At 34.4% G+C, this 72,089-nt stretch overlaps 4 protein-coding genes across 6 annotated transcripts; 2 read left to right on the forward strand and 2 right to left on the reverse strand.

Moving 5' to 3' along the window:
* Positions 1 to 6,723: 6,723 nt before the first annotated feature.
* Positions 6,724 to 12,258, reverse strand: LOC104241157 (uric acid degradation bifunctional protein TTL). Of its 2 annotated transcripts, none has more exons than XM_009796072.2 (6): positions 11,933 to 12,258; positions 11,746 to 11,837; positions 9,472 to 9,529; positions 9,217 to 9,318; positions 7,971 to 8,130; positions 6,724 to 7,364 (listed from the first exon to the last, which is right to left on the reverse strand). In XM_009796072.2, exons 1-6 carry the CDS (start codon positions 12,068 to 12,070, stop codon positions 6,907 to 6,909), a joined length of 1,008 nt encoding a protein of 335 aa, XP_009794374.1. In that variant the 5' UTR covers positions 12,071 to 12,258; the 3' UTR covers positions 6,724 to 6,906. The 2 variants fall into 2 exon arrangements, with proteins under 2 accessions (XP_009794374.1, XP_009794375.1); XM_009796073.2 differs by having other exon boundaries at positions 6,724 to 7,361; positions 11,933 to 12,254.
* A 12,250-nt stretch (positions 12,259 to 24,508) lies between these two features.
* On the forward strand, positions 24,509 to 33,103 carry LOC104241158 (3-hydroxyisobutyryl-CoA hydrolase 1-like). Its single transcript, XM_009796074.2, has 14 exons — positions 24,509 to 24,692; positions 24,931 to 25,011; positions 25,658 to 25,726; positions 26,852 to 26,915; positions 27,847 to 27,926; positions 28,014 to 28,097; positions 28,466 to 28,550; positions 29,479 to 29,564; positions 30,519 to 30,640; positions 31,022 to 31,082; positions 31,211 to 31,309; positions 32,349 to 32,450; positions 32,520 to 32,561; positions 32,654 to 33,103. Exons 1-14 carry the CDS (start codon positions 24,654 to 24,656, stop codon positions 32,789 to 32,791), a joined length of 1,152 nt encoding a protein of 383 aa, XP_009794376.1. The 5' UTR covers positions 24,509 to 24,653; the 3' UTR covers positions 32,792 to 33,103.
* A 6,733-nt stretch (positions 33,104 to 39,836) lies between these two features.
* Positions 39,837 to 46,723, forward strand: LOC104241159 (3-hydroxyisobutyryl-CoA hydrolase 1-like). Of its 2 annotated transcripts, XM_009796076.2 has the most exons (14): positions 39,843 to 40,131; positions 40,237 to 40,320; positions 41,350 to 41,418; positions 41,729 to 41,792; positions 42,238 to 42,317; positions 42,404 to 42,487; positions 42,807 to 42,891; positions 43,754 to 43,839; positions 44,612 to 44,733; positions 45,047 to 45,107; positions 45,228 to 45,326; positions 45,995 to 46,096; positions 46,167 to 46,208; positions 46,317 to 46,723. In XM_009796076.2, exons 1-14 carry the CDS (start codon positions 40,003 to 40,005, stop codon positions 46,452 to 46,454), a joined length of 1,245 nt encoding a protein of 414 aa, XP_009794378.1. In that variant the 5' UTR covers positions 39,843 to 40,002; the 3' UTR covers positions 46,455 to 46,723. The 2 variants fall into 2 exon arrangements, with proteins under 2 accessions (XP_009794379.1, XP_009794378.1); XM_009796077.2 differs by lacking the exon at positions 45,995 to 46,096 and having other exon boundaries at positions 39,837 to 40,131.
* Positions 46,724 to 51,668: 4,945 nt separating this feature from the next.
* Positions 51,669 to 52,955, reverse strand: LOC104241160 (E3 ubiquitin-protein ligase PUB23-like). Its single transcript, XM_009796079.2, has one exon. The coding sequence runs from the start codon at positions 52,953 to 52,955 to the stop codon at positions 51,669 to 51,671; it is 1,287 nt and encodes a 428-aa protein (XP_009794381.1).
* Positions 52,956 to 72,089: the final 19,134 nt, after the last annotated feature.

Raw genomic sequence — 72,089 nt, forward strand, 5'->3', positions numbered from 1 at the left:
CTACCAACCCTTGCATGTTTTTCAACCGTTGTTCTAAGCTTTTCACTTTTTGGGTCATTTCTTCTTGTACCATCTTTCAGGCAGGCTTCTCAATGTTTGCAGGAATATCAAACAAGTATGAGTGGTACTTAGGAGAGTGGTACTGCTTTTGCTGTGTAGCAAATTGTGACTCATGACGAGGCTGTCCTTGACCACTGGTCCATGTTTGACATATTTCGGTCATTTGCTGTTTCAGTATTCTATTTTTCTCAAAAACAGTAGACTCTTGTTGAACCCTCTGACCCTGAGTCTCTTGAGCACTTGTAATAGCTTCGATGTCAGTTATCATTTTTTCTTGGATCTTGTGTTTCCAGCTTACCACAAACCGACCACCTCAACTTTCTTCACAATTCAAAACAAAACATGTTAGACTGGACTCAGTCGGTCCTTATTATTATCAATATTTTTTCATTTTTTTTCAATGGTGATCGAACCTGATGTGGGTTGCTACGTATCATGTGGGAACATAAATCAGATCTTACGTAGTTCGGAAAAATCATGAATAAAGTAAATAAACTAACTTTTTTTTTTAATTTTTTATTTTATTTTTTCGAAAGAAAGACTTATAAAATAAGAAAGGGAATATTTTTGGATTTTGATTTTTCTTCAGCATTTTTGCAAAGAAAGACTTCTAAAGAAGAAAGATTGTTTTTTTAATTTTTTTTTCTGGAATTTCGAAAGAAAAACTTCTAAAGAAGAAAGAAAATATTTTTGAAATTTTATTTTGAATTTATGAAAGAAATGCTTCTAAAAAAGAAAATATTTTTGAATTTTGAATTTTCTTTTCAATTTTGAAAGAAGAATGAAAATATTTTTGGATTTTTGGAAGAAATTAAAAGAAAATACTTTTGTATATTTTTTTTAAAAAAAAAACAATTAGGGTCTAAAAGAAAGGCTTTCTAAAGAAGCAAGTAATGGAAAATATTTTTGGATTTTTTGAAAATTGGGGTCTCAAAAAAAAGACTTTTCTAGAGAGGAAGTAAAGGAAAATACTTTTGGATTTTTTTGAAAATTATGGGTCGGAACCGATGAGATTTGCCTACGTATCTCACATCCGGTGAGAATCAGACCCGCGTAGTTCGCCAGTTTTGACGGAACAAAAGAAAATATAACTTATTTTGAAATGACTTTTCTTTTTTTTCAAAATTTCAACAGAATTTCAGGGTAATTCAAATACCTACCTCTCACTCTCTTTTCTTTTCTCTTTTTTTTCGATTTTCATTTTTTTTTTCATTTTTTCCCTATTCTAGAAGTCAGTCAACATGCAAGCCGAAATAGACAGATACGCAAGTAGCACGTAAGATGTATCAGGATGGTCTTTTAATTTGGGTACACCTGTCCTAGACGGACCCAACCTCTATGTTGAGTCCCCAAAGTCAAATGCACATGATGCAAATAAGTGTTCCTACCAGGGATCCGACATGAGGCTGAGTTGTTCTAGGTTTAAAACCTGGGTGTATTGTTCTAGACCTGGCTTACCCGAGCGGACAACTCGAGTCGGGGGGGGGGGGCAGCGTACTGATAATCAAAAGATCATCCCGCTTTGAAACTTGTCCGAACCTCATTCTATTTGGGATATGACACTAACAGAAAGAAGTCACGCCAGCGTGCACTCCTCAGAAGAGAGAAGAGAGGGGTTTCGTAGCAATTTATATACAATTCAAATAATATCAAAGCAGTAAAAAGCAACATTTAGCACATTAGGCCCAAACATGTAATAAAATCAGATAATAAATATAGCCAAATATAACAATTATTCTAAGCTCGAATTCTTGAACCTTGAACCAGAGATTCTGGGTTCTTATCCCCAACAGAGTCGCCAGAGCTGTCACACCTCCTTTTTCCTACCACCCGAAGGGGGTATAAGAGAGTTTTTTCAATTTAAGTAACATTCGAAATGGAATTATTTATTTAAAAATTCAGAGTCGCCATTTGGGAAAATTTATGGTGTCCCAAGTCACCGGTTTCAAATCCCGAATCGAGGAAAGATTGACTGTGTTTTACAGTCCGCGAACATAGAAATTCAGGTAAGGAATTCTGTTAACCTGGGAGAAGGTGTTAGGCATTCCCGAATTCCGTGGTTCTAGCACGGTCACTCAACTGTTATATTTGGCCGATTTACTTGATTTTAATACATGTTTTAACCTATGGTTCAATTTTAACTTTATAACCGCTTTTATTTAATAATTTTAGGAAGATTCAATGTCACACAAAACGCGTTTTGAACCATGTCACATAAATGCACCCACAGTCTGCAACACATTTTATCTAGCGTTGTTGAGATTTGGATTTTGGTCATATAAATGCGCACCCGAGTTTAGAAAGGTAAATTATTAAAATAATGCGCCTAAAGCAACTCCCCACTTCAACTTTGCGAGGGCCATGGAAAATTCGCTAATGGCGCACCTCGAATTCTAATCTCAATAGATAATTGAATTACTCTTTTGAGGACCATAAAATATACGTTTGGCTAATATGGCACACCTCAACTAATTAATGAGCCCAATTAATTGTTATATCCAAAGGTCAACTGGCAGCCCATTTCGTTTCTAACCAAGCGGCTCACTCAAATTTGGAAGGTCTAATACCTTGAAATCCATTTGCACAAGATTTTGGCTTAAATCCTTTTGCTAAAACTATCAGTTAATACCATTGCGTAAATAAATGTTAAAGCCCAAATTTGTTGTTCTTAATTGGCCTTCGCATACTGCCCAACTAACCATTATTCTTGCAAAGCATGACTAATTGGAATTTTAATTAAACAATACCAATCACTCGATCTCCATAGTTAATTAAAGAGAGATAGAAAGCTTAATTAAATCAAACTTAGGCAACCAAAAGACCAAGCACATCAGGAGCAACAGAACATTTACTTGAGAAGAGAAAATGACTAAGCAAAAGGTAATATGGAAACAATAGACAAATAAACTAACTTTTTTAAGAGAACTTCACCCAATCTATTTCCCAATGTTAAAATCAGTATAAAGTCTCTACAGCAATCATATCAATAGAACTTGTTTGGGACTCACGAACCAAGACCGAAGCTCGCTCGAACCTAAACTCGGCGGCGGACTCGAGCTCAAACTTGGAGCTACTGTGTTTGTGCGCTGATTTTGGTTGCTTTTTGCATCAGGTTCTAGCTGAATTTTGGGGCTAACTCTCATGGGTTCTGGGGCTGATCTTTGGAGGCGAACTGCTGCGTTTTTTGCAGCGATTTGGAGCTGAAAATGAAGTGATTTGCTGGGGGTTTTTGGACTGATTTTTCAGCAGATTCACACCAGATTTTTGGTGGTTTCGGAATGGCTTCACGGCTCAGTTTTGGAGCTGTTTCGGACAGAGATTTCAGCTACGTTTTGGAGTTGATTTTAGCTCGAAAGAAGCTAGTTTCAAGGCTGTTTTTATGCCGATTGCAGCAGGTTTGTGCAGCCCTTTACTGAGGAGGATGGCTGCTGCGATTTTGATGGAGATAGAGGGATTCTCATAGTTGTTTGAGCGGCTGTTTTTAGTGGAAAAATTGAGCTCTTTTTGTTGTTTTTTATGGAGTTTTCAAGGCTTATTCATGGAGGAAAAGAGGACTTTTGGTTGTTGTTTGGAGCTGCTCTCATGAGGAAGATCTGTTGTTTTCCTTCAAGAGGAAAAAGAAAGGTTTTTGGGTCCTCCTTTGATAGAAACGGCGGATCTAATATTTTTTAGGTGTGTCACTATTTAGGCATTAGGTACTATTATATAGGGGTAGGGATTAGGTTAGGGATATGGGCCTAGGAATTATGGGCTTAAAAATTATGGGCTAGGTCCAAAATTAGACCTAAAAATGAGTTGCTCGAGCCCAAGTTTTATTCTTTCTCCGCGAACGAGACTAAAATATGACCTCATTTATTAATTAGTCCTACTTAAGTAAAATAGTTGTTAAAATAAGACTGACTGTTAAAATAAACTATTTTTTGGTATTTTTTCAAGATTAAAAATGACTACAAAAATATTAATGAAACTATTTTTTTTGTAATTTTCATTTTCTTGTAATAAAATAAAGTAAAAGAGTCAAATTAATTAAAATAGCTATATTAGGCCTAAATTAAATATTTACATGCTAAAATATAAAAAATATTGGGGAGGGTAAAAAATCACATGTCTACAATATTTGTATCAAATGTGTATCACATGTATATTTATATATACCTGTGTGTGTGATACATGCGTAATATATGTTTGATACATGTGTCGCAGAATAATTTTGAACTCGATTGTAACTACGAATTTTGATACCAAATCAATCTAAATCACCTCAAATCTTTTTCAAATTTTATGTATTGACTCAACTATATGTTTTCAATGAATTTCAACCATACCCATTGAAAAAGGTTAATCTAATATATATATATATATATATATATATATATATATATATATATATATATATATATATATTGTATTTCATCACCTTGTTTGCTACCTCATCCATAAAAAAAAATTTCGTTGCATCTAATGTTATTGATCAAGCTTAAAAATATATATGGAAGAAGATCTTTACGTGTGACTCTTGAAGAGAAAGAATCTTATTTATTTGGGGTTTCAATATTTATATGTGTTTGGCTAATTTTGGAAAGTTTATAATTAATGGCTAAAGGTTGGTATATTAGAACTTATTTAAAACATTTACGTAAAATTCCCAATCGAATATTGTTCCTCAGGGATAAATTGAATTGCCACTTTGTTCTCTATGTAACATTTTTCAAGGCCTTACTAATTCTTAAGACTTTTTTTTCGTCTTTATCTAATTTTCAGAATCTATATGTCAATTTTCAGTAGCGAAAGTTTAGGTTATCCTTGCCTCTTTTTTTTATTTTTTATTTTTATAATTTTATTTGAGGGTCATATTTGTATTTGAGCCAATTATTACGGCACTTCTTTATTTGACATATAGATTATGAGTCCTAATAAATGTACGAAACAAACAAATAAAATACTAGTATATAAGAGTGATTAGTCAAGAATTATATATTATAGTGTTACCCATTCCATAATAGTGTGATTAATCAAGAATTACTTCAATATCCTAAGTTGTTGTATTACATTCTATTTGTAACCAGTGAAAATATCTATTAAGCAATATTGAATTAAACAACACACTAATAAACAAAAGAGTTAAGAGAAGAGTTCTTCGGATTTATTATTTCTCTTCAAATTATGTTATGTCTGCTTTTAGACGTTCAACCAAATCTTTTGTCATAGTTTAACATCTCTTTCTATAAATTGCATGCACTGATCTTCTTAATATATATAAGCTAGTAGTTTGATAGGAGGCCAAAAGCATAAGTGGTACTCTCCAATCTTGTTCCAACATATATATATATATTATGAAGGAAAAAAAAAAAAGCAGACTCGCAAATTATAATACACAATAGTAAAAATCATAACTTCATTAAACCCAAAAACTTAATTTGAATGAACGAAAACACTCAGAACAATTTCTCTCACTCTTCCATAAACAATGTAATAAAAGAAATAAATTAAAAATAAAGTTGACATAATATGAAAAACTAAAAGACTGTCGAAGTATATAGCTTCTCTAATTTCTTCCTCTCTACGCTTTAGACGTTAGCATCACTACTATCCTTTGGCTCAGTATTTTTGGAGGATTTTTTGGTTCTGACTATGTAGATGATCCCCAAGAGCACAAGCAGAAAAACGAGGGCTATAACACCCCAAACGGCTTTATTTGGGGCATGCCAACCATGATTATCCAATATATTTCCGCCATCGTCGTAACTAATATTATTTCCAGGAATATTATTCAAACTAGTTGTTTGAAAAGACATTTTGGATTCGAAGCTAAAGACAAGAATGTAAGAAGAGAAAATTTATAATTGTGGAGATGGTACTTGTACATAGAAGAGGATCCTAGCGACCCCTATTTATAATTTTATAGGTACGTATCTATGTATTAAATAAATTCTTGGAAAGAAACAAAAGAGGAAAAAAAGGTAAGAGGAAGCAGGAAAAGTAAGTAATTTTCCTTATTAATAAAAAAACATCTACCTCTTTGTGGTTCGTAAAAAATATAAAAAGAGAGAGAGAAAGAGTAATTTTCCTTATTCATATATATGTTTGCCTTTTGATTTATGGAAAATTAGTGCAAAGAGACTTTAGAATCAAGAACTAATACCGAACTAGTACTTACTAGCTAGGAAGAAGAGTGGGGGGTTGGGGGGGGGGGGAGGAAACATACATAAAGTGGAAAAGAATTTTTGTTCTGCTGATTGTGATGTATTTTATGATGTTAATGTTTGTAGATGTCAATGCTATTGTTCTTAGCAAATCATTTCATATTTGTCTTGACACCAATGCGTAGAAGTTATGGGTTCAACTAAATTCATAGTTTTAGCTCATATCATGTATTTTTACTCAAAAAATTATTAAATATGTATAAATAATAAATTTTGAACCCATTAAATTAGATGAGATGTGGTAGAATTATAAATCTGAACTCATAAAGTTTAAATCCTGAATCGCCTCTGCCAATGGAGCCTCTGCCAATGGAACTCCAGCCAGCGTGTACTTAAATGAACAAAAATTTGACAGGATGACCCTTCTCCTTTTGATAGTGTCTTAAAGTTGACCTCATAATTTCTTTTTAAAGGTTTTTAAAGAAGATTTGAAGTTATAGTATCTACAATAACTTCTAGCTAATCTGGAAAAGAAACACTTATATTTACAACCATTATGTCAATGTCCAGCTTAATCTGGAAACAGAAACTGAAAGAAATACAATTTCCAGGCAAAGCAAAAGGGTAAGTGATTCATTCATCCAAATACAATACAATATTATTCTCGTGAAAATTTTCAACACTTGCCAACCGCCTTGTTAAACTAGCTACCACGATATGTGGAGAATGAGAATGGAGAGAGCAGCAGAGGAACATGAAAATGATCCCATTTCTGGGACTCTCTGATCTCAAAGACAATAGAGACATAGGGAAAAAATCCATCAGGAATATACTCACCCGTGTTGAAACTTATCCGGTATATTCCTGGGGTCAAAGCTTCAACCATATTCATCAACTGACCACTTCGACCATCTTTGTCCGTAGCTGAAGACCCTAGTACTTTCCACCCACCAATATTAGCTTTGCCAAATTGTGGTCTTGTTTGGTTGTCTTTCCACATCTCTAGTTGTACTTCAATGCCACCCGCTGGACATCCACGACTAGTATCCAGAATATGGGTTGTGATGGGCGGGCGAGTTCTCTTTGGAATATGAGCTGGTTTTGCTCCAGCATCTCCAGTTGCAGCAGTCAAATGTGCTCCAATAATGTTCACACGATCTTCTACAATTCAAGGTTCAATGAAAAATGTAATATATGGAGATGCTATTTTTCAGATGTAATAAACATTCATCGACCTTTATACTAGTTATCATCATTGCATACTTGAAATTAGAGTGTCTCATGACACCAGAAAATTGAGTAATTGAGAAGATCAGGCGAAGATTTTTTGCAGATGGCATTTTTCCTAACTCCAGGAAACAAGGAGATAACTGATTGCTATTCATAGATCAGACCATAGAGTAGATTTGAAGTCCTTCAACAGGGATGTTGATAAGATCCATCCATTTAACAGCACCTTAGGATGGCATACCCTTAAAAGTGAAGGCTGAGGTTACACGAGGAAAGGCTTACGGTGAATACCTAGGCACCCAAAGACGATGAAGGGCATAGTAATCGATGAATGCTTCGGGGGGTTGAGATATATTGTGCTCACTTCATTTATGGAACTGTTGAAAAGACTTTTATGCAACTATGTGAAGCAGAAATCCTCATAGTGGGAGAATGAGGAGCAACTTCGAAACATTTGATATTAAGATATGAATTACATAAATACAATAAAACAATAAAGCTAATAAATGTTTAACAGAAATAAAAGGATGGAATCACCTTCTGCTTTTCTGACAATATTAGTTGTAGCCAAGGGTTTAATTGTTGGTGCAGTATCTGCTTTCTCTGAGAAAAGTTTGGCAAGGCGTAATTCAGTTATTTTCATTTGCTCCTGGGCTGCAATCTCAAATTCAATTATTGGTCTGTTCTGGTACCGTATCTACAAGAGGTAAAGTTGAAAGAGAATATGTATCAGTAGTTAAATGACAGAACAGATAACAAGTTTGTTTCACCATGGCCCTCAGTAGATAAAGTAACACAAATAGTCTGTTGTTCAGAAAAACGGCCTACATGGTCTACTTCCTGATATTTAAAAATCTCTAGGACCTTGATTGAAGGCCATCAGAGAATATGGCTCTTATGCAGTTAGAAAAAGCGAGGGACGAAAGACACCCTCGTGGTAAAATAACATTCTTCCATTGGCAGAAAAATGGACAATGTAATAGCTTCGTCTAATGAATACAAATCCCTCCAATGAAATTCAGGAAATGGTTGGACTATACTTATTTGTTCACGTATATTCTCAAAAAGATTGTTGAATGGACCAATAGACTGCTTAAAAGCTGAACTGTCATAAAATTCCAGTGAGAGTATCCTAATGAACAGAGATATGATAAGGAGCAATATCCATTTCACTATGGATGGCTAGGAGGAGCTTTACACAAGACAGGTTTAGCACATGGTAAAAGTTAACATGTGCCAAGAGAGCTGCAGAAAGGAGTATGAAGAAATGTTAAAGTATTTGTGATGTATTACATTCACACGCATAACCTTTATAAGTTCTATCAGAATTAGATAATGGGAATTTGTTCTGGTCCGCTACTATCTTCTCCTACAGCTCATGACTGACCTCAAACGATCACCCTTTTTATGATGCAAGAGGATGGAGGTCAGACTCGGCATTCTCACATCAATCATAGTTATTTTATGTATCTCAATGCACTTTGAGCCAACAAAGGGATCAAACTCTGGTGATTTCCTTAAAATGTTGTAAGGATATCAACTTTGGCACAAGAAAGAAATTCAGGATGAAAGTCTGTCTTGACATCAGGGGGAGTGGAACAGAATTTCTACGCCTTCATCACTGAAGAATTGCTTTAAATATTAGATGGAATTTTTTGAACTCAAATGATTCATGTTCTAAAGCTAAAAGCTTTGCTCCAAAATCTATAAGATACACTTGATTATAATTGAGGTTACTATAAAATATATGCAATCTTTCTATCTTCAAATTAAGAGACTTTACCTTCAATTCTGCAAGTATCTCAGGGGTACTTCTCCCTGAAGCACATATCAAGAAGACAAATCCAAACTTCTCCCTATAGCGAGCATTCCACTCAAACAGTTCCTGCAATATCAATTATGAAGCAAACTCTCAACTTTTTTTGCACAAAATAAAAAGTTAACCTACTTGGCCCAATCAACAATAGAAAAGGGTAACCACACTATTTTGCATTTGATTCATAGATTTCTATAGGCGTATATCTTTATATCAAAACACCTGTAATGTAGAATCAGTAGCAGTGGCCAGAGCTGTTGACTGCTCTCCCTTACTCCACCTGTAAAAGGAGACACTGAACTTTACCTTCCAGTCTGACAAGGTATTAGCATATAGCTTGAGAAGATGAAATAATAAAATTTGTAGTTCTACGGATGGGAGGGTGGGGATGGGGAAGCCACAGGACAGAACAACAGCGGTAAAGCAGTTCTCTCAAAGCACATCCATCGTAGCAATTTGGCTGGTTGTGAATGTTAGGCCTCTAAGGCCAACATATAGCTCAGTGTCCCATAATTACAAACATTAAAATGGATGAACGGTCATACAAAATTAGATAAGATAAAAAACGATCGTATCTGACAATAGATACACATATAGAAGATTTTCCCAAAAGAAGCAAGCAATTAGCATTATTTATGCAATACCATTTAATTTCGAGAAGTTAAGTTCTCGTTATACATAGCTTCAAATGCAAATGTAAAAATGCTAAAGTCAATTTTCAGAATTTAGATATTCTAGAATTTCTTAACTAATATCTTAGATACTACTACATTTGAACAGAATAAAATCTATATATCCATTGATGAGTATTGGCATTTATCTTTTTTCCTGTATTTTTGCCCTTTATCAAATATTTTCCATTTATATTCTCTATTATGTATATATTAAAAAAATAAAAAAATCAAGAGTCTTGTTCTTCCAAGAAGAGTGAAACGCTTGCAACCAATTAATACAAATAACGGTTACATCAGTGAATTGGGGCTAATTAATACGCCACTTTTTCTCATTAAAACTAATCACAGGTTCATTGGCTGAAATGGAGAAAGATATGGAGCCTTTCTTTCAATCTTCTAGCAAATTAAGATTGTATGTGATGTATTTCCCATATCTTTTTATCACTGTAAGAAAAGACTTAAGCCGTCAGTAGATTTTAGTTCTTCAGATGAGATCTTCTTTTGTATTTTTGTATTCAACTTAATTAAGTTCTGTCAGCATTATATTTGTATAACTTGCTGGTATTTTATTTTAGTTCTTCTGTATGAGATTATTGGTCTCGTATCCTTCGTTAGTGATCATAATATATGGGTTGTAGTGCCTTACATGGATGGAGGTCCTTTTATCCATGATGCTCATCCTGATGGTTTTGAAGAAACAGTTATTGCAATAATTTTCTTTGAAGTACTAAGGGTTTATAATATCTTCATCATTATGGACGCATTCGTCGCGATCTTAAAGTAAGTTCGAGCCTTAGTTAAATCCATTACAAGTTTTTTTTTTTGTTACATATGCTGGCGAGGTTACATATGCTTTAATTATATTAAAAGAAAAGTCTGTAACTTTGTTACTTTGGAAACACTACATTTGGAAGAGAGTTGGATTAGTACTTGGGCTATTTGATATAGACTAATAGAAGGATTAGTACTTGGGCTATTTGATATAGACTAATAGAAACATTCTCCATTTGATCCCTTAGTCAAAGCCAATATAATGTCACATATAGTCTTCTTCAGTTACTCAAAATGTTAGCACATCTTCCCCTTTCATATAATAAACAAAAACACCAATATATCTAGATAGAATAGAGGGCAATTCGTCGAAGCCAATACGAGTGAGGAATCGATTTCATGCAAGAATTCTATTCGATTTATTGTTTTTTCTTTTTCTTTTTATTTTTAAGTGAATTGAACTTCTTTGCTGTATTCTTTTACATTATACCGTTTTGTCTTCTTTTTGTTCTTTTTTGATAATTTGAATAAATTTTTCTTGACATCTGACAATTTTTCTGAAATAAATTGGTAGAGAGAAATAAGCAAAAAAGGATTATCAAAAAAGGATTATCAAAAAAGGAAAATGTAAAAGACGAAAAAAAGGTGTAGTTTCACCTATATAGATTATTAAAAATTCTATAATATTAAAATCGATTACAACTTGAAATCTAATAAATTCAAACTAAAATATTTCTGATATTTGGATATTATGAGAAGATTAATTAAGTTTTGTATAGTTTTGTAACCGCGCGAAGGCGCGGATAAATTCACTAGTAAATAAATAAAACTTTTTAAATGCAGCATGACCACTTTAGCAGGGATCATGATCGCAATTTACTTTCTAGCCGAGTAAGCATCAAGATTTAATAAACTGTTACAAGACAAAATTAAAAATAAGAGATTGTGGGCGTACGAAATTCATTTCCCAAAATCAACTTAGCCTAACATTGAACAATCTTCAGATAAAGAAACAAAAAAGGCAAACTTTTAGGGAAACAGAGGACTGTACTGGGCAAAAGTAGGGCTTTGGTGATTCTTGGAAGGGCTTTGACCAATTTGTGGATGAGCAGAAAAAGCTTCAAGCCACCCATTTACATCAACCTGACCAAGTTACCAATCAATTAACAGCTGTATATATATAAGATAAAATAAAATTGGACAGAGGTGAAATGGGTATATATATAAAAAAAAAAAACCTTGTTGAACCAGATATGTCTAGCAGCACGAATGGCATCTTGGAGAGTGGAAAAGGGGGCAGCTGCTACCATCTCCTTTCCGAATTTGGTGCTCCCACAGCATGCCAAGAATTCTTTTTCATCAAACACTGATCCCATTTTTTATTTTATTTTTGCAATTTCTTCAGATTAATCGTAACAGAGAATAGCTTCAAATTGGATGTGGAGTTTGCCGTGAGATGGATTTGCAGGGAATGAGGGGCGTTGAATTTTGGCAAGATTCTGCCAAGTAGTGAAGCTAGAGCTGGTGAAGAAATGGAATTTCTGATTTTATTATAAAACCAATTATTCTTCCTTTTTTACACACTTAAAAAGATAAAGGAAAAAGCAATAGAGGGCAAAAATAAGAACAGGTTTAAAAAAAAGTGGTATTAAAAAATATAGCTCAAAGTAATAATATAAAACAAAGAAGATAAGTAATAAAATAAAATAAGAAGAGATAACTTTTTTATTTCATCGGTGTGTTCCATATCACGTTTCATACCTCGATTTATATTATTATATAGAAGGTTACAAAATGATTGTCTTAAACATGACATTAACTATTGAGATTATGGGGGAGATTACGGGGAGGGGTTATGGAGGTGTAGTAATTACAATCATAATAGTGATGACTCATGAGTAGTGGGAGGTTATTTACATCATGGGTGAAAGTAGTGGACATACATATTTACTAATAGTTTTACAACACTTCCCCTTGGATGTCCATAGATAATATGCCTCGTGAAAACCTTACTAAGAAAAAATCCTATGGAAAAAAATCTTACTAAAGGAAAAATAGTACACATATTTGTAATACGCTTTATTTGTTGCCTCGTTGAAAACCTTACCAGTAAAACTCAGTGAGACAAAGCCTAGGCTAACACTCTGTTTGGATCATTGTATTGTATCGTATTGTATTGTATCGTTTTATGAATATAATGTTTGGATAGATTGTATTGTTTGTTGTTATTAAATAATATTTTACTGTTTGGTTTGACTGTATCGTATTGTACTGTAACTGATAAGTTTACTAAAATAACCTCAATTGTTTAAATATTAAATTTATCGAAAATTATGCATAAAAATAATTTTAAAAAATAAAACAGAAGAAGGCAAAACACCTTAAGAAAGTAGAACAAAGGAGCGAGACAGAAGAAGGCAAAACAAAGGAGCATAACTAATTAGAATTGAGATAAAAACAAATTAGGAGAAAAGATCAAACAGAAGGTGGCAAAACACCTTTAATGTTGGCGGCAAAAGTTTTGAAAAAAAAATAAAGTAGGTTATAGGTTGGAGATTTGGAGTTAAAATAAAAAAAAATAAAAGATAAAATAGAATTATGGAGTAATAAGTTAGGGCATAATTGGAAAGAAAAATAGGAAACAATCCCACCACACTAAATTGCTTGTTTAAAAAAGGGGGACTTTTTATTGTTCTGGAATAATAGATTTAACAATACAATACAACCAATTTTAATGAAACAATTAAAATAAACATTGTTTCGGGATAACAATACAATGTGATACAATGGGGACAACCATCCAAACAAGCAGTAAGGAAAAAAGAATACATCGCGTATCTTACTCCCCTCATGAAAACATCACTTTATTTCTCGAAAACGGCACATTCCAATCTTCTATATCAACTTCTCAAATGTTAAAGTTGGTAATGCCTTAGTGAACGGATGAGCCAAATTTTCACATGAATGAATCTGCTGAACATTAATTTCACCATTTTGTTGAAGATCATGTGTGAAAAAGAACTTTGGTGAAATGTACTTTATTTTGTCTCATTTGATGTATCCTCCTTTCAGTTGAGCAATGCAAGCAACATTGTCTTCATATAGTGTCGTTGGATTATCTTTTTTCATAAGTAAATCATACATTTCCTGAATATGTTGAGTCATTGATCTCAACCAAACATATTCTCGACTAGCTTCATGAATGATTATTATTTCAACATGATTTGAAGATATGGCAATGATTGTTTGTTTTATTGAACACCATGATATAGTTGTACCTCCATATGTAAACAAATAACCCATTTGAGATCGGGTTTTATATGGATCAGACAAATAACCTGCATTGGCATAGCCAATCATTTCTTACTTGAATTCATTAGAATAAAGCAATTATATATCTATAGTTCCCCGAAAATATCTAAATATATGTTTAGCACTATTCCAATATCTTCTTATTGGGGAGGAGCTGAATGTTTCTAATAAGCTTACTGCAAAAGTAATATCTGGTTGGGTATTTTTGGCAAGATACATTAGTGCCTCAATTGCACTAAGAGGTTTTTTATATTGTGGTTGGTTGAAGAGCTCTCAATTGACTGTGCCTATTTAGTGTGTATTACTCGGGAGAGAGTGCATATTTAGGTAGTTGTTAAACAACATCACTCCCGATGTATGTGAGTAATCAATAGCCAAAGGTTTAAAGGTGGGATTAGGGATGACGAAACCTTGGGTGCGATCTAATTGAGTTGTAATTAAAACCAGCTATCGTAACTCGGGAGAGTATGTCTAGTAAATTGTCGTAATTACTCGGGAGAGAATTACAACACGCAGAGCGCTCATGATCGGTATAGAATACTTAGGCGAAATTTATAGAAAACGTAGCGGGAAGGATTCCAACAATTGGAAAAATCATAACTCTAGATCTCCTTAATCTTTTCTCCAACCTGTAGTATCTGTAGTTGTTAATCTACTAATTTAATTATTTAGTTAATTAGATATAAGAATCTTAATATCTATAAGTTAGGAATTGTTCAAGCTTGTCTTCTTAGTGATAGTGAACAGTTGTAGCTAGGCCTTAGTTCTCTGTGGGATTCGACTCCGAACTTGTAAACTGGATTATATTTGCAATGACCGCTTAATCCTTTTTATAAGGCATAGTTGGGCGTGATCTAATTTTGGCGTCATTACCGGGGAACTAACAGTGTAGTTGTAGGTGTGCATATTGCTAGGTTTCAAGTTGAACTTTTATTTTATTTTTTTGTAATTGATTTTTTTAATTTTTTTATTTTAGTTTTATTTGAGAAACATGGCATCATGGAATTATGAGAATTTTGCTGTTGGTAATTCTACTTTTAATCCTCCTTATGCATATTGTGAAGGAAACCACCCAGGACAAAATTATCAAAATATTCCCGAGAGCGAGTTTTATGCACCAACTCAATCTTATACGTGGAATGTGTGTGATATGTGTGGTGGTCAAGATGATCACTTTCACGGTTGTGCTTATATTTCTTACCTTCCCCCAACCCCTTACTTTGATGGTTCTTCTTTTTCTGGTGAAGTTAATAGGAACAAAGAACTCAGGGAAGCTAACCTAAAGAAGATCGAAGATATGTTAAAGTGCACTTTGGAATAACATAGTAAATTACAACTGCAGATAGAAAGGCAGGAGGAAATTATTAACAACTTGAAAGTTCACATGAGTCAATTGGTTGAAGATTTAATGCTCAATAAGCCAATATTGGGAATAGTATCAGAGAAGAGCGTGAATTAGATACAGAAATTAAGGAGCTAGAGGAGAAGGCCAGAGTAAAACACCAACAATCAATCGAACTAGATTTTGAGGATGTCGGTGTTGCAGAAGAGATACTAGAGTCAACCAAGGATATTGAGGATACATATTTAGTTGACTCTATTGTCATTAATGTTTAGAATGTAGACAGTCCCAATGTTCATGTAGTTGAGCGCATTGGTCCACACTCCAAGCATTTTTCCACATTGTGTTTGGATGAGGATATGGAAATAGAGTCGTCCGAGCCACTTGAGGAGTCAAGGAATGAGGAACAAGGTGCCTACATTCTGGAATGCTTCTTGCCAGAAAGTCGGGAATACACATCTCATCTAAAGGCCAAGAAGTGCAGAATACTACATTATTTTATGGGGTCAGTCAGATTCGTTCAACCACCCCATGAGCATGATCATAGGGCAGAATCAAAACTTGGGGTCAAATTCATAAGTTCGAAGTGGAGGCAAAAAGTGATTTGTGTCGTGCCGCGACATTAAATCAAACACTTGTTGGGAGGCAACCCAGCTTTACTGCTTTCTTTTATTTATTTTTTTAATTTTTTTAATTATATTATTTTTGTAGTGTCACTTTTTTATTTTCTGGGAGCATGGAAAGCAAAGCTATTGAAAGGATGCAATAGCAAACCAGATAGTAGGAACTAAGTGTGAGGTACCCGCACGAAGGACCAAGCCCGAGAGAAGTTTGAGTACCCCATGAGCTGCTAGTGCTTCGGCCTTTGGCCTACCAGGAAGTTTCTTTTACCCTCTTATTAGTATGGTGTGCATTGGGGACAATGCACAATTTTAAGTGTGGGGTGAGGAGCTTGTCTGGGTGACTTTCTATGCTATTTTAGTTATGTTAGTTTAATTGAATATTATTTTATTTTTTAGAAAAACGAAAAAAAAAGATTGGACTTTTCCCGACGATGGATATCCTAGACAATTTTCTTGAGGGATTTAAGTCTAAAGAAAAAAAAATTCTTTGTAGGTAGTGTAATAATTCTCCCTTGGTTTTTCTTTGTGTCGCAGTTCTTTTCCAAGAGTTTTATTTGAACCAGGTGTAGTTAGGCTTTTTTTTGGGGAGTAGGAGCCATTGTGTTGTGTTTTGAATTGAAGCAATATCTCTTGACTTTGTTATGCCTTGAGAATAGTGAGTCCTTTGGTTGTGACGCTTAGGCTCAGTTTTTAACTTTTGTATAAGTACCTTAAATTATATGTTCTTAACTTTGCTCAACTGTTTTGACTAGAGTGTCTTGATGATCCAATCTTGAGTGAGTCATGTGTCATATGTGTGTGAGGTTTATTATATTCTGTGCATTGCATTTGATGTCTAGAACTTACCCCGTGTGTTTGCAAAGCGAAATAGTAGTTTTGTTCAGTCTTGGAAGTGACATAGGCATTTTTTTATTGAGCCATATATGTATTTTACCCGTCTAATTGTTATGTATCGTAGTTAACCCCTTTGAGCCTATAATCCTGTTTCTTTGGCAACTACATTACAAGCATTACCCATTTGTTTGAATTAACCATCTTTTTGAACCTTTTCACCTCTCATGAGCCCTTGAATTGTTATGAACTTTATAAAAATTAAAGTGTGGGGTGGTTGGTTTGACTTTTGAGCGGAACTAATGAAATAAGGAGAAATGTGCACTGATTTGAAAGAGCAAGAGCCACTTGAATTGAAAAAAAAAATAGTGGTATTGGAAGTATGGGGTAATATACATTGATGTGAAGATGGAGTTTTGGTTTGACATAAGTGGGGTTTTAAATGTTAAAATGTATGTATTAAAATGCTTAGGGGGTGTAGTCACTCTTATATCTAAATGTATCATACTTATCCCTCAGCCTACATTACAACCAAATAAAGTCCTACTTGATCCTAGACTGAATGAGCTCGATTAGTGGAGTAGTACACTACGGGCAAGCCTATGGTGCATATTTTGTGGCATATGAAAGTGAGAGTGAGTGAATTATTTCTGAGAGTGAGTGAATTCTTTCCATGTTGAGTTCCTTAGTATTCTTAAATTTTATTGTGTAGAACTACTCTCTTTTGTTGTGTGAGGGCACTTGATTCATGAAGAAAAAGTAATGTCAGTGACCTCTAGGTTAGGGTAAGTGGGTACTTGTGAATCAAATCTTGAGGTGAAGATGTTACGCTTTTGTGTAGAGGCTATTTTAAATATTCTTGGTGTGATGAGTTAGGAGAATTGTTTAAAAAGGTCGTGTCTATATAAAGTGTAACTTGATTGCTTGAGGACGAGCAATGGTTTAAGTGTGGGGTGTTGATGATAGGCTATAAGTACGTATTTTAGTCGCTTATTACACTCTAATTTACTGCACTTTAATTGAGTTTGAATTTTAATCGCTAGTGTCTTGCACTAATTGTGTGTTCTATGCCTTGCAGGAAGTGATCCTGAGCTCAAGAGTTAAATTGGAGCTAAATTGATCAATCCGGAACTTTGAAGTCTGAGTAAAAGCCCAATACATTAAGTCGGGATTGTGTTCGGAGGTCGTGTACCAAGTCTGGATGTTAAAAGAGGACGAAATAAGTTCACTCTGAGGAAATTGCACTGCCGCGCTGCATGGGACGCTGCAAGGCGCGGCGCAGCATTACAAAAGTGGGCCTGGCAAGAAAAGTGAGAAGCTGCTGATAAAGGCCATTAGCGCGCCGCATAGTGCGGCACAACAGTACAAATTTTATAGAGTGAGTGTCCTATTTCGCGCGGGAGAAGGTATTTTCATCTAGGCCCGACCCTACTTGGTATAAATACATGTAAAAATGCTATTTTGAGGGAGGTTGGATAGATTTGAGACACATATTCGATCTAAGAAGGCAGAGACACAATAGGCGCAAGGCGGGGAATTCTTCTACGAGTTTTTTCTCCCTCTTCCTATGTTTCATTGTTGGTTATGACTTTTAGTATTGTAGTTTTACATACTATTATGAATAGCTAATTTGTTATCTAGAGTTTTGATAGAACCTTTTGTAGAATAAATTCTTGTTATATTTTTATATAATTGAGTTGTAGTTTTTCTCTATTTGTTCAACTACGTTTATATTGTGGTTGGTTGAAGAGCTCTCAATTGACTGTGCATATTTAGTGTGTATTACTCGGGAGAGAGTGCATATTTAGATAGTTGTTGAACAACATCACTCCCGACGTATGTGATGAATCAATAACCAAAGGGTTTAAAGGTGGGATTAGGGATAACAAAACCTTGGGTGCGATCTAAGTGAGCTGTAATTAAGCCAGCTAGCGTAATTCAGGAGAGTATGTCTAGTAAATTATCGTAATTACTCGGGAGATAATTACAACATGCAGCGCGCTCATGATCGGTATAGAATACTTAGGCGAAATTTATAGAAAACATAGTGGGAAGGATTCCGACAATTGGGGAAATTATAACTCTAGACCTTCTTAATCTTTTCTCCAACCCATAGTATTTTTAGTTGTTAATATACTAATTTAATTATTTAGTTAATTAGATATAAGAATATGAATATCTATAAGTTAGTAATTGTTCAAGCTTGTCTTCTTGGTGATAGTGAACAGCTGTAGCTAGGCCTTAGTTCTCTGTGGGATTCAACTCCGGACTTATTAACCGGATTATATTTGCAACGACCGCTTAGTCCTTTTTATAAGGCATAGTTGGGCGTGATCACATATAATCAATGACATGCCTTCGCAAAAACCCTTATGCCACCAGTCGTTCTATTTATCTTATGACTTTACCTTTCTCATTTCGTTTTCGCATAAAAACTCATTTGTACCCCACTAGCTTGACATCTTCATGCATTCGGACTATTGGTCCGAAAATTTTATGTTTTTCGAGTGCGGCCAATTCCACTTGAATTGCATTTTTCTATTTTGGCCAGTCATTTCTCTATCTACATTCATTGATAAATTTTGATTCAAGATCATTTTGTTCCATTACTTCAATTGCAACATTATATGCAAAACTGTTGTCAACAATAGCGTTATTTCGGTTCCACCTTTTTTTCGTAGAGACATACTTATTGAGATCTCTTCATTTTCATCATTTTCAGGTACTAGAAACCTCTTGTGAGGTCTTATCAATTGTTATATCTTTATGATCCTCTTGAGCAATTGCCTTCACGTTATGATCAACTTGATCATTGCTCATTTTTTTTCCGGGGATTCTTATCCTGCATTACTTCAACTGTAACATTACTTCATATGCTCCTCTTGAGCAATTGCCTCCACGTTATGATCAACTTGATCATTTTCTCCTTGGGGGGGGGGGGGTCTTATCCTGCATTACTTCATTGGCTTAAGATCCTCATATTGTTGCATTACTTCAACTGCAACATTGCAAAACTGTTATCAACAACAACATTATTTCGGTTCTACCTTTTTTTTCCGTAGAGACATAACTTATTGGGATCTCTTAATTTTCATCATTTTCAGGTACTAGAATCTCCTATGAGGTCTTATCAATTGTTATGTCTTTATGCTCCTTTTGAGCAATTGCCTCTATGTTATGATCAACTTGATCATTTGCTCCGTTTCTTTTTCGGGAATTCTAATCATTGTAACTTATTAGTCTACCACATTTAAGGCGTGGTCTATACTCATTTACATTATCATAATGTTCAACTGGGACATCAACTCGAATTGGAGCATTTACAGCTGGAATATGCAATTTAGTAACCCGTGGAAAGTTAGTAAATGCATCTGCAATTGATTTGCAATTTTTTGCATATAAATGATCTTTTGAACTTCTTGTTCACATTGATTTATACGAGGATCCAAATGAAATAGAGATAATACATTACAATCTAAGATAATACATTACAATCTATCTCTTTTACCAGCTACTTATTTTCTCTCCCTAATGTTGGAAAAACTGATTTATCAAAATGACAATCAGCAAATATGGTTGTAAACAAATCTCCTGTCATAGGCTCCAGATATTTAATAATAGAAGGAGATTCATAACCAACATATACTCCCAACCTTCTTTTGGAACTCATCTTTATGTCTTGTGCTGAAGCAATTGGAACATATACCGCACACCCAAAAATTCTTAGATGGAAAATATTTGGCTTCTGACCAAAGCCAATTAATTGTAATGGGGAGACTTCATGATAACTGGTTGGCCTTATGCGCACAAGTGTTATTGCATGCAAAACAGCATGTCCCCACACTGAAAGAGAAAGTTTTGTCCTTATTAACAATGGTCTAGCTATTAATTAGAGGTGTTTAATCAACGATTCTGCTAGACCATTTTGAGTATGAACATGAGCAACTGGATGCTCAACTTTTATTCCAGTGGCCATACAATAATCAGTAAAGGCCTAAGATGTAAATTCACCAGCATTATCAAGACGAATTATCTTAATTGCATAATGTTTAAATTGTGCTCTTAACCTTATTATTTGGGCCAATAATCTCGTAAATGTCATATTACGAGTTGACAATAAGCACACATGTGACCATCTTGTAGATGCGTTTATCAAGACTATAAAATACTTGAATGGTCCACATGAAGGGTGTATAAGCCCACATATATCACCATGTATACATTCTAGAAATGCAGGGAAGTCAATCCCAACTTTAGCTGCTGATGGTTTAATAACCAATTTTCCTTGAGAATAAGCAGCACAAGAGAATTCCTTAAATTGAAGAATCTTCTTGTTTTGTGTGCCCATTTGAATTCTCTATTATTCTGCGCATCATGTTAGAACCAGGATGGCCCAACCGGTCATGCCAAATGATAAAATTATTAGAAGTAGTAAATCTTTTGTTTAGTATGGCATGTTATTCAACCACACCAATATTTGTGTGGTACAACCCAGAAGAAAATGGGGGTAATTTTTCATGCACATATTTTTTCCCCGCTTTTATTGTAGTAATATAAAAGTATTCAACATTACTTTGTTAGAGGTCTCAACATGGTAGCTATTTATGCGAATAACTTTGAAACTCAATAAGCTTCTTTGAGACTTACTACAATACAATGCATTATTAATAGTCAATATCGTTCCTCCATGTAGTAATAAGACCGCTCTTCCAGAGCCTTCAACTAATTTTGTACTACCAGATATTGCATTAACATATGCCTTTTTCATAACCAAATAAGAGAAAAATTTCTTTTCTCTTAATATTGTGTGAGTTGTAGCACTATCCAAAAGGCATAATCTTCATTACTCATCTTAGATTCAATAGAAGACTGGAAAATTTTATTTTCTTCATAAAAAATAAAACTACACCATGAGAAATACGAAAAAACTAACGACACCAACAATAACATAAGACAACTTAAGTACTACTTGAAAAACAATAACTTTAGAACGAGACGGAAAAATACTGAAAATAGAAATAACAACGTATCTGTATTCTCCAATAAAATGATCAAACTTTAGTTTTGATCCCCAAATAAGTCTTCAACTTCCAAATGAGTAAGATCATCCAGGCCTTCAAAATCATCATCATTCAAAGCAAGATTTGCCTCGACATTATCATCATTTTTGTTCGAAGGCCCTGCCTCAAAATTATTTTTAAAGGTCAAGTGAGAATCCACTGGGGCATTAGCAGAATATGCTCCAACATTATTTGCCTTTCTTTTGATGGAGTTTTGATAAAGCCTAACAAAATGCTCAGGTGCACGACATTCAATTTTTCAGTGACCTTTCATGCCACATCGGTAACAATTACCACTTTTGCCTCTAGAAGGATTATTTTGAGAACCCATAGTATTTTCTTGTTTGCCATGAACATCATGATAATGATTATTATATCGTCTTTTTCCATTGCCATTCTCACAAACATTCATATGACTATGATAATTATTCTATCTTTTTCTAGACTTATCACATCTCGCTACCATATTCGCTGCAGGAATCGAAGTTGACCCTGTGAGACGGGCTTTATAATTTTTCATCAAAAGGGTATTATGTTGCTCAGCCACCATAAATTATGAGATCAATTCAGAATACTTTTTAAAACCCCTTTTACGGTATTGCTGCTGTAATACCATATTTGAGGCATGAAAAATCGTAAGAGTCTTTTCTAACAAATCCTCATCATTCATAACATCACCACATAATTTTAATTGGGAAGTTATTCGAAATACAGCAGAGGTATGCTCACTTATGGTCTTAAAATCTTGCAACTGTAAGAGCATTCACTCATATTGGGCCATTGGCAATACCATAGCCTTAAGGTGATTATACATTTCCATCAGGCCTATCCACAATTCAAGTGGATCTTTCACTGTCAAATATTCAACCTTCAAACCTTCATCCAAATGATGACGAAGGAAAATCATGGCGTTCGCTTTGTCCTGGCTTGATGCCTCATTAACTTGAGTAATAGTGTCACCAAGACCTTTAGCGGCTAAGTGAATCTCAGCATCGAGAACCCATGATAGATAATTCTTTCCAGAAATATCAAGTGCCACAAACTCAAGATTTGATAAATTCGACATAGTAAAAACTATAAAAGAAAATAAATGAATTAGAAATAGTAAAAAGAAATAAACGAAGATATTTTCAAAAATGATCAATCTGATCATAATCTCATAAAAATAATAACATCAGTTGACCATTTAATCATCATAAAAATATACGTTAGTTATGCCACAATAATAAAATATAAATATTAGCGTTATATGAACTTATAAGATTACGTGGTCTTACTTGTACATGCATATACAAGTGGTAATAATTCTTCAAAATAAACAAAAATATAGTTTTTTTCCCAAAGCCATTAGTCGTAAGGAAAGAATGCAAAGATATGATAAGAAAAAAATAGGAAGTCATTTGATAGACTATTAAAATAGTAAGAAAAAATATTTCTAACCAATCTGATAAACATGTGAACTATTTGCATTAAACATACAATAGATAACTGTATGTGTCCAGGTACGATTTAGTATTATGTTTATAAACATATTTGGGCATTAAGAATGCACTCAGTATCATTGTCATCTTTCCCTTTTACGAGACAATACACAATGCTAATTGAGTAAATAGATTCCACATAAAAGAAATGCGTACCAACAATTTGATAATTTAAACAATAGGTTGTAGATATATGCCTTGCAAGTGGAATTCAATTTTGAAGTTAGAGACTTCGTGCTGATAACGTATTAAGAAATATAGTTCAAAGTAACAATTTAAAACAAGAAGACAAGTAATAAAATAAGAGAAGAAGAGATAAATTTCTTATTTCATCAGGTGTTCAAGTGTCCCATATTACATTTAATGCCTCTATTTATACTATTACATAGAAGGTTACAAAATGATTGTCTTAAACATGACATTGACAATTGAAATCATGGGGAAAGATCATGGAGAGGAGTTATGGAAGTGTGAGAGTTACAATCAGTGATGAGTAGTGAGAGACTATTTACATCATGGGTGAAAATAGTGGGCATCCATATTTACTAATAGTTTACAACAAGGAAAATTTGCTTTCCTATTTATTTAGTGGTAATATAATGTTATAATACATATTATTATTAAGTGCGAGTAGAATTTTCTTAAGAAAAATACTCATAGCAGTTAAAATATTAAGTTGTTCATTTACCCACCCCTCTATTCACTTTCCATATATAAACCACTTCAAAGTTCAAATGAGCTTATAATATTTTTTTATAAACCTTCTACATAAGTATTGTGTTAAAACGAAATTAGCGAACGTATTTGGAAGTAGGAAGCAAAATAAATTACAATCAAAAGTATGTGATGGAATAAATGTGATCATCCATCTATATTTAATTAGAAATCCTGAGCGTAAATTTTGAAATTAGAAAAATAAAATTATATAAGATTTATAAAGTACTATAAATTTAAGTTAATTGTGTTTCAAGCATTTCATATCCAGATAGGGTCGCACTCTAATAGATATGTTATTATTACGGTTGGATAGATAACTTTATTATTGGTCCAAGTAGCTATCTGTATCTCAAATACCATATTGTTATACCAATAACATAAAAGTAAAATAAATTATGACCAACCAACTAATATATTATTATGGGGAGAAAAGATAAAAAGAAAGACCGACCAACAAATATGGGCGGAAGAAACGTGTTCAGTCGGATCGGTCAGTGGGAAAAATTTAAGGATATTTAGTGCCCCGCGGCTCCAGCAGTAAATTTCCAGTATTGAGCTAGTCAGTCTCAATTCCCAAGAAACTGAGAACCACCATGGCTCCAACCTCTTCCATCAATGGCGGAGCCGATCAGGTCCAATCCTATTCTGCTCTGCGTTTTAGTCTTCCACTTGTTATTTTGAATTAGTTTGCTGGTTTTCATTTTGCCATATCTATTTTTCTTTTTACTAAATTGAAACCTTTCCAATAGGAAGTAAATAAAATTTAGTTTAGATGATCACGGTTTCTTCTCAATTTTGATGAATCTTTTATGCCTGTCCAAATTCAAATGTGAACCTTTTCTTTTTTTAACTGTTTTTATCGGTTGTCAGGTTTTGGTGGAGGAGATATCAAGTGTTAGAACATTCATATTAAATAGGCCTAAGCAGCTCAATGCTCTTTCTCATCAAATGGTATGCCAATTATGATATTTAGGGAGTATTATTTTTTGGAGTACTGCTTTCTTTGTTCATTTATTTTCTTGTTGCCCCCCACACTTTCTGATGAATTCATTGTTTTCTGCCTTCAAATAATATGTGAAATAGCTAAGACTTGAATGTTGTAATGTAATTATTCTAGCCTTGCACCTATTCCCTGGAAACAGTGCATATCATGTACTGTCATGCAACTTTGTTATGTAGTCTAATGATGTTTTACTTTTTCTGTTTGCCTCTCAACATTATATATTGTTCAAAAGCAAAAAAAGTACTCTAATAACATCGAGTGACTGTGGAACTGGAGAAGCAAGCATGAATGTGTTACTTGCTCAACTAGTTTTCTTCTGGTTTTATGCATCTGAGTTGAGGAGATTGGATCAAGATAGCGGTAGCTAAAAAGACTAATTTGATATGGATTCACTTCATTCTATCTTCTCATGCAATCATCTGGAGGAGATTATTGTTGTCATAGTAGCTTGGTGAACATTTGGTTTCTAAATCATGCCATATTTGTGTCATACAGTGATTGATGTAAATTGCTCTTCACCTGATGGAATAGATAGAAGTTTTGACTACATGTTATCAATGATAAATGTCCTCTTAAACTTATTTGTTTGTCCAGATATCTCGGCTGTTGGAACTTTTCCATGCTAGTGAAAGAGATTCTAATGTGAAGATTATAATATTGAAGGTATGTTCACACTAGTAGGAGGATCTTCTGTGATAGTTAACATGCCTTGATAGCTTAACTGTGGGTATCTTGTATTTTTCATACTAGCAACTGATTAATGCTAGCAAGCAGATTTGCATTGATTTGAGGAGTTACTTTGTTCAGATTGTGAATTGTTCATTTCTTTTATTTTGTTTCTTCATTGAATTTTGTAATGCATCACTCCACGATTGCGTCTCTTTGAGTTCTTGGTCGTTCTGACTTGTGCTTAAAGATCCATAGAGCCAGTTTTATCGGGAGATCATTGGAAAGAAAAAGCTCGTATTGTCAGAGGGCTACCCAAAAGGAATTCTATGTGCTGTTTTTGTATATGATATCAATGGGGACCCACTCTGTAGAAGCATCTAACTAGGCATGTTTCAAAGAACTCAGTCTATTCCCCTACTCATCTCTTGACACAGTGAAGAGCTTGTCCTCATGGCTCCTGCGATATTGCCCCTCTAAGAATAAAGCTGGCAAAGTGGCTAGCTCTCTGTACTATCTCCCTGGTTCCATGTGTGACCAATCTAGTATTCAATCCTATCTGTTTTCTTTGCCATAGACTAGGGCTATGTGGTAGTAGTGTTAATCCAGATTGTCGAAAGTAGGTCACAAGGATGATTTTGCTGAAAAAATCTAAAGAGAAATACTTCCAATCATTTTCTGCTGGAAGTCAATAATGTTATCCTTGCCGATCAAAAAAAATCTAGAGAGAAGGAAGTTCCCCCTCCCCCCCCACCCACCCCACCAATTAGCTGTTAATATACGCTTGAACAGCCACATGCTCAAACCACTTATTGACATCAGAGAGTCAAGTAGAAAGCATTGAGTAGTTAGTCTTGCCTGTAATTAATTGGAACTTGAGCGAAATAAGATGGAAATTCAGCTAAAGAAGCTTATTTGTATACCTTAAATAAAATAGCTTAGTAGAACAACTGAAAGGTATGTATTGGTTTAGTTTCTTATTTGCAGTTTTCTATTTTAGTTTTTTTTCTTTCTCAAGCTTTGGTGTAGGTTTCACAGTTCTACAAGTGATCCTGTACAAGTATAAAGTATCTTAAAATCAGTCAAGAAATGTTATTTCTTTTCTTGTGTCAATACTTCCAGGGAAATGGAAGGGCTTTCTGTGCTGGTGGTGATGTTACAGCTGTTGTTCATAATGTTCGCCGGGGTAGGTAACCTGTTAAATTGGTTATAGCTTTGTAATAACAATCTTCAGTACTTATAGATTATATTTTAAACTGGATCCATGCAGGTGAAAATTTGCTTCGATCCTTAGTTATACACTAGATGTTTAATTTTTTAGACATCCAGAAATGTGCGACACACTTTTAAATGCTAATCTGAGAAGTTTCGTAAGTTTTTATAAGTATAGATCCATGATGCTATACTTTTCCTTTCTGTTAATTTTTTTCTTCAATTGCTATTATGTAAGTCCAAGTAATGTTTTAATCTATCTATCTAGTTTGATTGTGTTGCAGAAAATAGGACAGCGGCAATTCTAAATTGTTGTCTCAACTTCCTGAAGTTTTTCTTCGTAAATCATTCTCAAAACAATAGTTTTTCTTTGTCGCTCTTATTCATATTTTTATTGATCACTTGTCTTACGTTAAGACAAGTCTCTCTGCCCTTCCATTGCCTATCGGAAACAGTCTCTCTGCCCTTCCAGGATAGGGGTAAGGCTACGTACATCCTACCCTCCCCAGACCCCACTTGTGGGATTATACTGGGTTGTTGTTGTTGTTGTTGTTGTCTTACGTTAAGAGGCTCTATTTTTTCATCTATTCAACTCTCTCACTCTCCCCTCCCCCTCTCTTTCTCTCATTCTCCCCTCCCCATCTCTTTCTCTCGCTCCCCTCTATTTCTCGCTAACCGGGCAGCCTTAACATTGAAAAAGTTTGGACATATTCAATTTGTTTTCTTGTGTCCTATGAGATGCTTGTGAGTAAGTCTGAGAACTATGGTGACCTTTAATAATGTTTGTGCCACACAACTTTGCTCTTTCCAGATGATGTTAAAAATTTTCAGTAATTTAGTTTTAAGTGCACATAGCTTAACGTCCAAAAAGTTGGCTAATTACATATATATTTTTATGCTTTCAGGTAACTGGAAACTGGGTGCTGATTATTTCCGCGAAGAGTTCACCCTTAACTATGTGATGGCAACATATAGCAAACCCCAGGTTAACTTAGGTTATGGTGTAATTTTATTTTTGTAATAAAACCTTCTCCGAGTAATACATTAATCTTATTTGGACTGCCCCTTGAAGGTCTCCATCCTTAATGGAATTGTCATGGGAGGTGGAGCTGGTGCTTCTGTACATGGTAGATTTCGGGTTGCAACAGAGAAGTCGGTATTGCCTCTACTTGAGTAAAAGATTCAATTCTTCTATCTCGTTATCTTGCTTTCCGTTTTGTAGTTGACCTTTACCACATTTCTTGCCATTTCCTTGAAATTTGTACTCTTTATATTTTGTGGGCCTCTCTTGTGGAATGCAACAATATTTGATATTCACGTGGAATAGTCTTAGCATAATTAGAGGAAAACCTTACAGACTGTAAATCTTCATGAGCTTTAGTTAGTACTTAGTACCTCTGGATTTGCATTGAGAGTATATTTTCTTAGCTGTAATAGTTACACTCTTTCAAACTTGGTTGGTGGTTGCTAAGTACAAACTGGTATCAGAAACTTCATGTCCACATATTTTTCATTTTCCTGTAGGTTTTTGCTATGCCTGAAACAGCTTTGGGACTCTTTCCTGATGTAGGTGCCTCTTACTTTTATTCGAGGCTTCCAGGATTCTTCGGTAATTCCACATGCAACAATGCTCATAGTTGTAAAAGAATTTACTGCTAGATGTAATTTATTAAAGTTTCTATGTGAAGTTATTTACTTCTTGTCATTGTTTGAAATTTATGTCACTACCAGGTTGCTGAAGCTTGGCTAGTTTTAGGCTATCTTGAGAACAATTATCACCCCTAACTACCTTGCTTTTAATGCTGCTGCTTCTTCTCCTATGCCTTTGAGACCAAAAGTGATTAGTTTGAAAAAAGGAAGATAGGTTCTTCCTCCCTCAGAATGTGGTCAAAAGCTTACTGTACATGCACTGTAGCAAAGTAGCAGTGATTGTTTTCCTTCCGGTTCATCTTCTCCTAAAGTTTCTGAATTTTTTCTGACATTTTATATCTACTTTCCACTGTTTGCATTCTTGATCACACGTTTTCTCATTTAAAAAATATTTCACTCTTAAGTCATTATATAATTACATCTGGGTCAAAGCTTTTAAAGATATAAGGCTACTATAATTCTCCCTACACAATTTTTGGGCTGTTGGCTGGATGTCAGCCTTGGTTTTCATGGTGATTTGCCAAATTTGTTAAGTTTAGGTCATCACAAAATTAAGCCTTAGTTTTCATGGTGATTGCTGAATTTCTTCATGTCATTACAAATTTAAGATAGCCTATGAATACATGCAAAGAATCTTATCTACAAGGATATATGAAGGATGATATTTATATTGAAATCACTGACAAGGTTTCATGATTTATACCTAAATTTTATTTAGACACCATCCTTCCGTATCTTCCCTGATTTCCCTTATTCTTATTGGTGTTGTCTTTTATTGGGGAAGACTAATTCCTGTGATGTTCCGATGCAAAGAGAAGTTAGTAGGTATAAATAGTAAAATACTATGTCTTGTTTTCCCTTGACTACTTTCTTATACTCTTTGGCAGGGGAATATGCTGGTCTTACTGGTGCTAGGTTGGATGGTGCCGAAATGCTTGCTTGTGGTCTAGCAACTCACTTTGTACCTTCAGAGGTATGATGCATCAATTTCCAGCATGTTCTGGCCATTTTGAGTTGCTTCTAGAACAAATCAATTAGGTCTTATGTTACTAATAAATATGTCGGAACTGAACAGTATATAAAATGGAAAAATTGATATTGCCTTTACATGTAATAATAAAATTGCTAGTTCATTAAATGCAGGAAGATGTTAGGCACATGGTGTTAGGACAGAAATCTTATCTGGCATTTGTTATATAGGTCTCATAATCTTTTTGATTATGTTCTCTTAGGATGTTTAATTTCTGCCAATTTGACCATGTTTATCAAATTTGGGCGTCCATTTTGGCCCAAACGTACTCTAGTTCTAAAAGGTCTTTGAAGGTCTGCGGTCAGTGTTAGATCTCCAGTGGACCAGGATGTACTCTACAAATTGTTCTACTTAGTTTGGGTTCAGCATCAGCAAGTTCAGTTATTTGGTGCTGTAATAATTAATCTCTTTTTGTTTCTTTTCCCAAATAGTAATTAGTGGAGCAATACAGATACTTCATGCAGAGTCATTCTGTTAATTGAAATTCTTTTAGCAGGATTGGGTACCAACAAATATGAATTCAAAATACTAGGAGAAATATTCTTCCGGTCTTCTAAATTACCTTGCCCAGCAGTGCCCAAGCTAATCATGCGTGTTCAGAATCTGGATTTTGTCAACCATGCGTGGAATGGTTCTTTGATCAATTTGTGGTTTCTTCCTTAAGCCACTGGTCGACTTATAGGCTATGTGGATTTCTGGGTGGTAGAAGACCTTTCCTGATGGTTTATTTTTGTGCTGAAGTTCTTATTTATCTGACAAGAGTATTGGCACACTGAATAATCGGTTCGTAGATCTTGATATACATCTCCACCAGGATGCATAGCATGTGTCTAACTGTTTAGTTCCTCCCATCTCTGATCTAACTTGAATGCTTTCTGATCTTGCTTCTGTTCACAGAGGTTGCCACTTTTAGAACAAGCACTAGTTAAAGTCAATACGAGTGATCCAGATGTTATTTCGACCATCATTAGTCGGTTCTCCCACATACCAAAGTTGAAAGAAGGAAGTTCTTACCACAAGTGAGTTCATTTAGTATCTCTATTATGGTGTTTGTTTTCATGCTGATTCATTGGAAACTTACGTTCTAAACAGAGTCCCAGGACCTGTAAGGGGATTGTTTGAACTTAAAGAGCATATAGTGTTGATGAATAGTAAAGACCATATGTGCTCTTTCTTATTAGATATTTTGCTATCGTGTTATTTTTCTTCCTGTTGTTGCAAGACTATGTTCGCTCTACTTTTATATGGCCATTCGAAGCTTAAGATGATGGATACCTTTCCTAAGCTTGCATCGACTGAAGGGAAAAAGTTGTTCAAATAAAACAAACCAGTAGTCTTCAATTTCATGACCCCTTTCTCAACAGGGCACCAGTCTCAGTTCTGCAATTTTATGTATGTAGGATGAAGATCATTGATCGCTGTTTCTCTCGAAGAACAGTCGAAGAAATCATATCTGCTCTTGTAAGTCTGAGAGATGGATGATGATTTGATGCATTCTTTTGTTTTCAATCGTAGAATTACTTTTGTACAATTTTGATAAAATAGGTTATCAGAATACTTGATGTGAACTTGGCATAAATCTTCTACAGGAAAGTGAGGCTTTGAACAAGAATGATGATTGGGTCTCTTCTACCATCCAATCGTTAAAGAAAGCATCCCCTACAAGTCTTAAAATCTCATTGAGATCAGTAAGTCAAGCACTACTTTGTGATACCATTATGTTGTTACCTGAACAAATTAGAGTGCCTAGGTTCGTTGCTAGCTATATGTTTTGGAAGGCAAAGTTTCAGAAGCTGGAAATGGCTTTTGAATTTGATTGTTGGACAAAAAAAGTTAAGAGGACAAATCCAACTGCAAGTTGCATAAACTCTGCTTGATTTGGCTGGGTAGCGAACAATGCTCATTTTTCTGAAGTACTTTAAAAAGTTATGAAGTTTTCAATATTCCTTTGGAAAAGAAAGAAATCGACTTTTGCTATGATTGGTTCTGTCAAACGGAGCACCTAATAGCTGTGAAAGGTATTCATAGCTACATGATCTGGAGAATCTAATCCCAATCTGAAGGAACTTAGTTATTTTTCTACAAAACACCTACTAATATCTATTTCCGAATCTTGTGGTCATTCATAGGAAAGACGGGAGCAATCTGTATTTCAAGAACAAAAATAAATTTAAACTGGAACCAGTTAATTTTGTTGTGTTATAACGGAGATACAAATGATGTACTTCATTATTATTTCCTCGAGTACCTGCATGCTTCTTGCTTAATGCGTTTAGTTGATATAATACCTTGCAAACAGTTATCAGGTATCGGTTCAAGGTAGTTAATTGAGTAATGAAATAGAGGAAGAGAGAACAATGTGAAAAATTCTTTGTTCTATATTATGCTTCAGGAGAAGTTGGTTAGGTTAACTGTTTGGCTGTGATTTGGTCAAAGCACTCTATGCTAGATTGTTAATGGTACCCCTTTTATCATATACTTTTCCTCGACTCGGCGCATGGTGACTGGCCCTTATACTAGCTAAATTGAACAACCCTAAACCCTTATACTAGCTAAATTGAGCCACTCATTAGAAACCCCTCTCTCCGTTCCTTGGACCTCAGTTTTAGTTGCTGGCTCCACCACTACAAGTAGAATCTCGTAATGATTTAATTTGGCCAACATTTCCATTGGAGAGTTTTTGAGTATTTGCAGATTGTTCATATTAGTTTCCTTTTTCTGTTCCAGATAAGAGAAGGGAGGTTGCAAGGTGTTGGTAGCTGCCTTATCCGAGAGTATAGGATGGTTTGTCATGTGTTGATGGGAGAATTTAGCAAGGATTTTTTCGAGGTAAAATATGCCATCTTTCAGCTATCCATTTTACCGAATTACTTGACTGACACTTGACTTACACTGCAGGGATGCAGAGCTTTACTCATCGACAAGGATAGAAATCCTAAGGTGCGTTACGTCCATTTGATCATGGATAATCCTGAAGTAGATATCTTGAGAGCTTCTTTCATGCTTTTACTTAACTTTTCACATGTTTTCAGTGGGAGCCGTCTAGACTGGACCTAATTAGAGATGATGATGTTGACTGTTACTTCTCCAAGATAGATGATGAAGATTGGGAAGACCTAAAGCTCCCTCCCAGATCAAACTTGCCTCCGTATGCCATTGCGAAGCTTTAAAATTGATTTCTGGAGACCTTGCAACACTCTGCACTATGTTGCCCTCTAGTCACTAGATCATTATGAAGCCCAATAATCATTAAAAATATAGGAGTATTACTTTTGTTGGAAAATGGTATACCAAATAAATGCTCGTGACTCCATTGTATGAAATTGTCAAAAATCAAGCCCAAGGGAGATTGTACATTACTATATAATCTAGCCAGATACTTTTTGTATGCAGTTATGTTTTATTGTATCAGATGTCAAACCTCAAAAGATTGTGTATGTTACTAGATAATAGTTGCCACTTGCCAAATAGTTCTGAACCAAGAGAGACTCTACACGAAATAAGGTTTTTAGTAATGATGTTCGGTGGCTCTCTCTTTCGTCGCTACCAAAAGTAGTGCTATGTGTCAATTGTTTTGCGTAGCGACCGGCTTAAAGTCTATTGGCGGTGCGTTTATTTACTTTTTGTGGCAAGTTAGTCGCCAGAAAAGCTAATAATAAAACAATAATGACAATGCAACAGGAGTGAATGCACATGCATACTGGTCCAAGCGTTGCCGAAAATTTTTCACAAAAATTATGTGCAAAGTAAATACAAAAATGAAAATGGTTTCGATTAGCCTATCTTTTGTACGATAAAATAATATTGTAAATAATACTATACTTGGCTTTAACAAACTTACTTTAACGTTTGTTATTGTTATAGTATTACATAAAAAGATTTCAATGATGAGATTTGGTGGCTAAGTAAATAGCTAAAGTTACACCAATTTTTAATGTAAAAATTGCACTAGGGCGCCCCCCATTTAACCTATACCCATTTTTTAAAAACTTTTAACTTGTACCCACTTTTTAAATAACTTCAGCCGCCTTTCTCCTCCTCCTTCCCCTTTCTCCCCCTCCTTCTAACTTTTACCTTTTATGTAGTACATATTTATTTTTGGTTCTCAGCACACATTGAAATAATATATGTTTGCTTTAAATGTACATCTGTATTCTGTAATATAATACCTTTGAAGTTGTTGTTCTACTCATAATAAGAATTTATGCTGAATATGCTTGTATATTGATAGTTCTTTATCTTGATCAGGTAGGTTTAGAAGGGAACTTGTTTAAAATAAAATTTGAATTCAAGAGTATTAATAATTCAGTAAGCAAGAAATAAATGGAGTTTAAAATTATAAAACGAAAGACAAAAAAGAAGAAGTTGAAGAAGAAAGAAAAGAACTGGAACACACAAGCCCTAGAAAGAAAAGAGAACTAAATAACTTCAGCTCTAGAGCTGAAGTTCGACAGTTACAAAACAAAAACTTCAGCTCTAGTGCTGAAGCTTCCCAGTTACAACACAAAAACTTCAGCTCTAGAGCTGAAGCTAACAAACAAAAATTTTAGCTCTAGAGCTGAACTTCAGGCCCGGCTACTAGAATACTAAAGTTTTGCGTGATTGTTTTTGCTACTTCAACCCCGTATGCTGAAGTTATGCGAAAAAGCGGGTACGTTTGCAAATTTTTTTGCAAAGCGGGCACAAGTTAAAACGTGACACAAAAAGCGGGTGTAGATGCAAATGCCCCATTTTTTATTTGTGAGTAAAAATAACACGGTATAACTAGTTTTTGGATTGATCATTCAAAAATAGCCAGCGTTTACGAAGTCAATAAAAAATAGTCACTATTTTACTGCAACAGAGACCGGTCCAGCATAATATACTGGAGTTCGGTGCACCTGTGTATGAACTCCAGCATATTATGCTGGGCCGGTATACTTTGCTGACTCCAGTATAATATACTGGAGACTGGAGCACCGGTGCTCCAAACTCCAATATATTATACTGGACAATTATACTTGCTGGAACTCCAGTACATTATGCTGGAGTTCTAGTGTACTTATGCTGGAACTCCATCATATTATGCTGGAGTTCCAACGTACTTATCCTGGAACTCCAGTATAATATGCTGGAGTTCAAGCATACTTATGCTGGAACTCCAGTATAATATACTAGCATATTTTCCGGGTTTTGAACAGTGTTTTCGCTCAAATTTATCTTTACATAAAATGTGGCTAAATTTCGATTACTTTTAAAACTGTGCTATTTTTGAATGACCAGTTGTAAATCTGGCTATTTTTGAATTTCTCCCAATTTGTGAACATAACTTACAAAGTAACCTTAAAAGTTGCTGCTTGTGCAAATGGCCCACGATCGCACTACAGGAAAAAAGATTTTTCAGATGCAACATTCTGCGCTCACCAAAAGTAGTGCTATATGCCGCCTTTTCAATAGCAACCTGCCTAACATTTTTTGCAGCGCACGCTTAACTTTTTGTGTCAAGCATAGTCACCGTAATAGCTAAAAATAAAACAATAATAACGAGGACAACTTGCCACAAAAAGATTTAAAATGTGCCACAAAATAGATGTTAGGTAGGTCTTCATTGAAAATGGCAACCTAAATCACCACTTTTTGTGGTGACATAAAAGGTCGCCAAAGAATATCGTTACTTGAAATAGTAATATGGGTTACCATTTTTAGTGACGCCCAACCTAACATCTATTTTGTGGCGCATTTCTTAACATTCGAACTCGCCACAAAATATTAGTTATCGTTATTGTCATTTTATTTTTACCTTTTGCGGTGACTAAGCTCGACACCAAAAGTTAAGAAATGCACCACAAGATAGATGTCGGGTAGGTCAACCCATATCACTATGGCGACATAAGTCTAAGGTTGTTAGTTAAAGTAACAAGTAAGGATAGGCGGGCGTGATTTGGTGAGTTAGCGATTTCTTGTGGCTCGAATCATGCCAGGATTCCTGTATGTTTTTACTTTGTAACGACATTTCGGGACTAATCAAACATGCAAAAATTATTAAAAGGCCCGGACTTTTCAAGCATGTAAACTAATTAGGACTTTGTCTTCTTTCATGTTTAGAGACAAATTTAATAGAAAACCATAGTCACTTTTAGGATTGCCCTTTTAATAATAAGAACGAGATGAGCCTCGCCGAGTAAAACGCGAAGATTGCAGGGCCCTCACAAAGGTATATATACTAATTACTTAGATTCCGGGACGGGCCATTTAGCGAATTTCACGGCACTACCCAAAACAATGATACGCTAGTCGCTTTAGGCGCGTATTTAATAATGCTATCTTCTTAAACTCGGGTGCACATTTATGTGACCCAAATCCAGATCTCAACGGAGTCGAAATGTGTCGCTAATCACGGGTGCATTGATTGTGACGTGGTTTGAGATGCATGTCCATGACGTTGCAAATTCTTTTAAAAAATAATGAATGAGACGAGCCTCGATAAACCAGAATACACAAATTGCGAGGCCCTCAACGGATAGTTATGTTTAGATCTCGAGACAGGCCGCATAGCGAACTTTACGACTTTTCTCAAAATAACAACGCGTTAGTCTATAGGCGCGTATTTAACAATGTCATTTTCCTAAACTCGGGTGCACATTTATGTGACCCAAATCCAAATCTCAACGAAGTTGGAACGTATCAAAAATTGCGGGTACATTTATGTGGCGCAATTCGAGATGCATTCTCACGACGTTGCAATTCTTTGAATAAATAATAACAAAGCGGTAAACAGTTAAAGTTTGCACGTAGGTTCACAATTGTATAAAATTAGATAATCAAGCCGAATATGACAGTTGAGCGACCGTGCTAGAACCACAGAACTCGGGAATGCCTAACGCCTTCTCCCGGGTTAACAGAATTCCTTATTCGGATTTCTGGTGCGCAGACTGTTAAACAGAGTCATACTTTTCCTCGATTCGGGATTCAACCGTGACTTGGGACACCATAAATCTCCCAAGTGGAGACTCTGCAATAGATAAATAAATCCCGTTTCGACTGTCCTTTAATTGGAAAAACTCCCTTCTACGCCCTTTGATGGGTGTAGGTGAAAAAGGAGGTGTGACAATGCTTATGCTTGGACTTGATAAAGCTATGAGAGTTAATATTTTTCTTGATGATTCTTATATTGGGACACACTTGGTGTATAGATTGGAGGTATTTCATGATAATTTTCATCTTTTGGTTAGCTTTTATGCTTTGTTTTCTCCATGGAGATCATTAGATTTTGATTTGAATGGTAGATTTGTCTTACTTATTGGCTTGGATGCTTGGATTTATCATAAAATTGTTAAAATATGATTTGCTTGTCAGTTTGAGGCACTTGTTTATGTCCAAATTGAAATTTTACTAATGGAAGCTCCCTTTCTTTTGTTTAAAGGTTCAAATTCAAGGACGAATTTCTTTTGGGGGGAGGGGGGGGAGGGGAGAAGATGATACAATCTAGATAGTCGTCGAGCAATTTGGATTATAATTGGAGGCCACTTTTATAACAGGGCGGCTATATGTGCAATTCCAACAATTAAAGACTACACTACATTTGGTGGCTATACTTTTAATATTTAGCTCCTTAGTATAAATAGCCCTTAAGGCTCTTATTTTAGACTTAATTTATTTTGATATTGTAAATGAAAAATCTTTTTGAGTGTTTAGGATGAATTCCTATGTTGGTTGATTACTTGTTAATGTGAACTTGCAAGGGGATTACTTCCCCTTCAGGGTTGTTTCTATAGTTTTGGGTCAATTAAGTCTTAAATTGATTGAGTATTTATTTATTTCAAATGTTCTTTCAATTTTCTTAGTTGGTTATCTAATAAATCTCTATCTTTCTATCATTTTATTTGTGTTCTTGTTACTTTGCTTCCGTGCTCGTATCAACGGTGTCCTATTGTTTCGAAAAATTTGATTTATAACTGGACTTCGCTATAGAGCCATCAAGGTAATAAACATCTCTTAGGCAAAATAGCATGTTTGGCTGGTCTACAAAAGGATTTTTAATCTTGTGAGGAAGATTCAATTTCTATTGCAAGTTCAACTTGTTAAAGGTGAAATATGAATCCTTAGATGAAAGGATTTTAAGTAGTTAGATGGTATCCAAGTTATCCTAAAGACAAACTTTTAGTACACTTCAAACGCTAGCTAAATATTAGGCAAAGTCCTAAATTTATAGAATTTTAATTTGACTATCATATTTTGAAGTGGAAGAAAGACAATTCTTCTAATTCTATACAGTGCACAATACCTAACTCTAATTTTCTCATACTTTCACAATATACAATTATTTTTTCGAATAATGAACACACAAGGGCGATCATAGGGTAAGCAATTAAAGCAATAGCTTTAGGCTCCAAAATTTTGGAGGCCTCAGTTTTCATTTATTTGTTTGTTTGTTTTCTATTCGTATTAAGGTCCAGACTAATGTAAATTTGCACTCTAACAATTACAAGGTAGATTTACAACTTCAAAGTTGGTCAATTCTATATCATAATTAATAAAAAATTTAGCAGTACAAATGATCAAGAGCTTTCATTCCTCATACGCAGAAAAAAGAATATAAAAATTGTTAAGTTAATACATCAAAATCGAAAAAGATAATAATCAGATAGCTACTATTACTATTACTTGGGACCCGTTTGTCCATAATTTTTTTTCCCTTTTTCTCTGGATTTATTTTTTCAAAGACGTGTTTGTCCATGAAATTTATAAGTTTTTGCAGATTTTTCGGGATAACTTTTTTTCCCACTCTATTTTTTCAAGTAAAGTGCATATCCGAATATAAATTTAAATTTTCAAAAATTATAATTTTTATGTCCAAACACCTAACTAAGATTGTGCTCTTTCGTAACCTACATATGCATAAATAACTTACTCAAAATTATAGTGCATTGAACTATAAAGCCTTGAACAAAAAGTAGAAGAAATAGAGGTTGTATTTAACCTTTACTATCTATAATATGATATCACTAAATCCACCTGCTTGATTCTCAAGGAAATAACAAAGGTTTTATAGATAACGTAGTAAACATAATTAAATGACTTCATATTTTGCATGTCTAATAACTTAATTTTTTTAAATGTTGTATATCCCCGTGGTAGATATATTTGTACAAGAGAAGGTTTCGAAATATAGCTTCGCACGTTTCTGCCTAATATAGTCTTCGATTTGGTTTGGTCCCGAACCCTTGTCTCTAGCCTTCTTCCATTATACTTTATTCTAGTACAATTCTTTATCCTAACGCCTGTTATTTCCAGTTGTATCCTTTCGTCGTTAGTTCTTGCAAACAATAATATAAATATTTAAGGGTATAAAGATTGATTAACATTTCAAGGATATTTTAGTAGTTCGATATTTAGCGTGGAATATTCGTGCTTTTATAATATATATATATATATATATATATAGATGTAGATGTAGATATAGATATAGATATTGATATGGATATGGATATGGATATAGATATAGATATAGATAGATATACAGATAGATACTATGTATTTTAAATTTATATATCTTGATTCACATTTTAAATACACATTATATTATTATTATACATTGTATAAAAATTATTCCATTATTATACAATTTATATGACATGCATTTTAAACTTATATAATATGTATTTTAAATTTAAGTTTTTTGATTCACAATTTTAATACACATTATATCATTATTATACATTGTATAAAAATTATTCCATTATTATGCTATTTATATGACATGCATTTAAGTTTATATTTCCTTAAATTCACATTTAAATACACATTATACCATGTATATAAGTAAATACAAACATTTAGATATGCAATAACGGATAATGCATATAAATCTAGACAACAACGGATAATGCATATAAATTTAGACAACTATTGTGTAATAGTAATAAATTAAAATAGTTAATGTGCACACATATAAAAGAGGCAACTAGATGGAATCTGATTTGCCCATCCCTTTTAATGAATATCTATTAAAGAGAAAAGGTTTGCTGGGCTGGGTGAGGTAGATTTGCGGATACCGTATTTTGCTTGTTACTAATTTTGTAACTATTTTACTACTCCTTTTGTTTATTAAGTAATTGCGCTAGGGTGGTGTATTTAACAACACGAAGAAAAGAAAACTAGTGCAAGCAGCCTGATGAATGTAAATGATAAATTGAAAGGAATTACACAAACTGACCACAAAATCGATCCAATCGACCTTAATGCCATGATAGAATGAGAAAGTCGATGGAAACTCAAAATCACCGTGAGCACAAATGAGACAACGTGGCCGTGGCTATAAAAAATTATAAAGTGTAATCAACTTTTAAATACAGTCACAAAAAAAAGGTGGAGATATTATAATCCCGCGTGGGCAGACGGGATGAAACGGTTCGTGTTGGTCAATATAATGGACATAAAGCTGAGAGAAGAATCACCAGGTAGTAAATTTCCGTGCTCAGCTAGAACAACCATGGCTGAAGCCTCTTCCAACAATGGCGGAACCGATCAGGTGCAATGCCATTCTGCTCTCAACACTCCGGTTCAAGTGTTCACTGGTTGTTTATTTACTTGTTTTTTGAAAGAAAAGAAAATTACTGTTACTTTTGGTTGTCAGGTTTTGGTGGAGGAGACATCATCAAGTGTTAGAACGTTCATATTAAACAGGCCTAACAAGCTCAATGCACTTTCTTATGAAATGGTATTCCAAATATGATGGTGTTTGAATGACTTGGATCAACCAAAAAAAAAGTTTAAAAAAAAATATTATGTCACTATTATTTTGTTGGGCTACTTTTCATTCTTTGTATTGTTTCCTTTACAGTACTGTTCTCAAATATATTATATTGTCTATAGATTGTGTTTCATTTAAATATTTATTCATTGATAAATATCCATCTAATTTCTCAAGTCCGACCTTAACTAGTTTGCGATTGAAGGTGGATATAGGATTTCTAATACATGAGTGTACTATTTGAAAAAGAAAAAGAAAATGTACTAAGTGGGAATGGATTCCTCTTCCTTTTGATAAATAATAACTCAATCTTCAACTAAGTGCACCATTCAACCTTCTTGGCCAATAGTTAATGTTATACAGAAAATATACACAGTAAATATCTAATTTTAGGAGAGAACGTGGGTTCCTTGTAAATCCGCCCCTGCTGATGTCTCAATAAAGCAGAGAAATAAATGTTGATTTTACCCAAACTTAGTGTTTCTTTTGGGTGAAAATAGTTAACTATCTATCTATCATGAAAAAAAAAGGAAGAAGAAATGAACAGAAAATAGAAGATCGTATTCCTTCTTAGCTTGAGAATTTTTTCATTGCTATTGCTGATCTTTTTAAGGTGAAGTACAATTTTTCTGTCAGAATTGTATTTGCTCTAAAATGTGTAATTACCTCACTGATAAAAAAATAAAAATAAAACTGTGCAATCAAGCGGATGTCACTGAATAAATGTGGAACTTGCAAAAGGCAAGCTCAACCAGTATTTTTATGCTACAAAACTAAATTTGATAAGGATTGCTACAAAACTAAATTTGATATTTGATTCGCGATCTTCTGTCTTTTCAGGCAATTTCTGGATTAGGTTATTCTTATTAGTATATATTTACTTGGTGAACATGTGGGCTTTTAAATCATGCCATCTGATGAAAATGATTTGGAGTGTAACGACATCTTATAGCATGTGATATATAACTATCCTCTCAAACTTGTTTGTTTGTCCAGCTATCTCGGCTTTTGGAACTTTTCTATGCCAGTGAACAAGACTCTAATGTGAAGATGATTATATTAAAGGTATATTCAGTAGGATCTTCTGTGATAATTAAATTAAATTCATAGCTTAACAGAGGGAATGTTGTATCTTGCCTGCAAGAATATTTACAAACTATGAGCGGGCAGATTTGCTTAATTTTTGAGTTGCTTTGTTCAAATTATGAACAGCTGATCATTTTTTCTTAATTTTGTTGGTAATGCGTCACGCTGCCTTTGGTTGTACGCTGCACAGTTCTATAAATTTCCCAGTATATTGTACAAACATCAATGCACAAATATCTCGATTTCTGTCAAGAAATGTTACTCCTTTCCTTGTATCAATATTTTCCAGGGAAATGGAAGGGCTTTCTGTGCTGGTGGTGATGTTACAGCTGTTGTTCCTCTTGCTCGCCAGGGTATGTGATTTGCTAAACTGGTGACAGCTTGGGTAAATACAATCTTGAATGCTAGACTACAAATATAATAGGCAAATAATTGTATTACTTGTTAAGGAATACAATCTTGCGCCTTTTTTTAACTAAAGCTCACACTTAAATTGCGCTTGGGCTTAAAGCCCCAATTGACGTAGAGTGCTTTTTAGAGCCATTCGCTTTTAACAATACTAAACCAATTGATACACCTATCGATTCTAATGTCAATTGTACTAACTTCTTCTGAGAAATTTGGGACATATTTAATCTGTGTTTGCTTTTATCTTATGAATTTTTATGAGTGAGTCTGAGACTGGTGACAACTGTGATCTTTCTGGATGATATTTAAGTTTTTCAATAACTTAATATTTTAAGTGCACATAGCTTAATGTCCCAGTCATATATTTAATTATTTATTTATGCTTATCAGGTAACTGGAAATTTGGTGATAATTATTTCCAAGAGGGGTACATACTGAACTATGTTATGGCAACATATAGCAAACCCCAGGTTAAGCTAGGTTATGTGTTATTTTAGTTCTGTGATATAACTTTCTTTGATGTACTCCTTAATCTTATTTGGACTTCCCATTGAAGGTTTCCATCCTTAATGGAATCGTCATGGGAGGCGGGGCTGGTGTTTCTGTACCTGGTAGATTTCGAGTTGCAACAGAAAAGTCGGTATGCCTCTACTTGAAGTAGATCTTTTCTTGTTGTCTTCTTTCCCTTTTATATTTGATCCTTGCCACATTCTTTGGCATTTGCTTGAAATTTGTCTCTTTATGTTCTCTTATGGAGTGCAGCAATATATGAATGTTCCAGTGGAATGACACTAGCCAAATAAGAGCAAAATCTTACAAACTGTATATTTTCATGAGCTTTAGTTGGTACCTCGGATTTGCATTGAAGATTACTGATAATCCCTTTTCTAACTTGATGTTGGTTGATGTGATACCGGAAATTTCATGTCCAACATATTCTTATGTTTGTTTGCCTGTAGGTTTTTGCTATGCCCGAAACAGCTTTGGGATTCTTTCCTGATATAGGTGCCTCTTACTGTTTATCAAGACTTCCAGGATTCTTTGGTAATTGCACTTGCCACCTTGTTTATATTTCTGAAGGAATTTATTGATGTTGATGTAATTCATTCAAGTTTTAGTGTGAAGTTATTTGCTACTTGTCGTTGTTGGAAATTAAAAGTCACTACCTGGCTGCTCACTAGTTTAGGCTATCTTAAGAGCAATGGTCAGCTCAGCTGCTTTGCATTTAATGCTGCTTTTAATTCCCCGATATCCTTGAAATCAAAAGTAAGAAAGAGTCAGAAACAGTAAATCAATCTTTAGTTCCTGCAGAAGGGGTTCAAAAGCTTGTGATACACACCTTTTGGTGCATCTTCTCTTATAGTTTCTGAATTCTTGGGACATTCTTTTTATCTGTTTTCCACCATTAGGCATTCATTGATCATATGTTTCCTCATTTTAAAAGTAAGTTTGCACTCATTATATAATCATACTTAGGTCAATCCTCTTCACATGAAAGACTCCAAAATATATTTTCCCTACAAATATTTGGACAGTTAGCTGGATGTCAGCCTTAGTTTTCACATGATAGCTGAATTTGTCAAGTTTAAATTATTACAAAAATCAGCCCTTGTTTTCATATGAATTTCTTAGATCATTACAAATGTAAAATAGCCTTTGAAGACGTAAAAATCGTGACATGTTTGAATGAATGATACCCGATTTTATCTAGAGATATGATCCTTTTCTTCCCTGATTTCTTTATTCTGATTATGTTGCTATTATTGGGGAAGGCTAATTCCTATGTTGCCACGATGCACAGAGAATTTGTAGGTACAAATGTTAAGTCTCGTTCTTTCTCAACAAAAAAAAATGTTGTGTCTCATTTCCCCTTGGCTAATTTCTAATTTCTTGTACTCTTTGGCAGGGGAATATGCTGGTCTTACTGGTGCTAGGTTGGATGGTGCTGAAATGCTTGCTTGTGGTCTAGCAACCCACTTTGTATCATTGGAGGTATAATGCCTCAATTTTTAGCATGTTCTGTCCATTTTCAATTGCTTCTACAGGAAATCAATATCTTTTACCAATATGCCTAAACTGATATGATTGCTTCTATAGGAAATCTGTGTCTGTTACTTATATGCCTAAACTGATGAGTATATAGTTATAATGGCAACACTGATGTTGCCCCCTTTACATGTGATAACTAAATTGCCAATTGCCAGTCCACTGTCTGTTGGAAGATGTCAGGCTATGTTGTTAGGACTGTAATCTTATCTGTCACTTGTTATATAGGTTTGACTAATTGTTCTAGTTATTTTCTCTTATGACATTTAACCTTATCCATGGGACCATGATTCTTAATCTTGGGTGTGCACTTTGCCCAAATATTCTCTAGTTAAGTGGTCAATGTAACCTCCAATAGACTATACTGTTAGCTGCAATTTTTCACATAATTGGGTACTAACAAATATGACCTCAACATGCTTGGAGAAAAATTTTATGGGTCTGCTGAATTACATTTTCTAGCAGTTCCAAGCTAATCATGCTTGTTGGGACTCTGGATGTTGTCAACAACGCATCGAATAGTTCTTACATGGATTAGTGGGATCTCCATATAGCCACTGGTACACTTTTAAGCTACATTTTGCATTTCAGGGTGGTAGAAGGCCTTATGAACATTGACTCATCTATATGCATCAGATTGCATAGCATTTATATATTTGCTTAATTTCTCTCATGTCTGATCTATTTTGAATGCTTTGTCTCTTCCTTTTGTTTGCAGAGATTGCCGCTTTTAGAACAAGCACTAGTTAAAGTCAGTACGAGTGATCCAAATGTCATAACTGCCATCATAAGTCGCTTCTCCCACGCACCAAAGTTGAAAAAAGAAAGTCCATATCACAAGTGAGTTCAATTAATATCTCTATTAGGGTGTTTGTTTTCATGCTGATTTATTGGAAGCTTACCTTCTAAACACAGTCCCGGAGCCTAGGGGATTGTTTGAACCTATTAATAGCATAGTATTGATGGCATATCATTAAGTCATCGTCTATGCTCCTATTTGTTATTTTGCTCTCATGTTGTTCTTCTTCCTTTTTTTTTAAGATGGATCTTTCCAAAATTTCCATTGACTCGACTCGAGGCAAAATATTGTGATTTTCATGACCCCTTTCTCAACAGTGCACCAGTTTTATTTTCTGCAAGTTTGTGCATGTAGGATGAAGATTATTAATCAATGTTTCTCTCGAAGAACAATTGAAGAAATCATATCTACTCTTGTAAGTGTGGGAGATGAATGGTCATTTGATGGGCTTTTGCTTTTTGTGGTGAAATTACTTTGTGAAATCCTGATAATATATCAAAGTACTTGATAAGAACTTTGCATGAATCTTTTACAGGAGAATGAGGCTTTGGACAAGAAGGATGACTGGATCTCTTCGACCGTTCAATTGCTGAAGAAAGCTTCCCCAATAAGTCTTAAAATTTCCTTGAGATCAGTGAGTCATTCACTACTTTGTGATACATTACATTGTTACCTGAACTTCTGTACCCGTACTTCAGGTTGATCAGAAATTGGTCATGTAGGAAGAATGTAAACCTCACTTCTTTGATTGATAATTAGGGAAAGATATTTAGCTTGGTAGATATCGGGGAGGTTAAGGCATATAATCCATACAGATTTTGCAGTCTTATGAGATAGTAACATAATATTGACATTGGTAGAACCACAATATAGGTCCACTCGTGTCCTAGCTCAACCTTTTCAATATTCACCTTTGTTGGCTCGATCCCAAGCCCTGGGGATTTTTTTTTTTAAATTATCAATGAAAACTTTTCTTTCTTTTAATAAGCTAATTTCGACAACTTAATAAAAATGGGGAACCTGTGCCTGAATTTTTATTTGCTTAAGAACTGTCTCACTAAGAGGGTTATTTAGAATCTGCACTTGGATTAAGATTATTTATGTTCAGCTTTTCAAATTGATACTAGATCAGAATTGCTGGGTTGCAAGTTCATCAAATGGAAAATGTGATGATGTCTGGTTTCACAACCACATGTTGAATCCCCTTCTGCAGGGCTGTAATGCCTTGATTGGACCAACATTTCAACTGACAACTTCTTGAGTATTTGTAAATTGTTCAAGTAAGTCCTTTTTATGTTCCAGATAAGAGAAGGTAGGCTGCAAGGTATTGGTTGTTGCCTTATCCGAGAGTATAGGATTGTTTGTCATGTGTTGAGGGCAGAATATAGCAACGATTACTTTGAGGTAAAATATGCCATCTTTCAGCCACCCTTTTTACTGCATTAACGCGACTTACACCTGAATTTTATGGCAGGGTTGCAGAGCCATACTCGAGGACAAGGATAGAAATCCTAAGGTGGGTTACATTAATGTTCGACATCATTTGATCAAGGATAATCCTGAAATTAAATATATCTTGAGAGCTTCTTTCATTCTGGTACTCATCTTTTCGCATGTTTTTCAGTGGGAGCCATCTAGATTGGACCTAATTAGAGATGATGATGTCGCCCGTTACTTCTCCAAGATAGATGATGAAGATTGGGAAGACCTAAAGCTCCCTCCCAGATCAAACTTGCCTCCACATGCCATTGCCAAGCTTTAAAATTGACTTATGAAGTCCAATAATCAATAAAACTATATTACTTTTGTTGGGAAGTGGTACGCCAAATAAAAGCACATCCCTCCATAATATGAGAACTTAGCAGGTAATAAGTTGTGTAAACAGAGAAGCGCATCATTCCATTGCTCAGTTGTCAAACCTCAAACACGAGGAAAGATTGTACATTATTGAAGAATACTAGCCAGATAGTTTTTGTATATATGCAGAGAACTTCTATCGATCTTCAAGAACTTGTGGATTTATTTTGCTCTTATCTATTTCATTTACAAATAAATGTGCATCCTGTCTGGAAATAGAGCAGCATAACTTAATTATGATCGAACAATATTTTTATTTAAATGGTGGTGACTCCTCGGCTATCCACTGAGCACCTCATTGGGTAGCTCTGCTTACCAAGACTTCAACAGAAAGATATCAGTTCCATTGACAGCTCGACCATATCCTAGCATGCCGTTTTTATCCCTATCTTTTACTCGACTGAAATTGAACTTATTCTCTAAGCAATTAAAAACTTTCAATCTTGTCTTTAAAAATTTAGCAGTATAGATGCCGTGAACAGCACCAGCTTGTATGAAAATTTCCTCAGGTTCTTATGACTTGCGAGAATGCTAATGTTTTTCCACTTTTTACAGTTTGGCTTTTACTACTAGTCTAATTTATCCTGGAGCTCACACGGTCGGTGTCAAAGAGGGCGGCCGCCGGCTTATGTATGAGCTTGTGCAAGTGGCATGGTGTCGATCTATTATATATGTTATTTTTAAAAAACAAAATATGAGTCAAATATATATTTATGAAACTTTTTCGATAAAGTGGACGCTCCTAATTGAAGAGTCTCTCGTCTCCCCCACAGGTCAAAGACTATGGAAGATAAAGGATCGATGCCTATATTTCATGGTTAAGTGGCTAGGAAATCTCAGAAATAGTTAGACCAGAAAGGTGCGGTGAGAATTTGGCCACCAAAATGGGTGTTTTCTTCAATAGTGCAACTTGGAAAATGCCTTATGGCAGAGGCAATTGTGTACGTACGTCTTCATGTGAAAGGGTTCTAAAGTATTTTTATCTTCTGACATAAGAAAAAGTTCTTATTTCTTTGCACCTATACAAGGTGCACCTTTTAACTACATAAATAAATGCAGCTACTTCATTTTTCTAAAGTCGGCAAGACTGCAAACTTTTTATTTTAAATTTATATATATTACGTCCTTTGACCAAAGACTAAGCAAAATGTCAAAATATTCCTAAAACCAATGAAATTCATCTTGTTTTTGGAGTACGCCCGTTCAAAATAACTTTAATTAGCGTTAATAGAGATGAGTTTTGCAGCTCAACTGTTCAGTGGTTGAACTAAGATTCAGCTCCTTTTTTAAAATTTATTTCTTGTTTTATAATTTTCAATTTTATTCATAACTATCAAAACCGTGAGCTACTTGATAGCTATAGCTAACTTCTACTTGGTCTAAATTTTCACTTGAAATAAAATGTAGGAAAGATCATTTCGTGTTATTTATTTGAAATAGTCATTTTCAAAGGGTTTACTTTGCAACTATTATAGCACGAGATACTATGGTCGCGTGCTCATGATTAACTACGTCCTCTCTATAGTAAAAATGATGATGTTAAGTTGTTAGCCGATCTTATTATTCTCTCAATACTAAATTTATATGGCAATTTTCAAGACAAGACATTTTAAAATACGTCCTAAGTCCTAACCTCGAATAAGAGCGCAACGCTCTGGATCCTTCATGCTTGTAGAAACGAAAGGATTAGAAAGAGGCTTGGCCATAACTAATTATAGCCACATAAATATTAATATCATGTGTAAAATCACAAATTTTAAAAATCTTATAGCAGCACAAACATTATGGTATGTTTAAAACTTCAAAATTTAAAAGTCTTTATTCATTCCTAAATTTTCTATCAACTCAAACTACATTAAACAAATTGAAATGGATAAAGTATTTTTCCTACCCAATTTCCACAAACCATCTAAAGTCCAAACTAAAACAATCTCAATTTAATATTAATGTAAATATGATATTTTGAAGGGGAGCCTTTTATAACGTGTAACCGTTTAATTCGGAGATGACGGGTTCAAGACATAAAAATGGCTCCTTGTGGAATTGCAAATTGTAAAATAAGATTGAGTATAATAGATTTAATAAGGTTGATCCGGCTTTTCCCAAATCCTGCACATAACTAGAATTCAATGCACCGGATTGCCTTTTTTACATTCATTTTAAGGAAATTTTATATATTGCTCAAAATAACTTTCACAACACTTCAAGAATTATAGACAAAGTATACAAATCTAAAGGTTAATGTGATATAGAGAAATATTTTTCGCAGCAATTACTACTGTAATAAAATATAGAGAAATCTATAATTTTTGCCACTCCCAAAGATGTGTATTATATACAAAAAGATATATATATATATTATACACTTTTTTGCTAGCAAATGCAATAATTAATTTCGCTCAATTTTGTATTTTGCCCAAAAATATATGTCAAATTAAGCTTAATATATGCTTTAACAAAAGTGGAAGAAACGATGAAGCCTGCAACTATCTTTTTAGTGGAAATATAGCAAAAGATGATGAATATGAAAGGTTAAACGGTGACCTCCCTATTTTTTTTAAAAGAAAAATCATTATCTAACTCTGACTTACTAAAGTTCTGCCTACATTTCCAAATGCATTCGTCATTTTCGATCACACATTTTTATAATTGATAAAAACCAATTGAATTGATATTTGAGATGTTCAAAACTGACTTTCAAGTTAAAGTAAACTTTAGTTTGATGTTAATTATTTATTGTCGTAATGAAGAGTTACGTTATACCAATAATATATAGGCACAAGTCCACTTCATTATTGGAAGTAGCAAGAAACATGACGTATAAATGTGGTAATATATCTGTTATATTCCCATTAAAACAGTTGAACTTATAATTTATTAGTTCCATCAAAATCTTTAGACAATGTCAAATTAGACTTTCTTTCTATTTCCTAGTATTTATTTCAATCGTATTTGACTCCCCTCCATTTCTCATTCTCTCAATTTCCCCAAGTTCCTATTTAGATTTATGACACTTGTCCTCTTTGCATATTAATGGTCCAAATTTAATTAACTATCAAAAAATCTTAATCATGGTTAACAAGGTTGATATTACCATTATTTTAGGAAATATACTCTAGAACTTTAGTAAGAAATCATTATCTCCAAAAATATTATTAAAGTATTTGCCTAACAAAATACGGAAACACTGTTTTTTTTAACTATTGCTAAATACGTTTCAACTTCATATTTGTTCCATGTTAAATGGGTGACTTCATGGCATCCATTCAGTTTCTGCTAGTGGAAAAACTAGTTACCTTATGATGTTTTTTATCCAATGATGTACAACTGTTAAGAATGTTTCTCAACAAAAAAAAACAAATAGAGGCGATAATGTCAAATTTTAGATATATATTGCAGCAATTTATTCCGCCTTTTTTTTTTGTGCGTGGTTAAAATCTACGCCGAGTAGGCAAATAAGTTACATATTATCTTCATTTAGTCTGTGTATTCTTAATATTATTTTTGGAGATGAAGATTTCATACTAAAGTTAGAGAGTTTTTTTTTTTTTTCTAAAATAAAGGTATATGCTAACCATGATTAAGATTATTTGATAGTTAAATAAATCTGGACCATATATATGTAAAGAGGACAAGTGTCACAAATCTAAATAAGAACTTGGGGAAATTGAGAGAATGAGAAATGGAGGGGAGTCAAATCCTTGTAACATGATTTCCTAGATAAGAAAACTTCAAAATGAAATTAATTAGCTGGGGTCAAAGTTTACTTATCAGTTACAAAAATTATAAAGTTTTACTTGGCTGATCAAGCATTTAATGAGGAAGTTCAACTATTTACAATATTTTTTTTTCATACAATGCAGACTGATTCATTTTTATTTTTATTTTTTATACAAGTTTGGGAAGAGTAGACTAAAAAGTAATTGAATGTGTTTTTTTATTTTTTAACCAATCGGTATTTGATTTGCATCGAGTAGATCCACAAATGAAGGAGTAAAACACTCTCTATTAGACACTACTCGAAATTCGGCCAAAATCAACCGCGATCGACCCACGGACTTTGATCGATGGTCGATTTTTCAAAATATTTTATTTTTCAATTTTTTTTAATGAAACCGACCAACTTTGGTCGCTTTTTTGGCACAAAATACGGGAAACTGTTTTTGCTTCCCCCGAAATTTATTTTTCACGAACCGACCAACTTTGGCCGGTTTTTCATTTAAAATAAATTAAAATTAATATTTAAAAAAATCGATCGATTTCGGTCGGTTGTTTCGGCCAGTCATTTTAAAAAAATAACCGATTTCAGTCGGTAATTTTATTTTTTTAATAAAATCGACTGATTCATTTAATTTTTTAATAAAACCGACGGCATCGATCGATTATTTTCGCGCGAAAATGCAATTAAATGGTATGAATGAAGTAAAAGACAATCTTAAAATAAAATGCACTAATGGTCTAGTGGTAGAATAGTATCTTGCCACGGTATAGACCTCCGTTCGATTCCCAAGTGGTGTATTTTTTAATTACATGGTTAAAAATATCGACCGACTTTGGTCGATTTTCAGGTAATTTTTTATCTTTTGAAATTTTATTGACCAAACCGAAATCGATTGGAAAATACTGACCAAAGTCGATTGGTTAGCTCTACAGCTTATACGATTATCGGCCGCCATAAATCAGTTGGTTTCGATAGATTTTTGTCAATTACCGACCAATATCGGTCAGTTTTGGCAGTCGGTTGTCCCCTTTTTTTAATAGTGAGAAGAGGAAAAAAAATACCTTATATATAACCCCAACCATACCGGAATGTATATCTACATTATATTTTATGAAACACAAAGCAAGAATGCAATAACAATTAAGGTAAAATGAAATTTCTATAAGCATTGGTTTCGTCCAAGACACATATGAAATGTATCAAAAATTACATCAAAAAATAAAACCATTGGGGATGTTTACTGTTAAACAAACTGGCATACCCAACAGATTACAAAAATTCAAATGGTTAATTCAACACTCTTTGGACATAATTAACCTAACAAACTTTTCTTGTATTTCAACAAATTTCTTTACAAGTATCTGAGTTTCATATTAACTCCTTTTTGAACCCTTAATTTTACAAAGAATCACTTCCCAACCCCAAATAATTCTTCAGCTCATAAGGAAAACATGGATTTTTCTTCCATTTATCACCATGCAACTTGAAAATCTTTAGAACTCTATCTTTTGTTGATGAAGAGCCACCAATATGTAACAAAGTAACCAACTTTTTCACTGCTCCATACGTCAACATGTCCTCTAAAACCTTCTCTGTGGGGTTAGAATTGCAAATCAATGAAAGAATTTTCGCCCCAATTTTTGTGGCTACATTTGAAATGTTCAATATTTTCTTTGATATGACTGCAATTCCTAGCCCATGTTCTATGAATCCCATTCTTCCATCAGCACATTCACACAATAACTTGATCAAATACATTATTTTCTCACATTTTGATTTGTTTGAATCAGGAAGAATTTCAACTAGTGTGCTAATAGCACCAGCCTCAATAGCTTTCAATCTTGATTTTTTCGATTTTTCGAGTATATCTATCAACACTTGTAATGCACAAGAACTTGCCTTACTGCAAAGTTCATCAGATAAAATCTCCAGCAATGACTTGAAGAATTCAATCCCTTGATCTTCAATCACAATATTCCAATTGCAATCAGCTTTTGTGATCCTTTGGAATATCGAAACGGTGCAAAATCTTGCTTCTGCACTTCCCCTTTGAAGCATTATAGCCATAGATTTCATGCACCCTGGCTGTAACAAAATCTTGATTGTCTCCTCTTCTTCTAATACAATTGGCAATTTGATCAAAAGACTAAGAGCTTCTTCACAAGCTCTAAACGTGACGAAATCCGAGATTTCGATTAAAATTTGTTGAATGATCCTAACAAGAACCTCAACTCCACCACATGTTTTGAAATCATCCTTCACATCATGATCACCTACTTCAACAATTGACTTGAGTTTCTTTAAAGAACTTACCTTAAAAGGGCTCGATTCAATCGTATTGAGCAACGAAACGAGCTCATCGTGCTTGATAGAAAATGAGGAGGATGAGTTTGATTGAGATTTCCCACTTTGCCAAGCAAGAATGAGTCTCTTGAGGGTGTGATTTGGAGTCATGTCAAAGCTATGAATTGCTTGCATTGTAGCAGGACAAGTTTTTTTCTTGTAAGTATAGAACCATTTTTCTACATTTTTTCTCTCATATGTAACACCAGTAGATATTGTAACAGGATCTTTCATTAGCTCCATGGAAATGGGACATCTAAAGTGTTGAGGAAAATCCATAGACAGATTATTTGGATTTTCTTGATTATTGTTGTAAGCTGAAAGGAGAAGTGGGGTAGACATAATCCTAGGCTTTTTATATGAGTTGGTAATGTGTATGTATTTATGATAGAGATATGTGTGGAAGTTTAAACAAGGAATAAATCAAAGTCAAACAACTCTATTTTAATTGGTTGGCATTACAAGTATGCAAGCTGTGTAACTGTTGACATCAAAGCAAAAAAGATGTGCCTCTTGGAAAGTGCTGAATTTAGTTTGAATAGTCTATTTAGTTGAATATTGAAACTGCTCTTTTGTCATCACACCCCCTATTTTGGGTAAATATGAATTTGGACCCTAAAATATATATCTAATATGCAAATATATTTATCAAACAAAAATTTCTTAGGTTTAAACAAGTTATAAAAGAATTTTACAAGTCATTATAATTTAACTTATTATAGTATATTTTCTATCTTGTTTTTAGGTTACAAGTTTTCTTATTAAGAGTATTTACTGATAGTTATTTTCTAAGTAAACTGATAATATGAAAAATCTTTTACATCGTAGTGTATAAAGGTTTAAATTTATTTCCTATAATCCTTCTATATTAGTAGTTGAAATGGTAATTTTGATGTTCTAAGCAACTCACTCTGCATGACTGTGTTGTACCTTTTTAATGATTTCACCATAGATAAAAGTTATACTATTTAATTTGTAAAATTTTCAATTCTATCAAAGATACACCAAGATAAATATATAATGTTGAATTAATTTTAATCATAGACAAAAACATATTTTGAAAATTCTAAATATATGATTTTATTTATCCAATACAATGTTTTCCTGTCAAGGACGATTGCATTCGTAAGTTAAGAAGTGAATATCAATAGCTTTACGAAGAAATTACAAGTCCATTAATTCATATTTGATGTTCTTCACCTAAGTCTAAATTAAGATATTAGGCTATTCCTAATGTATCTTTCAACAATTAAAAGGCTTTGGTTATCCTTGTTCATTTAATGGCATGAAGATGATAATATGGGTGTTCAATTGGATTACAAAGAGAAGTAGAGAGGTGAAAATGACATTATACTTTTCTTATAGAAGGTTTTTGCGGACCGAATTGGGAGTTGACTTTAAGAAGAGTATAGGAACTGTTAAATAAAGATTAGATCTAAACTTGCGCAAGACATGCAATAGATAATTGGTACTATTATTTTAATTAAGGGTTACAGTCCTATAAATAAAATAAAAATATGCAACAATATAACTATATATATTTCTATTCAAACATTAGTTTGCATAATACCGCCGAGGACTGCGATATCTCAACACGTTATTCCCTCTTTGCTTCTCCTGGGCTGTTGAGCTGCCCTCTCTGACTCTCTTTCCTTTCTCTCTCCAAAAAAAAAAAAATTACTAATACAAGATCGTGTAAAATTAGTTACAGAATCATGTCAGAAGAAATGTAATTACATATAACTTTGTAAGTGGTATATATTTTTATGACTTAGTATAATTTGTCTTCGTAGACTTTTTAAATAGATAGTAGCATACTACAACGGCTAAATTTTGGAACTTTTTCTTGTATTTGTGGATGAGATGAGGATGACTAGTGGCGGATGTATATTCGCGATCACACAAATATGTTTTAATATGTTCGTCTCAAATTATACATACAGACAACTCTCTCTATAACAGTCTCGTTTATTCCGAATATTTTTAGATGTTATAGCGAAGTGCTATTATAGAGAACATATATTATAACATAACATGAAAATTAGTTCCGAAAAAATTTGACTTTTATAGTGAAATGTTATTACATATAGATGATGTTATAGGGGAAAAAAAGTTTATACATACTGCATAACATTGATACATTGTGACACATCGATGAATGGGTGCAGGAGTAAACTTAAAATTCGCGTAAAGGTGTTAATTAGGTCAAAGGAACAGAAAATAAATGAAAGATGCATAATATAAGTTCGAACTTCGAAGTACCAATAAGTCATTACAATTATTTTCTTTAATTAGTACATGGAAGGCAATAAGGAACAACAAATTTAGTAACTCAAACAAAGTTCAAATCAATACTAATGCTAAAAAAAGAAATTCAATTCAACACTAGGAATGATGATAGTGTTGGATATCTATATTTTAGTTTTACATTGATTTATAATGAAGATGCATAACTTAATTTATCTTTTTTTTTAGTACTTAATTATGTAATTAATAGTACTTATTAGCTACACCTATTTTAGCATGACCTATATAGTATTTTTAGATTATGTTAATTTTCATTATGACTTATTAATTAGCAATATTTGCTTTATGCAATTTTATTATCTTTGTTATTGAATATTTTAGTATAATGCTATGACTTATCTCATATTATTGTGTTATTTTCTTAAAAATACATTATATAGTTCTATCTTACTAGGACTAAAGTAATATTTGGTGCACAAGTTATATATTTTGTGCTATGAAGACTTTACTGGAAACCCGAAAAAAACTGAAAAACCCGAGAAAATCCAAAATTGAAAAACCCGAATTTGTTGGTTTGGTTTGATTTATAGATTTAAAAACCCGACCCATTGGTTTGGTAATTGAAAAATTCTAACCAACCCGACCTATGTACACCCCTACATATAGTCAAAACTCTCCATAACAGCCTCGTTTATTCCGAATATTTTTGGATGTTATAGCGAAAGTGCTATTATAGAGAACATATGTTATAACATAACATAAAAATTAGTTTCGAAAAACCTTGGATTTTATAGTGAAGTGTTGTTATATATGGATGATGTTATAGAGATGTCATTTGCATTTATACCCGCTTTTTGGGTCACATATTTAACTTGTACCCGCTTTGCAAAACAAATTGCAAGCGTACCTGTAAGCACGTGATTTTTGCCCTATATGAGAATTACTCCCAAAAAATTCAAAAATAAAATAATTTTCCTTGGTGTGCAATTTTTGTGATATTTTGTGTAACTATTTGTATGTTTGTATGTGCATGTTTATTTGTTAAATTATTAAAAATACAAAAATATGTCTTTCGCATGTAGGGTTTAATTATACAATTGTTAGTAACTAAGTTTGTTTTACAAAAAATAAAATTACAAAAATAGGCATCGTTTGCATTTTTAGCATTTAATCTCCAAATATACAATTTTATGCTTAATTATTACTTAATTGTGCGTTAATTGTTATTGGGAGTTAATTTGCGCTTTTATAACTTAATTTATTTCTTAATAATAATTTAGGTATTTTTATAATTTAGTTTTAGAGAAATAAAAGAAGAAAAGAGAGCGAAAATATAAAGAAAGTTGGAATTGGGCCTCTTCATCGATTTCAAGCCACAGGCCCAAAAAATGGCTCAATCTTCCCAAATGACCCAGTCCATTTCGAACTGGGTCGACCCAGTCCATAACCCAACATCCTATTATCTTACATTTTACAAAAAACAAAACAACAAAAAAGAAGAAAAACCCCTAAAAAACTAAGAAGTCATCCGCCCCCCTCCTATCTTCTTCTTCTTCCTCAAGCTTCACCAAGCTCCATCAATGGCTACCCTCTTCACCATCTCCACCACGACCACCCCTTCACCACATAACCATGTCTGCCCTCAAGCTTCACCATTGTCGTTTTATTTTTTTATTTTTTTTCTGCGCCATGGCTGCCTGCGCTTGCTTTCATCTTCTTCGTCGAGCTCAAGCTTGAGCTCGACATCCATGGACGACCACTGCTTCCCTAGCAGCCATGGCTGCGTTCCTCATCGTCGACCAGTGTAGCCACTCCAACCCTCAACCTTACGTCCAAACGACCAGACGCTTCTACTGCTGCTGCCCGTCGAGCAGCTGGTTCAAACCCATCCACCCCCCCCCATGCTGCTTCTCCGCTGGTTCTCCTCCTTCCTCCGAGTTGCTATTGCGTTGCTGTTCCTGCTTCACGCTGCTTCTGCCTCCTTCGTCGAGCTTTACATGACGAGTTTGTTTGGTCGAGGTGCTGCTTCTGTTGTTGCTTTACATAACGAATTGTTGTTGCTTCACAAAATACCAAGCTACTGCTGCTGTTGCTTCATTCTTTGTACATGAATGCTTCGTCAAAATCCGGAATGACATGGTTGTTTGTTCGAGGTTTGTCGAAACAGTCCGTACATATTTCGTGTCGATCCGGTTAGTAGATTTTGAGTTTTATTTTTGTCCGTGTTTCGTTTTGATATTTCTCGAATCTAAAATCGGTAGATATTTGATTTTTGGTTTTGTTCATGTTCATATGTTTTGTTGAATTATTTTTCAGATTTCAAATGGAAAGTTAATTAGTGGTTTTTCATGTTTATTTCATGTTTGTTTTATTGTTTAGGTAAGAATTTGTTAGTTTGATGTTTGTTAGATTCAAATTGAAATTTAATTGATTATTTCTTCAATTTGTTTCATGTTGTTATATATTTTCCAGAAATTATTAATGTTGGTTTAATCATTTAATCCGTCATGTTTGTTGTGTTAAAATAGACTCATTCATGTTCATACTTTGTTTGATTGTTCTTGAATCCGAAATTTGTATAGTTTGATTTCTTGTTTATCACTTATGATTATTTCTTGAATTTGTCTCATAATCTTGTTTAAATTTAATTTAGGAATTGTTTGTTGTGATGTTGTTAGAGTTGATTTTAAGTTCAATATTATTGAATTTGGAAATCTAAATATACTTGTTTGATTGTTGTTGTTGAATCTGAAAATAGGATTGTTTGTTGCTAAAAAATATTGTTCAATCAAATTTTAGTTGTTCTTTGTTGTTCAATTTGTGTTCATGTGATTTGTTGTTTGAAATGTTGAAGAAATCATGCTCATGTGATTTGTTGTTTGAATTTGTGTAGAAATTGGTCATATTGGCTATATTTTGGTTGAGTGTGATTAATTGATTTGTTATAGCTGATGGGGTGGTTTGTGATATAGTTGTTTAATATAAAGGGGGGACAAGACAAAATTTAGTGGGGAGGAATCTTGTATTTGTTTAGTGAAGCATGGGGGACAAAATATAATGGGGTGGTGTGATATATTTATTTAATGTAATGAGGATGAGTGGGAAGATAATGGGTTTGGTAGAGAGAATGGGTTGATTTTAATTGATTAAAAGATTTATGGGATGAGATTATATATAGGAAGTCTTGAACACAAGACAAAGGGACAGAGAGAACAGAAAAATACAGATAGAGGAACTAATCTAAATATAGAGAAGAACAAAAAAAGAAAATAAGAGAGAGAAAAAAGGGCTGAACATTTAAGAGAGGGAAAATTCCGAAAAATATTTAAACTTTCAAAATAAAAAAAACTAAAAAAAATCTTCTGCTTTCTTTCATTGTTTGAAATCAGAATTAATTGTTGTTTCATCAAAGCTTGAAGCTTTTTTTTTTTTGGGATTACTGCTCCACTGGTTTGCAAACTCTGTTCCTGGGTTGTTACTGTTGCTGGGCTGTTGCTGCTGTGCTATACTGTTATTACTGCTGCTGATTTTCATCTTCATTTTCTTTTGCTTCCAATATCAGGTATATATTTTAGACTCATGTTGTAGAAAGCTTCAACATTGCCAAATAAATGAAGTTCGGAATTATAATTATGTCTTTTACTCGTTTAAATCTATTAGTTTAAATTTCAGTTTTGTTTCAGTTGATTAATATAGTAGCTTACATTTGATGTGAGAACTGTTAGTTAATCATCCCTTTGAAATTCGCATAAGCTTTGTAATAATGTTATTTATTTCAGAATTTCATTAAGTATAGCTATATTCAAATTATAAGATAGGGAACATGGCAGAAAGCTAGCCATTAATTAAATCTTATGATATTGTTGGCTAAGTATGGAATAGTATGGAACTATCAAGAAACTACATTACTAGCATATTTTGTCACAAAAGTCCGATTTTATTTAAAACTAGATTGATGTAAGTTGTATGTTGTTCGTACATGGCATGATAACAGTTACATGTATAACCATAAGTGAAAGGTGAGTTGATATAATTCGTTACGAGGTTAGAATATTAGGAATGGTTCAGACGTACAACTATATTGCATGTGATGCAATTTTATTGAATCAATTTGTATAATAGTTCTCTTTCTTATCAACTTGATTCTTATCTACCATTGTAAACAAATTAACCGAACAATTATAACTTTGGACTAAAAACAAGTATATGAGAAGGATATGGGATTTATAAGCACGAATTGCAACATTTTATGTCAAGGATATGTAGAAATAGAGTTCGCATTAAATATAACAATGAAAATTCTTCAGAAACTATTAATTTGTTTATCAAATTAATTCTTTTCCAGTTTTATATGCGATTCGATTTTTGGATATATTAATGTTGTATCCACGATAAAAATGGTAGTTTTTTTAGTTACATGTTGTTTGTTTCTTTTTCATATCATTAATTCTTTAAAATTTGAATAGTTTTGAGGTATATAATTCATACGCGTAAAATAAGACTTGCGGTCAACACATAATAACTTTTGAATTCTTTTCAAGAAAATTTAGAGACGTCTAAATCAGTGTTTCTCTATGGCTTTCATATAAAAATAAGTGGATGCAATAAACAATTTGTAGAGAATTTTATCAAGAATATTTTGTGAAATTAGGGATACGTTCGCGTGGCCTAAATTACATTTTTAAGGCAGTTCGGATTATGCGTTCGCGCAACTTTGAGCCAAAATTTTAATAAAAAAGATTCGTCGGAGGATATTAAATTAATTTCATAAAACCCGAGATGTGCGGTCCACTATTTAAGAAAGGCGAATGTTCTTAATTTTATTTTAAGCACAATTTCGAATATCAATAAATTTTTTTATAATAAAAATATAAAAATATTATCAACCTTTTTGTGTACACGTATGCGTGGCACGATTCTCTACAATTATAAAAGGTATATAATACGAATATACGTACGCGTGATTCGTTTATATAATTGTAAACAATCTAAACAAAAGCGGTAATAAAATCGGGCAACAAGAAAAAAGGTATTTAGTAAATCAAGATAATTAAGCCAAATATAAAAATGGTTAAGCGACCGTGCTAGAACCACGGAATTCGGGAATGCCTAACACCTTCTCCCGAATTAACAGAATTCCTTACTCAGGATTTCTGGTTCGCAGAATAACAAACAGAGTCATATTCTCCTCGATTCAGGGATTAAAACCGGTGACTTGGGACGCCTTAAAATTCCCAGGTGGCGACTCTGAAACAAACAAACAAATCCCGTTTCGACTGTCCTTTAATTGGAGAAAACTCCCTACGCCCCTCGCGGTGGCGGAAAAAGGAGGTGTGACAGCTCTGACGACTCTGCTGGGGATTAGATTTAACCCAGAATCTCTGGTTCAGGGTTTAAGAATTCGAGCTTAAAATAACTGTTATAGTTGGCTTTATTTATTATCTGATGTTTACATGATATATGCCTAATGAGCTAAATGATGCTTTTACTGCTTTAATATTATCTGAATTGTGTATATAAAACTGCTACGAAACCCTTCTTCTTTTTGAGTCTTCTGAATTTATGGTGTACACGTGCGCGTGGCCCACCTTTCTGTTAGAAGTCATACCAAATAAGACGAAGTTGGGACAAGTAACTAGGCCGGATAGACTTTCGTGCCCCCGGTACGTTGCCCTCACTTCGGCTCAAGCTGTCCACTTGGGTAGCTAGGGCTAGAACAATATGCCTCAGGTTTTTCACTTAGAATAACTCAGCTTCATGCCGGATCCCTAGTAGGAACGATTATTTGCATCACGTGCATTTGATTTTGGAGGCTCAACACAGGGGTTGGGTCTGTCTAGGACAGGTGTACCAAAAAATGAAAATGACCATCCTGATGCATCTTACTTGCTGCTACTTGTGCATTTATTTTATTCGGACTTGTGTGTTGACTGACTTTTGAATATCAATAATAATATTTTGAAATTAAAAAAAAAAGAAATAGCGGATAGGGAATTGATTGTTTATTTTTGAAAAAAAAAACCCAATGCCCAAATATTATCAAAACTCTGCCGAAATTTCGAGAAAATGAAAAAAAATGTTTTATTAGTTTGTTTTACTAAAAAGCAAAGGAAAAATAGAAGAAAAAAAAAGTCGTTGTTGTGTTTTATTTTTCAAAAAAATAAAAAATAAAAAAAAAGGAAAATAGTTTGTCTTCCCCTGAAAATGACAATGAAAAAGAGTCTTACTTTTAAAATAATTTTTTTTATTTTTTCTGAAAATGCCAAAATGAAAATGAAAAAGAGTCTTATTTTTTAAAATAGTTTTTTTATTTGTTTCTGAAAATGCCAAAATGAAAATGAAAAGAGTCGTGCTTGGAAAGTGGTTTTGTTATTTGTTGCTGGAAAAAAAAATCCTGTTTTAAAATAGTTCGGTTAATTTGCCCAAACTACGCCGGTTTGATTCTCACCGGATGTGAGATACGTAGGCAACCCTCATCGGGTCCAACCCCCTTTTTGCTAAAATAGCTAAAAACCAATAAATAAATAAAAAAACGTGTCAAAATTTTAATTTTGTCATAAATAAGTCGGACGGTGTCCAGCCTCCCCTTTTGCTAAAAAATAGCCAAAAAAAATATGTCAAATTTTAATTTTGTCATAAAGAAGTCGGGTGACGCTGTTTTGTCAAGACATAGCCGAATGTTCCCGAAAAGGACGCCGGAAGGCTGACTTTGCATAAACAGCCACCTTTTGGGTCATGTTTAGGATGTTGGTCCAGTTGACCCACACAGCCTTAAAAATCTTCGTCCCCGAGGCGTTGAAGGGCCGTGTTTGCAACACCCGGTTTTTATTGTAATTTGAAAAAAAAAACAAAGAGTCAACGGTCAGGTGAATACCGTTTGGATATTTGGTCAAAATAAGCCGAGCCAACTTCGACCGCGTCTTAAACCGTTCTTGCCGAAATAGCCTTAGAGTATCTTTCAGTTGTCGAAAGGCTATTTTCGTAAAAGAACGGACAAGTTTGTAAAGTGTCATAAAATAATCCTCCCCGGCCTCCAAATTCATGTGAAATTGGGAAGGGGCCACATTTGCAAAAAATAGCCGTTTGGTTGCATTTGTCAAACGGGGAAAGGAAGCTGGCCTTTTTGTTTTAAGGTTATAAATCTTTTGACTAGAATATGTGGGTTGTTTGATTTTTGAGTTTGTTGGTCATCTTTCAACCTTTGAAACCCAGTTTGTTTTATTATGAAAATTGAAAAAAATGTCTCATTGTCGTTACCTTTCATTTGGTCCGAACTACGCAAGGTCTGATTCATGCGGGGTCATGATACGTAGACAATCTCCATAAGATTCGACCACAACAAAAAAAAATGATGAAAAAAATAAAAAAAAAAGAGAAAAAAATCGAAAAAAAAGAAAGGAAAAGAAAGAAAAAAAAAAGAAAAAAAAAGAAAAGAAAAAAAATGTTATTAATAATGGGGACCGACGGAGTCCATTCTAACCTGTTTCGCTTTGAATCACAAAGAAAGTTAAGGTGGTTGGTTTGTGGTAAGCCGGAAATACAAGACCCAGAAGCACACTTTGCGGGGATCAGGCCTGATAACAGAAGCACTCGAATCCTATTGGGACTTGTTGACTAAAGTTCATGATATTGAAGTTGGCAATGGTCTGGACAATACTGATGCGAAGCTCAGTGGCTAAGATGCCAATTTTGATAAATTGGGAGGACGCTCCGTTCCTTGGTCAACAAGAGAGAAGCTTGTGGTGGCTTATCTTGTTGTCATTTCTGGTGTTCGGATTATTAGGGTTGTAATTCAGATATTGTCTTGTGTCGAACTGTCTTATCTTTCCGTTTTGTCATTACGGTTTGTTTAAGTTTGTCCAGGTTGTGTTAGGATTTTATTATGGTTGTTTTGTTTGTTTTGTTATTCAAACCATCTCGCCGGTAGTCTAAAGCAAATCCGATCCTTTATTATTTCCAGTTTTCTTTTTTGTTTAGTACTTTTATCATTTTTATTCAACGCCGATTCTAGTGACATGACATGTGCATACAGTTTAGGCCTAGTCTTTAAAGTTAATCATAAAACCCTGGAGAGGTGATCAGAACATTTAAAGGAAATAAGGACGGTTTGAAATTATTCGGAGCTCGATTCATGTGGAACTGGGGCAAGTAAAACATAAATAAAATCGTTAAAGGCAAGATTCGCCAAATTGACATAAGGGTCTTCATGATAATGAGAAGTGAGAGTGTCGCCCAACGGTGCTTTAGAAATGACAAATGAAAAAGCAAACGTGTGAATATAATTGTCAAGTCCAGCACCATCGGAAGAGACTATAAATCTATGTTCAATTATGTTGTTTGCACTTGGCATGTTTTGAAGACTGGAATGACGAAGGCATTTTGTTCTGCTACCTAAACACTTTATCCTTTGTTACCCCTTTTGAGCCTTATTTTATTTTCTTTCATACCCCTCATTCGGAATCAATAGCAACGACTAGGAAATACGAGCCTGGAAGGTAAAGAAAAAAAAATCAACAAAAAACGAAAAAAAAAGAGAAAAATGATAACAAAAAAACAAAAGAAAGTCAGAATAGAAAGAGGAATTGGGAACTACGTTTGACCTGATTCCTCAAAGAGGATACGTAGGCGCTTCACGGCTCGGTCATAGGGTGCATAATGGCCACAATGGTCACAGTGTACATGGTGTAATAAAAAAAAAATTAAAAAAAAAATATAATAATAAATAATCCCCAAGCAAGAAACTGGGGCAAGTTTGCGCTTGTGGTAAACAAATATGGTTCCGAAGGTTGTAATTTTAAAACCCAAATTTATTTTGTTTTTTTTTGAGCCTTTAATACCCTTTCTTTCTAAACCTATCCAAAATCCCACATTACGGTCCAAAGAAAGACCTTCTGATCAGTCTTCAAAAGATGCCAAGTCAGACAAATAAGAGTCTTACCGGTGAACATAACATTCTGTTCCACAGTAGAATAGACTCTAATCTCCAGCAGAGAAAGTCATACCGGCAACACTCCAAATCCCCAGCTGGAAAGTGATATAAATGAGAGAGTCTTATCGGTGAAAATCTTCACGGACACCATAAGGCGATAAAAGCTGAGAGAAAAACCAAAATGAGAGAGACTTGATGGTGAAAACCCTTCGGGCACTACAAGTCGAATAAGATTGGGAATCGGATGGGGAATTTCCAATTGAAGGTCTTGAAAGACGATTGACGGCAGAGGATAGGCCACATGTGCATATCATGACCATTAGAGTCGGTATTTGCATTTGATAGGTCTTTATTTATAGTTTCTTTTGTTAAAGAGTCATCTTTTTCTGTTGTCTTTTATTCTGTTCCCTTTTATCTTTTTCCTTCATAGAAATTTCCCCAGTAGAGTCTGTTTGGTCAGAACCAGTGGGAAATGACTTCAAAATAGGCCATCAGCTTTCTAAGATAAGATCTGACTAGTACATACAAATGGTATAGTCAGCAAGGAACAAACGCGAGGCCAGTGTCAAAAAAGATATCCCCAGCAAAAGGGAATTGACAAAAGGATCAACAAGTGTCAAGAGGGATATCCTTGCCAAAATCAAAGGTTATTAAACCTCAAGGCCAAGGCCCGTGGACAAACAAGGAGAGCAATGAGCATGATTTGGGAAATTCATACGAGACTAAAAGGTCGGGAAAATGCAAGTTTCCGAGCCATGCCATGAAAGAAGAGGGATATCCCCAGCAGAAAAGGATTATCCCCAGCAAATAATATCACCCCCAACAAGTTGTGGGACGCAGAGCAAGGAAGGAGAAAGGGAAAGCCATCCCCAGTAGGAGTATCACAACCAACCACCGCGTTTTAAACTAACAAATTTTGTTTGATTTGAAACAGGTAAAAGAAATAGCATTTATAACGGAAATGCATGATAAAGATTGTCAAACTGGGGCAGAAAATTTTCTTTTCAATTAGAAAATTTTCTGGAAATCAGGTACCATTTGGGGAAGAATAAAGATAGCACCAAGGAAGTGGTCTTTGAACCAGGGTTTCCCCTAACATAATAAGCTTCCAATGGAGGAAGTTGATCCCCAGCAGACAGAACCAAGGAGATGAAATTGGTGTTTAGAAAAAGCAAAAGCCATTATCATCCCCAGCAGCTTCCAGAAGAATGAAGCATCAATTTGAATGGATAAAATTCCCCAGCAGCGTTATCCTCAACAACGTTATCCCAAGAAGATAACACTTTTATCCCCAACAGTGTTGAGAGAATTTAAAAAAAAAACAAAAAAAAAACAAAAAAAAAACAAAAAAGAATAGCCGGGAGATTTGAAGGAGGGGAAGAAAGGAGACTCCCACAATGGTATTATCCCCAGCAAGCAAGAACAAAGCAACACAAAGGAAAAAGAAAAGAAAAGAAGAAATTCCAAAGGTAAGTTTCTCAAATCATTGATCTTTACATTTTTCTCCTAGGATAAAAAGTCCTAGTCTGATGAATTTCCCTCCCGATACAATCTTGGTCCGATGAAATTTTCTCCCAAGATAAGATATCAAATCTTAGTCCGATGAAATTTTCTCCTAAGATACCAAATCTTAGTCCGATGAATCTTTCTCCTAAGACAGAAATCTTAGTCCGATGAAATTTTCTCCTAAGATAACAAATCTTAGTCCGATGAATCTTTCTCCTAAGATCACAACAAAATGGACCTAGTTTGACGATTTATCTCCTAGAGTCACAATCTTGGTCCGATGATTTTTTTCTCCCAAGATAAGATATCAAATCTTAGTCCGATGAAATTTTCTCCTAAGATACCAAATCTTAGTCCGATGAATCTTTCTCCTAAGAAATAAATCTTAGTCCGATGAAATTTTCTCCTAAGATATCAAATCTTAGTCCGATGAATCTTTCTCCTAAGATCACAACAGAATGGACCTAGTCTGACGATTTATCTCCTAGAGTCAAAATCTTGGTCTGATGAAATTTTTCTCCCAAGATAATATAATAAAATCTTAGTCGGATGAATCTTCTCCTAGGATCAAAATCTAGTCTGATGAATTTTCTCCTAGGATAATTTGAAAAAAAGAAGAAGTTTGAATTTGAAAAAAAAAAGGGAGTCATTTCAGGAGCCCCCCTGGAGAATAGAATGGCGATTTATTGATGGAAGTCAGGAGCCCCCCTGAAGAATAGAATGGCGATTTATTGGTTGAAGTCAGGAGCCCCCTGAAGAATAGAATGGCGATTTATTGGTTGAAGTCAGGAGCCCCCTGAAGAATAGAATGACGATTTATTGGTTGAAGTCAGGAGCCCCCCTGAAGAACAGAATGACGATGTATTGGTTGAAGTCAGGAGCCCTCCTGGAGAACAGAATGACGATGTATTGGTTGAAGTCAGGAGCCCCCCTTAAGAATAGAATGACGATTTATTGGTTGAAGTCAGGAGCCCGCCTGAAGAAAGGAAATGCGTTTTTAAAAGGGTTGTTGAAATCTCGCCATCCAAAGGAAGGAATGGCATTTTTGAAAAGTTATTGAAGTCAGGAGCCCCCCTGAAGAACAGAATGGCGATTTATTGATGGAAGTCAGGAGCCCGCCTGAAGAAAGAAAAGGCGTTTTATTTTTAAAAGTTGTTGAAATCTCGCCAACCTAAAAAAAGGAATTTTATTTTTAAAGTTGTTGTTGAAGTCAGGAGCCCCCTGAAGAATAGAATGGCGATTTATTGGTTGAAGTCAGGAGCGCCCCTGAAGAATAGAATGGCGATTTATTGGTTGAAGTCAGGAGCCCCCTGAAGAATAGAATGGCGATTTATTGGTTGAAGTCAGGAGCCCCCTGAAGAACAGAATGACGATTTATTGGTTGAAGTCAGGAGCCCCCCTGAAGAACAGAATGACGATGTATTGGTTGAAGTCAGGAGCCCCCTGAAGAATAGAATGGCGATTTATTGGTTGAAGTCAGGATCCCCCCTGAAGAACAGAATGGCGATTTATTGGTTGAAGTCAGGAGCCCCCTGAAGAACAGAATGGCGATTTATTGGTTGAAGTCAGGAGCCCCCCTGAAGAACAGAATGGCGATGTATTGGTTGAAGTCAGGAGCCCCCCTGAAGAACAGAATGACGATTTATTGGTTGAAGTCAGGAGCCCGCCTGAAGAAAGGAAAGACGTTTTAAAAAAGAGTTGTTGAAATCTCGCCATCCAAAGAAAGGAATGACATTTTTTGAAAAGTTGTTGAAGTCAGGAGCCCCCCTGAAGAATAGAATGGCGATTTATCGGTTGAAGTCAGGAGCCCCCCTGAAGAATAGAATGGCGATTTATCGGTTGAAGTCAGGAGCCCCCTGAAGAATAGAATGGCGATGTATTGGTTGAAGTCAGGAGCCCGCCTGAAGAAAGGAAAGGCGTTTTTTAAAAAGGGTTGTTGAAATCTCGCCATCCAAAGAAAGGAATGGCATTTTATGAAAAGTTGTTGAAGCCAGGAGCCCCCCTAAAGAATAGAATGGCGATTTATCGGTTGAAGTCAGGAGCCCCCCCTGAAGAATAGAATGGCGATGTATTGGTTGAAGTCAGGAGCCCCCTGAAGAACAGAATGGCGATGTATTGGTTGAAGTCAGGAGCCCCCCTGAAGAACAGAATGACGATTTATTGGTTGAAGTCAGGAGCTCGCCTGAAGAGAGGAAAGACATTTTATTTTAGAAGTTGTTGTTGAAGTCAGGAGCCCGCCTGAAGAAAGGAATGTCGATTATTTTCAAAGTTGTTGTTGAAATCAGGAGCCCACCTGAAGAGAGGAAAGGCATTTTATGTTAGAAGTTGTTGTTGAAGTCAGGAGCCCGCCTGAAGAGAGGAATGACGTTTATTTTTAAAGTTGTTGAAGTTGGGAGCCCACCCATAGAACAGAGGCATACATTTCAGTCTTTACATTTCAAGCATTGAAGTTGGGAGCCCGCCCAGATAACAGAGGCATACATTTCAGTCTTTACATTTCAAGCGTTGAAGTTGGGAGCCCGCCCAGATAACAGAGGCATACATTTCAGTCTTTAATTTTCAAGTATTGAAGTTGGGAGCCCGCCCATACAACAGAGGCATACATTTCAAGATCAAGTCAGAGGACAATAAAACAGAGGGTTACAACAGGAATCCCCAGCAGGAAACAATAAAAATCCCCAACACTGGGAAGCAGAAGGTTGCAATAAGAGGTCCCAGCAAAAAACTCAAGTGCATGTGTCGAAAGGAAGAAAACATCGGAAGAAAAGCACCGAAAAAAAATGCAAGCAGACAAGAAAGCAAGGCAACAAAAACAAATTGCAGTCTAGCCTAGCTTCTTGTTTTCTTTTAAGCACGGTGTAACAAGGAGATTGGTAAGCAGTAGTAATAGCATGCAACAACAGTAACATTGCAGTCCCACGGTAGTCCCAGCTACCAAAACTTCCCGAACTACATTGACCTGATTCCTGTTTAGCCCAGGATATGTAGGAAACCTTTGAAGCAAAGGTTCGGTCAAATCTTTTTCAAAAAAATGCTTCACACGGAGTACTCGGATGGGCAAAAATCACTCGCTTTATCTTTGTACGAAAACCCTTCGTGTCTTCGGGAAAAGAGGGGCAGCTGTAAGCACGTGATTTTTTGCCCTATATGAGAATTACTCCCAAAAAATTCAAAAATAAAATAATTTTCCTTGGTGTGCAATTTTTGTGATATTTTGTGTAACTATTTGTATGTTTGTATGTGCATGTTTATTTGTTAAATTATTAAAAATACAAAAATATGTCTTTCGCATGTAGGATTTAATTATACAATTGTTAGTAACTAAGTTTGTTTTACAAAAAATAAAAATTACAAAAATAGGCATCGTTTGCATTTTTATCATTTAATCTCCAAATATACAATTTTATGCTTAATTATTACTTAATTGTGCGTTAATTGTTATTGGGAGTTAATTTGCGCTTTTATAACTTAATTTAGTTCTTAATAATAAGTTAGGTATTTTTATAATTTAGTTTTAGAGAAATAAAAGAAGAAAAGAGAGCGAAAATATAAAGAAAGTCGGAATTGGGCCTCTTCATCGATTTCAAGCCACAGGCCCAAAAAATGGCCCAATCTTCCCAAACGACCCAGTCCATTTCGAACTGGGTCGACCCAGTCCACAACCCAACATCCTATTATCTTACATTTTACAAAAAACAAAACAACAAAAAAGAAGAAAAAACCCTAAAAACTAAGAAGTCATCCGCCCCCCCCCTCCTATCTTCTTCTTCTTCCTCAAGCTTCACCAAGCTCCATCAATGGCTACCCTCTTCACCATCTCCACCACGACCACCCCTTCACCACATAACCATGGCTGCCCTCAAGCTTCACCATTGTCGTTTTATTTTTTTATTTTTTTTCTGCGCCATGGCTGCCCGCGCTTGCTTTCATCTTCTTCGTCGAGCTCAAGCTTGAGCTCGACATCCATGGACGACCACTACTTCCCTAGCAGCCATGGCTGCGTTCCTCGTCGTCGACCAGCGTAGCCACTCCAACCCTCAACCTCACGTCCAAACGACCAGACGCTTCTACTGCTGCTGCCCGTCGAGCAGCTGGTTCAAACCCATCCACCCCCCCCCATGCTGCTTCTCCTCCTTCCTCCGAGTTGCTGCTGCGTTGCTGTACCTGCTTCACGCTACTTCTGCCTCCTTCGTCGAGCTTTACATGACGAGTTTGTTTGGTCGAGGTGCTGCTTCTGTTGTTGCTTTACATAACGAATTGTTGTTGCTTCACAAAATACCAAGCTACTGCTGCTGTTGCTTCATTCTTTGTACATGAATGCTTCATCAAAATCCGGAATGACATGGTTGTTTGTTCGAGGTTTGTCGAAACAGTCCGTACATATTTCGTGTCGATCCGGTTAGTAGATATTGAGTTTTATTTTTGTCCGTGTTTCGTTTTGATATTTCTCGAATCTAAAATCGGTAGATATTTGATTTTTGGTTTTGTTCATGTTCATATGTTTTGTTGAATTATTTTTCAGATTTCAAATGGAAATTTAATTAGTGGGTTTTCATGTTTATTTCATGTTTGTTTTATTGTTTAGGTAAGAATTTGTTAGTTTGATGTTTGTTAGATTCAAATTGAAATTTAATTGATTATTTCTTCAATTTGTTTCATGTTGTTATATATTTTCCAGAAATTATTAATGTTGGTTTAATCATTTAATCCGTCATGTTTGTTGTGTTAAAATAGACTCATTCATGTTCATACTTTGTTTGATTGTTCTTGAATCCGAAATTTGTATAGTTTGATTTCTTGTTTATCACTTATGATTATTTCTTGAATTTGTCTCATAATCTTGTTTAAATTTAATTTAGGAATTGTTTGTTGTGATGTTGTTAGAGTTGATTTTAAGTTCAATATTATTGAATTTGGAAATCTAAATATACTTGTTTGATTGTTGTTGTTGAATCTGAAAATAGGATTGTTTGTTGCTAAAAAATATTGTTCAATCAAATTTTAGTTGTTCTTTGTTGTTCAATTTGTGTTCATGTGATTTGTTGTTTGAAATGTTGAAGAAATCATGTTCATGTGATTTGTTGTTTGAATTTGTGTAGAAATTGGTCATATTGGCTATATTTTGGTTGAGTGTGATTAATTGATTTGTTATAGCTGATGGGGTGGTTTGTGATATAGTTGTTTAATATAAAGGGGGGACAATACAAAATTTAGTGGGGAGGAATCTTGTATTTGTTTAGTGAAGCATGGGGGACAAAATATAATGGGGTGGTGTGATATATTTATTTAATGTAATGAGGATGAGTGAGAAGATAATGGGTTTGGTAGAGAAAATGAGTTGATTTTAATTGATTAAAAGATTTATGTGATGAGATTATATATAGGAAGTCTTGAACACAAGACAAAGGGACAGAGAGAACAGAAAAATACAGATAGAGGAACTAATCTAAATATAGAGAAGAACAAAAAAAGAAAATAAGAGAGAGAAAAAAGGGCTGAACATTTAAGAGAGGGAAAATTCCGAAAAATATTTAAACTTTCAAAATAAAAAAAAACTAAAAAAAATCTTCTGCTTTCTTTCATTGTTTGAAATCAGAATTAATTGTTGTTTCATCAAAGCTTGAAGCTTTTGTTTTTTTTGGGATTACTGCTCCACTGGTTTGCAAACTCTGTTCCTGGGTTGTTACTGTTGCTGGGCTGTTGCTGCTGTGCTGTACTGTTATTACTGCTGCTGATTTTCATCTTCATTTTCTTTTGCTTCCAATATCAGGTATATATTTTAGACTCATGTTGTGGAAAGCTTCAACATTGCCAAATAAATGAAGTTCGGAATTATAATTATGTCTTTTACTCGTTTAAATCTATTAGTTTAAATTTCAGTTTTGTTTCAGTTGATTAATATAGTAGCTTACATTTGATGTGAGAACTGTTAGTTAATCATCCCTTTGAAATTCGCATAAGCTTTGTAATAATGTTATTTATTTCAGAATTTCATTAAGTATAGCTATATTCAAATTATAAGATAGGGAACATGGCAGAAAGCTAGCCATTAATTAAATCTTATGATATTGTTGGCTAAGTATGGAATAGTATGGAACTATCAAGAAACTACATTACTAGCATATTTTGTCACAAAAGTCCGATTTTATTTAAAACTAGATTGATGTAAGTTGTATGTTGTTCGTACATGGCATGATAACAGTTACATGTATAACCATAAGTGAAAGGTGAGTTGATATAATTCGTTACGAGGTTAGAATATTAGGAATGGTTCAGACGTACAACTATATTGCATGTGATGCAATTTTATTGAATCAATTTGTATAATAGTTCTCTTTCTTATCAACTTGATTCTTATCTACCATTGTAAACAAATTAACCGAACAATTATAACTTTGGACTAAAAACAAGTATATGAGAAGGATATGGGATTTATAAGCACGAATTGCAACATTTTATGTCAAGGATATGTAGAAATAGAGTTCACATTAAATATAACAATGAAAATTCTTCAGAAGCTATTAATTTGTTTATCAAATTAATTCTTTTCCAGTTTTATATGCGATTCGATTTTTGGATATATTAATGTTGTATCCACGATAAAAATGGTAGTTTTTTTTAGTTACATGTTGTTTGTTTCTTTTTCATATCATTAATTCTTTAAAATTTGAATAGTTTTGAGGTATATAATTCATACGCGTAAAATAAGACTTGCGGTCAACACATAATAACTTTTGAATTCTTTTCAAGAAAATTTAGAGACGTCTAAATCAGTGTTTCTCTATGGCTTTCAT

This window comes from Nicotiana sylvestris, chromosome 1 (assembly GCF_000393655.2).
Source record: "Nicotiana sylvestris chromosome 1, ASM39365v2, whole genome shotgun sequence".
NCBI classification, from domain to species: domain Eukaryota; kingdom Viridiplantae; phylum Streptophyta; class Magnoliopsida; order Solanales; family Solanaceae; genus Nicotiana; species Nicotiana sylvestris.

What these genes read in the sequence shown, in the direction of transcription:
- LOC104241157 (XM_009796072.2), bottom strand. Translation starts at nt 12,070, where the DNA reads ATGGGATCAGTGTTTGATGAAAAAGAATTCTTGGCATGCTGTGGGAGC. An exon ending in CAAAGCCCTACTTTTGCCCA is followed by an intron (nt 9,530 to 11,745) that starts GTACAGTCCTCT and finishes CTCCTTTTACAG; the next exon opens with GTGGAGTAAGGGAGAGCAGT. An exon ending in CTACTGATTCTACATTACAG is followed by an intron (nt 9,319 to 9,471) that starts GTGTTTTGATAT and finishes TTGATATTGCAG; the next exon opens with GAACTGTTTGAGTGGAATGC.
- LOC104241158 (XM_009796074.2), top strand. Translation starts at nt 24,654, where the DNA reads ATGGCTCCAACCTCTTCCATCAATGGCGGAGCCGATCAG. An exon ending in TGAAGATTATAATATTGAAG is followed by an intron (nt 25,727 to 26,851) that starts GTATGTTCACAC and finishes CAATACTTCCAG; the next exon opens with GGAAATGGAAGGGCTTTCTG. An exon ending in TGTTCATAATGTTCGCCGGG is followed by an intron (nt 26,916 to 27,846) that starts GTAGGTAACCTG and finishes TTATGCTTTCAG; the next exon opens with GTAACTGGAAACTGGGTGCT.
- LOC104241159 (XM_009796076.2), top strand. Translation starts at nt 40,003, where the DNA reads ATGAAACGGTTCGTGTTGGTCAATATAATGGACATAAAGCTGAGAGAA. An exon ending in ATGCACTTTCTTATGAAATG is followed by an intron (nt 40,321 to 41,349) that starts GTATTCCAAATA and finishes TTGTTTGTCCAG; the next exon opens with CTATCTCGGCTTTTGGAACT. An exon ending in ATAGCAACGATTACTTTGAG is followed by an intron (nt 46,097 to 46,166) that starts GTAAAATATGCC and finishes ATTTTATGGCAG; the next exon opens with GGTTGCAGAGCCATACTCGA.
- LOC104241160 (XM_009796079.2), bottom strand. Translation starts at nt 52,955, where the DNA reads ATGTCTACCCCACTTCTCCTTTCAGCTTACAACAATAATCAAGAAAAT.